Source organism: Acyrthosiphon pisum, chromosome A2 (genome assembly GCF_005508785.2).
Source record: "Acyrthosiphon pisum isolate AL4f chromosome A2, pea_aphid_22Mar2018_4r6ur, whole genome shotgun sequence".
Lineage (NCBI taxonomy): Eukaryota > Metazoa > Arthropoda > Insecta > Hemiptera > Aphididae > Acyrthosiphon > Acyrthosiphon pisum.
In genome coordinates this window covers 69,835,714-69,907,802 of record NC_042495.1, presented here as the reverse complement: position 1 = coordinate 69,907,802, position 72,089 = coordinate 69,835,714, and the positions used below count along the sequence as shown (strand labels likewise).

The window sequence follows — 72,089 nt, the reverse complement described above, 5'->3', positions numbered from 1 at the left end:
TACCTTAGCTAATAAAGAGAGGTTGATCTGACGTCTACTATACGGGCAATATAGTTTCCCGAGAAACTTAAGTCTATTTTAAAGTCTGCCCGTGTGTCCAAGCGAAAATGGTGTCGGAAATGGGGCCATAATCGTTGTGGAGAAGAGGGTAGGTACACAGAATTAGTTAGACAAATATCGCACATACTAATATATAAGTGAAGAAAGACTTTTATTTTAAACATTATTTCGACAGGAAATTAGTTTATTACCCACACAGTTTTTTATTTTTTTTATTTACACTCATATGTGATTATGTAACTTAACTATCATCAAAAATATAACAATTTTCGATTTTTTAGTTTTAAACACACTAATATTTTAACAAATTAAAAGATTGAAAATACCGAGAAATGAAAGCCTTCTGGGATATATGTCGAAGATTAATTCTGATAGCGATAAAGAATTAGTGCCCGAAGTTATATTATTGAAGTTTAATGAAAGTGAAATATTATATTTCGAAATTCCTGGTACGTGGCCTGTAAATAGTAAATTTGCAAAGAACTCAAATTTTTAAAATGAGAATAAACTGTTCCTTACTAGATCCGAAAGAGGCTCTGTTAATATTTCTTGGTTTTTTAAAAATTTTGTTGATGGAAACCAATGCCGTGGACTTGGCTCAGTTACTCCAAATCAAAAAAAAAATCACGATTACAGTATAGGTATACCATGAAAAGTTAATAAAATTGTATTATAATCTTTTTGCATATTGAAAATTCATAAGCAATTATATTTTCACTGAAAATATTTACAAGCGTATTCAACACTTGCAAGCGTATTATCTATGATGATTATAATTAATTATAATGCAGCTGATTTTCCGAAGATCCGATCAATGGCTTCTCGGATTATTCTGCTCGCGATGGAACACGCTGCATCGAGATTCGATCTGTATATACACACAAGTGTTTATTTAAAACAACTGATTACTATTATAATATAGCAATATATTATATTATTATCTATGCACGTGCGGACTTCTCGCGGGAAGTGTGACTTTTTTCAATTTTTTTTGTTGAAATCGAATCGAAACGCATATTAGATTACCTAACGCGGTACACTCATATTGTATACAAGTATACCGACCCGTATGACCGTATTAATATGACGTTTCCTCTTTCCGCCACCGAGGAATTTCGCCAGCCTATACCGTACATAGTCGGACCGCTGGAAATTAAAGGATTAACATAATATACTTTCGCGGTCTCGTTTCATATTATGCTAAGAAGGCGCATTGTTTAAAAACGCACCGTCGACAATTGATTTGCACGCAAAACCCGTGACACTTTACGGATCACCGTGATATCCAATTCAAAACGACCGATCGTTGCGACTGTTACCAATTGTAGTTGTCAAACACACGGCAGCATGTGTGCGGCGTGTGTGACTTGCGAAACGACTTCGTTACTACAGAGTCAATAATATGTTTGTGTAGATCAATATATAGATGTAATGGACAAACAATAGTATACAGACAGGTACCTGCTATATATCTATATGATGCGCTGTGCGTCTTTTAAAACTGTAAAATTGCAGAATTTCCCAGAAATTTCCCGGAAAGACAGAAAGTATATTGGCGTGATTGGAAATTCAACAACTAACATTTGTTACGGACAAACCGTCCGAAATTAACGGATGAAATAATTAAGTTGTACTACGAGTGTCAAATAATAATTTTAATAATATTGTCATACCTAATAGGTATATATTATATTTAGGTATATATCTATATATTATGTAATTATACTATGGAGTTATAATAGTTGATATTGCAACATGTATTATAGTTATGTATAATATGTATACTGGAATGAATACTACAATTATTAGCATAAAATGCTTTGTATTCGTGTGTATTTATTACTTTGGTATAATTTAAAATAACTATGTTCTGAACATTATGATGGTTGTATTGTTTATTCAATAAGCGGTGTTTCTTTTTTATATATAGTATTTATACCAATGGAATTATGTTTGAATGAAATATTTGAAATTTAATGAAAGAATTTCTTTGTTTGAAAAATTAACCATTGTTTTCGTAATACGTCGTCGTGTGCACGTGATGTATTCGCTAAATCAAAAAAATAAAATATGATTATAAATATTTCAACAAGACGTTATTTTGCGTGCGTTAATTTAAAATTGAATACTAGGCACTTGTTGTAACTTGTAGACCGACTTTTTTCCCTATTTTTTCCTCGTAAATTGTATTGGCTGAATTCATAAGAACACATCGAATCTACCCAGTACGCACATGGTTCGCATCATTAACAAGGTGTCTCCCCGAGCCCCGATATGTGTGTTGACTGCCAATATTGTCAAGAAGACGTTTGTACTGTTTGCTGTCTCACCGGAAGGCACTTAAAATTAAAATTAAATCATTTCAAAATTTATTGATCCCCTGCAGGAGTTGTATGGTTGGATAAAAAAATTAAAAGGAAAATATAATATATACCAGACACTTACTTCATATAAAATCTAATCGGTGCCTAACCAATGACAAATAAATCATTGCTACGTGATTACGGTCTTAGAGTGTGTGCATAATTTAACTCTTATACTATAATGATACAAACATTCAAATCAGTAATAAATTGTAGAATATTATATTCAACATTAAATTATGTTTATTATTAATGGTTGAAAGTAGTATTATCCGAATATATTATCATGTGTCCGCATAGTTATTTTATTGTGCATTGTATCGTATCGCCTTGAAAAATTCTAAAATGTTTATAGATAATAATAAAATATTTCAATTTGAAGGTATAGTATATATTGTTGAATAGGCAATATTACCTAAATAAATATAACATTATTTTCTTTTTTTTCTATTCTGTAACATGATCAATTTATTTATTGTTCCTTCAAAAATAATCGTCCCTAGAATGACAGCTTTATGTACATACGAACGTAACGCATTAAACGTCTAGAAAACCCTTAAATATATTAAACGCCATTGAAATTTTTGTTTAAGGTCCATCACCCAAGTAGATAATAATTAATGTGTTGTGAAATGTTCACAACAATGATTTAGACTGTTGGAATTTGAGAACTATCTTTATAACAGCTTTTTCCGAAAAGTTGGGGAAAATGAGATACGTCCTTATTCGTTAGGTTAGGTTGGTAGTAAATATACGATATCTCAAATCTATATATTGATTCCCTAAATTATAACTTTATACTTAATTAAAATATTATCTTCATATGGATATTTCTGCAGTATAAATAGTATAATTTCACATATTTCTAATTTCCGATTTCTAAATAACTATGATTAAATTTTTTTCAGTCAATTATCATGGAAATATTATATAATTAAATAGGTACAATTTAAAGAGTGAACAACGTAGTAATATAGTACCTAGGCTATATACTTATTATTATTCTTACTAATTTATTATATGCCTTTAGGGCACAATTAATTTCTAACTACGAATTACAGAATCACGAACAAATCACTAATGAAACACAAAACCGACATCTTGGAGGGAGATTTAAGTAATGTTTGTACAAAGTTGTAGTCTGTTTGAGTATGAACTGAAAACATACATTCAAAATCTCACGAACGATGTACATTTTACAAGCATTATTCGAAATGTGTTTTTAGTAGTAGTATTGTATATTTGTGTATAATATTCATAGTTGTCTTAATAATAGTTTTTATTTGTGTTTATTTTAGTACATAATATGATTAATACAATTAAAAAAAAAAAATAACTAGGTATTAGTGAAAATTACTGTAAATATAATTTGAATATAATTATTTGTAATAAGTGTAATATTTATAAAATTGTCAACCAAACCTATTAAAGTTTTAACACTTGTAATTATTATAGAACTCACCGTAAATATTTTGGAAGCTTTAGGATGAAATCAAATTTTCCTAGATACAACAATATTATTCATTATTATTCTCATTTTTTTTAATAAAAATTATTCAAATACTAGAACCATTGAAGTGAAACATTTTATTCATAATACCAAGTTTTTGAATTACTTTTCTTTGTTTATTTTAATTAAAATTAAACTGTACACATAATAATTGTCAATAACATTAAATTAAGTTTTGACGTAACTTTAAAACAACTTTTATATTACTTAAAAAAACTGATTATACCTTTGTACGGAAATATTTCAAAGATTGAAAAACTTAAAGTTATAATAAAAAATATGTCTTATAAAGTAGGTACCTAGAGTGGATTTTATTTTTTGTAAGCTCTGGTCAAGAAAATAATAAAATGACTTATTTTACATGAGGTATCAATGAAATAAATTGATGTCTGGAAAATATATATGCCTGCAATATTATGGCATGTGCAATGAATGGTTAAGGATTTATAGTTATTTCTGAAATTATAATTAGTCCGCAGGATGAAGGGATTAAAAATAAACGTAATATGGTCGAATTGGCCCTCTGGTATGTGTATATTGGCGGTTTATCAAAACGAGTGCGGGTAGGTACCTACCGTCCTTTTTTCATAAAAGACATAACTGATTTATTTTAAGACATAATGTGCAATTTCCGTACGATACTAATAAGTAATAACTCCGAACGTATTTATCATTCAAGGCTTTAATCGGATCAGAATTTAAGGACATTAATGTACAAACTTCCTGTTATGGTTTGATCCATTGATGACCTTAATTACTATTGATGATATCCTTGAATTTAAATCTTCGGCACAATCAAATCCACCAAATCAAAAATGAATAGTAAATATTATGTATTTGTGTTTTTTCATTTTACCTACTTAATACATATTTTTACCTAACTATTTATGTTTATTATACTTAGTATTATATGAAGAGAAGTAATAAGCACCAAAAACAATTTTATTGTATTTGTATTATATGTAGCTCATATTATAGAATCTGTCGATTTTGAGATATTCAAAGAATGTATTAAGTTTACACTTAATATAATTTTTTTTCTATAAGCACTGTTTTTTATAATAAAAAACCCAAAAGTTTGAAGTAATTCAATCTATAAATTGGAAATTGCATTTTGTTACCTACTGTACTCATTTTTCGAATTCCTCAGTAGGTACTTTCTTATACCGAAAAATATTGAAGCGATGTAAGTGCATTATACATACCCAATATATATATATATATATAATAATATTAATATGAGTTTTGTTCAGAATCATTTTTAACTGCGATGATTCAACATTGATTTCAAATTCAATTTGATATAAATAAAAAACACTTGGGACGGTCAATTTGGCAAAAGCCCCACCTGACTCTTTTGTTAAACTTTTTTTCTGTTGTATATTATATCAAGTTATAATCACATTTTTATATCTATATGATTATATAGTTTATATATAATATAATACAATATGCATGGATTGTACACTAGTACACTTATTTATTTAAAATCACATTATTACAAAATCTTTTAATAATGTTTGGTTATAAATAAAATCGAAATTTTACTTTAAACGATTTTTAAGTTCACTCAATAATACATTGTTGTTTAATTTATGTACCTTTATAAATTAAATTAAAATAAACGTAACACAATATAAAAATATATGAGATTTTATTAGGATAGCAAACTTTGGTAATTATTAATTTCTTGTAAAATCTATGACGATGAAGTTTGGTTATGTTAATGTCAGAAGTATTATGAACTTATATTAATTTCACGTTAATATTAAATTATTCCCTGAGACAAAAAAATCTTATTTTTGTATACTTATTATAATATAAGTTTATTTAACGTACATACATACATACAATATACATACATATATAGTACATACTAATATCACGTTCAGCAGTAGCGCAACCAGGGGGGGTCCCCTATAAAATATTTGAAAAACCTTTTTTAAAACCGAAACCAAAACCAAAAAATTTAAAAAACCGGTCTTAAAACCTAAACCAAAACCAGAAAATTTAGAAAACCGTTCTCAAGAACTAAAACCGTAACCGTTAAAATTTGAAACGGTTTCGATCCCTGCATGAAATTATTGTAATTTATAGATTATAAAACTGATAAGTAGTGATAACCATCATTGATATTTGATAAGGTCATAAATAATATCATGGAATAATTTGACTATTCAATTATTTCCCCCATGCTTGCCCCCGACAGTTTGTATCTCTCTCATCAATGTCGGTTTCATGATTTCTCTCTCTAAGCGCAGTCCATTTATTTATATGTCTATGATCCAAACTACTATAACCTTACCGAAAATACACCACTGGGGGCGCTAAAATCACACGCCACTTTTCGTGTCCCGGACTATAGGTGGGTTGAACGTTATAATTCAATAGAAACGTTTAATGAATTTTTCCCTACAATTATTTATTGTTTGGAAGAAATGATTACGTGAAAAGATATTGATACATCGAGTAAAGCTAATCAACTGCTTTTGGCATTGCAATCTTCTGAATTTAATGTAGCCCTCAGTATTCTCAATTACATTTTTCAATATACACAGTCTCTTCGTAAATATTTACAAAATAAAAATATTGATTTGGTGAAAGCTGTTGGACATATTAATCTATTAAAAAATCAATTGAGTTATATTAGGTTAAACGCCACTACTGAATTTAACAAACTATATGTTGAGATTAATAAAAGATTAAATGACTTTGAACTTTCTATTGAAATGCCTAGGATAGCTAAGCGTCAAAAAAACCGAGCTAATATTCCAACAAAAGATCCCGAAGAATATTTTAGAAATACTTTGTTCTACCATTTCTTGATTTGTTTGTACAATAATTAAATTATCGTTTTGTTAATCATCAAAATATAATATGTGGATTTCAAATGTTACTTAAAAGTTCAGCGTTTGATGAAGAAAAACGTAGAGAACTTGTTGACTTTTATGTTACCGATGTTGATGATTTTGATCGAGTTAAATCAGAAACCATTTTATGGAATCGTTATTTGACTGACAGTAATATCCAATATAATAGTGTAATTCAAATACTTAATGAATACAATCCCGATTTCTTCCCAAATATATATAAGCTATTGCAAATACTTATCACACTTCCAATTACTTCATGTGAGGCGGGGAGATCATTTTCCACACTTAAAAGAATCAAAAGTTACTTGAGAAATACCACATCAGAAAGAAGACTCAATGGGTTAGATGCTCTTAATGTCCACTACGAAGTCAGTGTAACACCTGAGGAAGTAATACATCTTTTAAGCAGTACAAAACATCGCTTAGATTTCATTTTATAAACTCTACAACATTGTACATACCTACCTTTATTTTTTACATTTAACTATCATTCAATTTTACATTATAATTATTACAATATTTACATTAAACAAACAATAAAATAATAATTAAATTTGCATGTTAATTTAAAATAATTATATTTTTGGACCCCCCCCCCCTTTAATAAAATCCTGGTTGCGCCGCTGCCACGTTGACAATTTATTTTTGAATAACCATCTAATTATATCAACTCAAACGTTATTTATTTTATGGTTACCTAATATATTTGTTTTATACATGACTACTTAAATAGTTAAATCCAACGTATACAAGTAAAGCAAATACACTTCTGACGGTCTTGTAGTTAATTAAGAATATGATAATGTTCATGTCAAAAACATTAACATTGTAATAACATTAAAGTTGAAAAATACACAGTTATTCTTTAAACTTTATAGTTTATATTATGGTGGAATATCAAAATCAACTCTTATCATTATGATAATTTCGATAACATAATATTATTAAGGATTTCCTTTTTATTTAAGTAAAAAGAATGATAACACATTATTTTTAATAGATTTTTCTCTTCGAATAATTTTATGTACCTACGTCAAATGATTTATTTAACAATGTCAAGATAGACTAGTCATGATAACAGTGTTTGTGATTAGTATTTAATATGAAAATATGATTTATAGTGCATAAATATCATGAAATTTACTCAGTATTATCTTCTAAAACGTAGTTGACCTTTTTAGGTAGTCGTTCCAATACCAAGACATAAATTTAAATAAAATATATAGAAGTAAATTAACTAGATGTATGACATTTTAATAATATTTCATTGTTGGCGTTAGTTTACATATACATATAGTCAACAATCGTCATAATCACACGTCATAATTTTGTTTTACAAAATAATTTATAATTATTAATTGCATAAAAAATATACATAATTATTATATTTTATCATAACTCAAAAATAAAAATGTTTATTCGGTTTTATCATATAACGATAATTTATACTTTATATGATGTTGATTTGGGTGTGTAAAAAGCGTATACCTTTATTTTCATTTTTATACCTATACAGTAATCATTTAATTTAAGATATTAAGACATAATTTTCTTGCATCTTTTTTATATTTTTATAAGTGAATAATAATAAATTATCATTATTGAGAGTTTTGTATGAATAAACATTAAAAATCATTAAGCACAGGCAGAACTATACATTCAAAATGTTGTGATTAAATCTGTGCTGACGACACAGTTATTCTAATTAATAGTCTTAACTATGATACTTTATATAAGATAGCTAATAATTATTTAACTTCAGTAATGATGAATGGCTCAATGGCTGATTCATGATATGATAATAATAAATTTGTAGTTAAATCGAAATATGTACCGTTATTAAAACTATATATAAAATGTATTAAATATTACGAAAGGTTCATATTATATGAGTTCTGGCTTATCTGAAACTGTACACTCTTTTAGTAGTACCTATACATTTTAATAATACTTGTTATTTATTATTATTTACCTGTTTATCTTTGGAAAGAGTTGACTATTTTAAATATCTTGGTGTTCATTTTACAAATAATTGTGTTATTAAATTATGTTTTAAGTTTTAATTACTTTAAAAATTTGTTGGATATTAAAACTCTCAGAGTAATTTACTAAGCATTAGCACGATCGGTTATCACATCAGATGTCGTCTTCGTGTAGGGATGTACATCATTCACGCATATCAATGTTTTATTTACCTGTACCGTACCCCGTCACAACCATTAATTCGTTAATTAAAATTATTCTATATAAACCAAAATTGAATTCAACTAATTTAATTTATTCCGATTCTTAAGTTCGAACTTTAATTCAAACTTATGATTGGTAGATTTTATTTTGCATGTTTAATATTAATTTAAGACACTTTGTAATTTAACTGTACCTACTATTTAATCATACTAATTTTAAAACTCAAAGAACCAAATAATTGGAAAATATTTTTTTATTAAGGAAGTTAATATTATATTATTTTAGCAATTTGTATGATATTGTTTTCTGATGTTATATAAAATGTTTGTGTGTGATTCACTTTTTACTATTCTTTCGGCTTATCTACGTTGAAGAATATACTTATGGGATGAGCTTAGAACTAACGTTTTATTTTATATGTTATTTATATATTGTATTATTATATAATATCATCTTGTTGCAATAAATATTGTTATTATTATTATAATTATCTTTAATGTGAGTTTTTCATGAATATAAGTACATTTGCGAAGACTGAAGAGATATAAAATCTTATATACTACAGGGAATATTTCCCGTTAATCTCTTTACCTTGACTAGTTACTTGATCAGTTAGGTAGTTGATTATTTTATTTTATCCCTGCATAAAGCTATTATTTAATAATCAAATTTTTGTAATGCAATTTAAAAGATTTTTATTCTGTTGATCATTCAATATTTCTAAAATTGAAATATTTTCTTTGTTTATAAATGGTTGCCGTTGGTTACAAATTATAATAGTAATAGAATAAATTATTTTTTTTTTATATAAAAATAGTTGCCAATTGTTTATAAAATAAAATTGTTATTATGATTATGATTGGATTTAATTTAAACGTTTATTTGCTATTTGGTTGCTATATTTTATACCCACGTAGATTAAAATTAAAACCATTTATAACATTTTTATAAAAGAATAAAATTAATGTTTGACATCGTTTCCTTATTAAAAATGTATATATTATACATTTATATAAATATACATATATACGTATCTATACCATGAATGGCAAACCATATTTTCTTTTTACATAAAATAAAGTAAGGGGAATTTCTACAAGAGTTATTAGTGTCAGTTAATAAAGTAGAAATCAAATTAAGCACAACTCTCTGGAACAATAATATAAGTATTAGCTAGTTTCAAATATTTTTTAGGATAACTAGAATATTTTAGTGCAATCTAGGTACACTGTTGTTAATGGTAACAAAGAGTTTTTTTCTTTATTTTAATTTATAAGGTATCTTCTGAATACATTGATTGTATACTTACCAATGAATTATGATATTAATAAAATGTTATATTAAATCGTATTGTATACACATATATATTATACAATATATACACATATGAAAATGTTATAAAGTTTAAACAATTTAATTTAATTTCGATTTGTCAAATTACAAGTGGGCCGTAGATGGAGTAAAATAAAATATATGGTTGGCATTTGCTGACCTAAACTGACTATTTATCGACTGCAGAGTACATTATTATTTGTAATTCAATTTAATATCACAAACAATATTGTCAATATTACATAGTTATTTATTAAATAATATAAAAATGTTTAGAAACTTTAAATAAATATAATATTGATTAAAAATAACGTATTCAAATATCGTTTAAACCATTTGAATAAAATAATTTAAACTATTCAATATAAAGCACAACAACATGAGACATATTAAATATTATTAATTATGTTTTAACGGTATCTATTATTATATTAAATATTAATGTAGGTACATAATATGTTAAGCATTTTTGCTACTCTTCTAGAGAACTGGTATCAAGATATATTTACTAATAAAAAACCATGGTAAAATACCTAATCAATAACGTCCTTAATCCAAGTACAGTCTAAAATGTATTATTTATTTATTTCTAATTACATTTTGCATTTTTTATAACTTACTTCATCCATTCATTAGTATAAGGTCTTCATTTAAATTTGATTAAAATCTTTTCAGTTAATATTTTAAAGGTTCGTCTATTAATCAGTAATCACTATTTTCTTATCGTGCACTAACCATAAACTATTAAAGAAGTAATTTTAGAGCATTGTATTTATCCACTGGACCAGAAAAAATCAGAACTTTCAAGTTTACGTAAACGAAAACCATCGCTTCCAGCTATACGGGAACAACATAGCTGCCCGACACATTACGGCCCATTTACAAATAAATTAGAACAGTCTAATAAATTAATTAATTTCACCAACGGGAAATAGGTAGATTCAAAAGTGGTGACTTAACTAGTCTGGCCATTAAAAAAGATTTATATTTCTTAGCATGTTTTTACAATGTTTGAGATAGAATTTTTCATATTTCACAGAAATATAAAATCCAGATGGTGCAACAAATGTTTTAAATAATTGATTTATCAGGATAATTTTGGTGATAGCCTTCTGCTTTTTGTCGTCTACAGTTGTTTATAATAATAAATAATTATGAACTATATTATTACAGACATACCTAATTGTGTTTACGGCTTTTACGTGTATTATTTTATACAACTTTAACATCATTCTCTATACATTAAAATTACAGCAAAAATATTTTTAATCAATGGCATGTATAAAGTATACCACTTCTAATAATATAATATGTCTAAATGAGTTGGATTAATCGTATGAACAAAAGAAGTAAAAATAATTTATTTTCAATGATTAATACTTATAATAATTGAATATATTATAACATAATATTAAAATTATAAATGGACCGATACAATATAATATACTTATTTATTATGTATTATCATGGCGTAAAAATTAACAACTCAATTAGTTGTACCTATTTGAATGTAACACATTCACTTTTATGTAAAAAGTAAAAACAATTGTACCTATACATGATAAAATTACTATGTATAGTGTAATACCATAATGAATTATCATTTATTTTTTTAATATTAAGTAGTTACTCGCACTGTATTGTAGATTGATAATAAAATTGATATAATACAAATTTTAATTTCTGTTAAAAATAAGAAGTAGCATTTCAGTTAAAAAAAAACAACTATAATATTTACTATGTCCAACGTTAAATATTTTAAAAATATTTTATAAGACCCAAGTTTGTAAATATAAAACTGTATTGTTCTTAAACTAGGTTATTTAATTGAACGTTACATTGTACTCTTTAAATCATTTTATTTGTTTTCTTAAGTACATTTTACCGTTGTTATTTTATTTGCTTATATTACTTCATTAGAAAATGTATTCAATTATTAGAAATGCATGAGATAATTTATGTATATTTTTAATTATAAAAAGTAGTGTAATTTGTGTAAATACTTTTAATGTTTTTATTAAATAGTTTTCTCTTGAAATTTGAAAACTTTCATTGAATATTTCCCCAAAAAAATATTTTATTCATTTGAAGAATTTAATCATTTAATCAATGATTCATATTGCATCCAATATTATCAAACAATATAAACCGCATTAATTTTTTTTTTTTTTTAATGAATCAAGATAAATATAGAACTCGTTAATATTTTAAATTTACATTAGGTAAAAATGATTTATGTATCTCATATTACTAGCAATAATTCTTGTGCTGGAGTTAGAGAGTATTATAAAATTAACAAATTTTTCAAATACATTTTTACGTACCTACTATAAATAAAGTACCAATAAAAACATAATAGTTGGTTATAATAACATTTATTAATTAATAGTTATAGTGATTCTATAATAATTATTATAATTCCATACACAATGAGGAAGAGAAAATATATATATAAATTGTTATATATTTGATAAACAGAAAAATACAAAGATAGGAGAAAAAAAAAAGTATATTATTTACAGTTAATTACGTATAGTAATAATAGTAGTATCTGCAATAATTTTATATTTAAAATTTTTTTAATTTTTCACACATTTATATGCTGCCAATTATTAACGATTTTGTTTGCATAATTAGTTATTGTAATAATTTTTTTTGTTTCATTATCCAAGTTATTAAAAATAGGGACCTAAGTATTCCAGGAATGTTGACCAAATGATTTGCTTTTATCAGCTACGGTGGTATTATATTATTATGTACTTATTTTCTTTTAGATTTCAATTATTAATAGAATAATTTCAAGTTAATTAGCTGTTATAATTACAAAATTATAGTTATCTGATATTTATTGGAGAAATAAAACTAGTCTAGATATTTATATAAATGATCAGTTCAATAGGTATTGACATTGTATGATTAATTTTCATCTCTTTGATGTATTATATTATATTTTTAAGGTAATGACAATTATACGACTTTAATAGTTATGTTAAGAAAATGTAATTTTTTTTTTATTCCTTAAAATTAAAATAGTTAAATGTGTACTACAGTGTATTTTTATTTTATGCTGTCTTATTTCGCAGATTAAAAACGTTATTATACTTTTTATATTGTTGTACAACTAAAAATTACAAAAAAGTTGGTTAATATTTGCAGTTGACGTTTCATTGATTGATGATAATACCTAACGTATAATGGTAAACTTAATTAATGAAGTTGCCAGTTGGTATCCAAAAATAATGGTTTAAAGTTTAGCGAAGAAAATAAAGTACCTACACACAATAATTTAGATTTTGGTAGAAGAATTGAGAATTTTTAAAATGAATATGATTTTGTGTTACTTATTAGTTTTTACAGTGTAAATAATTGCTTTAAAATGGAACTAAAAATTGTCGAATAATTATTATTTTTATTTTTTATTGATTTGTTTGAAATAAATAAAATAATGAATGACCAGGAAATATAAAACTAATTGGTATTTTCTATATAAAAGAATATACAATTATCTAAAATTTTGGAATATTTAACATAATAATATTATAATGCAAGTAAAATATTTAGATTTTGTTAAAACGAATATCAACAACAATATATAGTTCAAATAACTAATTTAACATTTTAATGTACCGAAAGAGTAATTTTTAAAATTGTCAAATAAACGAAAACTGAAAATTAATCTAAGAATAATTACAAAAAAATAATATTTAAAAAAAACCAGAGTAATAATATTAGTGACATTGATGGATGTGCATTAGGTAAACAAACATTAATTTCATTTATTATTTTTAAAAATATTATTAAAATAAATGTATGACACTTTGTCGGGAAAACTCAACGAATTCAATGTTATTTATTAAGAAGTTGTATTATACAATTTATTATGCTCCTTAGGACGTCACTCATACCATAAATAATATAGACAGAAACTATTTTCAGTTTTAATTTTACTAAAAGCTGTTTGCGATTTTCTCGTTAAAGTTATTGACATAAATAAAAGCATATAATAAACGAGTGCTAAATAGTGTACAACTCTAATCCAATTATACGTTATAACTATTCAAATTAACAATAAAGAACTTAAAAAAAGTCATAAAATAGCTTTATTATTAATACGATGTAAACAATATTTTATATCACAATACTTCAATCAATACCCCTATATTACAACTATTTACATTTCATATTTTTCATTTTTATGAAAACTATTTTATAGTTATTGGGTTGGACAGTAAAATTTATCGCATGTATTTGTCAGATTATTTTTATTGAAGAAATATGATTAGATTTAAATTATGTTAGCGAACAAATAAATCATTTGATTAATGAAATAAATTCTTATCAATCACACTATGACCTTGATTTATATCAATTTAATGTAATCATTTTTGCAATGTATATTGTGCTCATTCATTTAACTGAGTTCATTATGCTGGCATAATATTGTTAAAGTCAACCTGTTATTAATGTTAACTACAAATTAAAATATAAAAAATATTACTTAACCGTAAAATTACTAAAAACAATATTTTATTTTACATAATTATTTTTACAATTTTTACTGCTAGTTGGAGTATGATAAGACTAATGAATTATTAGCATAATATACACGATTAGAAAAATACAAAAGAACTCAATAGTACCTCTGTATTATTTGATATGATTATTAAAATAAATACTTATTTCCAAGCTTTTAGTTTTTTGTATGTAGGAATAGTAGGATAGGTGGTATAGTAAAATAAAATGGAAACAACAATTATTTAAAATTATGAGCTATATTTCAAGGAATTATATACATTGAAAAAAAATTCTTAAAATGTACAGTCATGATGATCATAAGCCCTGCAGAAAAATAAACTGTTTCCACAAGAAGGTTGCAATTTACAAATTATGAAAGTTAATTTGCAATATTAATCTACAAATATTAATTACACATGTGGGGACTTGTCGGAGCTATAACTCCACTGCCGTGATAGAGTCACAATAATATATTGTTATTTGAGTTGTAAATTATGGTTAATTATAAATTTGAATAAAAAAAAAATCTTAACAATTATGTACAACGACTCATAAACGAAACAATTTCTGTTTGCGCATACTGAATTCATCTACATACTGCATTGATGTATTTTCATTTTACAAACGGGTTTTATTATAACAGCTTATAGTATAATAAATGAATGCATAATATTATAACAATATATATACAAAAATATATGAAATGAAAACTATTTTGTTTCATACAATTTCATTATAGTACACAAACAGTAAATATATAGCTACGCTGCACTGTAAAGTTTTATTTTCATTATAATAAAAAAAAAGTAATACCATAAAATGCGTAAATAACGCAAGAACATAATAGATCAATAAAAATAAAACGAAACATCAACTTAGGTTTTTAGTTTTTGGATTCACTCATTTTATACTGTTGAATTGGATCAGTTATACTAATACGTTTTCAGTTAATTTTTCCAAACATGTATTAAATAAAAAAAAATTTAAGAATTAATTACTTGCACAATAAATAATCATAGGTACCATTATATAATATCACCACATTTACGTTTACCTCTGTCCTACTATTCTTGCAATCCGTATCAAATCAATATTATTACCAATAGAATAAAAATAACTCCAAGAAATAAAATGTAATTTAAAAACCTAATTAAAACTCGTAAAACGGATATTACAATTCTTTTTAAATTTTAATGATATTATATTCATCATGATAATTAATTTAATGTGCTACAATACTTTATTTTGACGTTTCTGTTATTTAAGAATAAATTGGTTTGTTTACTGAAGTAGGTATACTGTATACCTACTGTCTTCATAGGTACCATTGTACCAAACACTCTACAAAACATAAAAATAAAACAAGTGTTAAAAATTGTATTTTTTTGTGACAATTGAACCTAGCAAGTTTTTAATATTATGCATGAAAACCATTTTTACTAAATCATACATATTTATTGGGAAGATAAATTTAGCCAATAATGAATACCATTTAAAATTATCGGAGATAAAATGTTTCAAATACATTTTTATAGATATGAATAGAACTTATATAGAATCCACTAGTGTCGTAGTATTTTAAGCTGGTGGTGGGTATAAATGTTTTAATTAATGTGTTATGAATGATCATAAACAATGATGTTCCACATATTAACAGAATATTGTTGTAAAATATTAAACTAACATTTTAATTAAAAATTTAATACTATGATTCTGTTACAATGATATATTTATTGAAGTTTTCTCTATACTTTTTGTTATTTATGTACAGGTGTTTTGTTTTAATAAACACGGCTTGCTGATGTCATAACCAAGTAAAGAAGTAAGTATAGTATTTATGATTTTGGAAAATGTTTAAATTAAATTTTAATGTTATTAAATCTATACATAATATAAAATATTAAAAAACAAATTTATACAGGTCCAATTTACAAAACCGCCAACATTTAGAACCATTTTTGTTTTTACTTAAAAGAGTCAATACTATTTAGGTTATAATAATTTTTAGAATTTCAGAGTATAATGGTTATGTTCAACTGTTAAAAATAATTAATAATTATAGAAATGCGTTATTTAAAATTAATTGACAAATTGTTCAAAAAATAAACTTTTAAAGATTTATTGAATTTAAAACTGTCAGATTAAAAGGGGTTTTAAAGTGGAAACTTCGTCCAGTAACTTTAATTTCTTCGATAAATCACAGAATAATTAATCGCAACTCTGTAAATTCTAAATTAGTAGTAGTAAGAATCTCCGATTTAATATATGAAAGTAAAAATATATGTTACAAAGCTGGAGTACATAATACATCATTAACTAATTTTGACAGTTGTTACTGACAAGTAAATAAATGATTATCCGTTACACATAATGTACTCTATAAACATCACACTGATAAATGAAACAACAAGAATACTAGGGAGGTAAAAAAGAAAAAAAAAGAATTAAAAAGAATAATACAAAACTTTGTGATGTAATTTTTTGTTATGTGAAACTTTAACGAATTATGAACTTGAAAAAAACAACTACTAATACCAGTCTATGACTATGACATGGTTACTTCTTATTTGGAATACTGATAGACACATAAATCGTACATATTAAAATATAATGAAAATGTGAAAACCTATAGAAATATTCATCATTCATCAAACATAATAGTTATACAATATTTTTATACTATAATAAATAATAATATCTGAAGTCATGACTTGAGATCAATTTATTTAAATTTAAGACACTATTTACTTTAGAATCGCAATGGTTCTTTAATATATTTTAAACTTGGAATAATATATAGGTACTTAAATATGTATAACTGGGATACATTAACCTTTGTGCGATACGCTGTAGGTACTGATGGTTTTTTATATACCTACATTTTCAAGGTAGGTACCTAAAATGTACATATTATTACGATTATTACGTACGTCGTACAGTTTAGTCATATTATTAACATTATTTTACAAGTTGACATTAATACACATTTTGAAGTAGGTACGACACAGTGGCGGTCAACCTCTTAAGGGGGGATGATGGGGATTGATCCCCATGACCTTTTTTTTTCAATATTTATAATAACTTATATTACGGTAACCATAAATTATACTTTTAATTATCAAATAATAGTGTATGTTAAAAAATAAGCCGCATCCCTCTCCGTAAGAAATTCATTTGACCGCCACTGGTACCGCAAATTGGCCAAGAATTCCGGATTATGTATAACTCAGTTTTTAATTTACGTAAAATATAGAGTAACAAATTATTGTTAAAGATCTTTACATCTTCTGAACAGCCTAAACGTTTTAGTGTGCTGTAAAATAAATTATTGTTATTGTAAGTGTTAACTAAACATTTCGTCACTCGGATAACGGGAATAAATAAAAAAAACACGATTTATTGGCAAATAGAGCAAAAAAGTTAATTATGTATGTATATTTTTTATTCAAGAACTGTACAAATCAGAAGTCTAATCAGCTGGTTAATAGCAGACACACCGCTTTTTCGGGCACTTTGCTCCATAGACAATACATTGGTCCTGGCAGTATTCATCAGCACCGGGTAATCCTTTTATTTCTCCGATTCCAGTGCATTGTTCTCTGAAAATATAACAAACCGATATTTAATTGGCTCAATTATTTTTAAAATAAATGACACGTTGTGCCATAGTTTGAAACTCACGGACAAGTGCAGAATTCTTCGGGGCAGTTTGACGGAAAGTTTACACAATTGTTTTCACACCATTTGTCCATGCCGGGAACAATACGATACTTTTGTGTTGCAACACATACTTGGGCCCTAAATTAAAAGTAAACATTTATATAATATACAGTGAATAAACATAATATCTACCCTGTTTATTTGCGAAGATGAAATTTGTTTGAATAAAATCAAAATAATTCTTTGTTATCTTACAAGTCGGTTATAATAAAAAATAAATAAATAAATGTGTAGTGTCCTTAATGTACAATGGATTTGGTTGAAAATAGGTTAGTCTGTGCAAAATGAAAAATATAAAATATAATGTAGAAAGGTTTTCATTGTTGAGTAAAATATTGAAATTTAAAAATGATATTGAATGAATACCAAAAAAAATTACTACGAACATTATGATAGATAGAATACTACTAAAAATAAACATTTAAATAAATATTATAAATAATTTTGTTTTGTTCGGTGTTTCCGATTTGTTTTACTATAGTGTACATTATAAACAACACCTACAGTAGGTACCTATACTATGATATAGAGCAGTTGATAATTTATACTCGTATATTCAAGTATAATATGTAATTAATATTGTATCTCTAGGTTTTTATTTTCGCATAAAATGGGTCAAGGGATAATATCGTAAATATTTTCATTTTGTTTGTAGAGACAGTTCTCAATAGCATTATTATGTTTTGTGATCAAAAAAGATAATAATAATATATTGTCTTTACTCTGTAACCACTTAAAATGCTTTTGTGTGTAATAACTAATAAGTCGGGTCGACTTAACTTAATATTTTCAAATTTCATAGGGTCTAACTGCTTAAGTTCATATACACTTACTTACTGAGAATTGTAACAAATCCAATTTTTAACAAACAAATGTTGAAACGTTTAAGTTCCTTTTGGAGATAAGAAAATTATATTATAAATATTGTTATTATTATAATGATGTTCTTTATAGCTAAAATATAAAAATATATACATTGATTGGTTTTCTTGCTGTTTGGTTCAAATCAAATTTATATAACGCGGAGTATTATATGAAAAACTATTTAAATCGTTCAGTTCTGACAAAATGTATAAAAGTATGCAAAACATTTTTTATCAATAATATTCAAACAATTGTACATGAATATCAAATCAAAAAAATTATTATTATTATTATTGTTGCATAGTTATACAAAAACTGAAGGATTTAAATTGGAATATAAATTAAAACTTTTTAATGTTTAACCAAATTCTGAAATACATTAAATAATCTTGTTTTTATCAGAGATATTTTTAAAAAAACAATAATGTAATATCATTGATTATAAATACTAGTATTAATCATAAATCATAATCAATGGCAATATTATACGAGAACTACTAAATTGACATTTTAGCAGGTGTGTTAATATTGTTAATGCTTCACCACGAAAATAAAATTGAGTAAACACGAATAATGTGATTACGTGTATATGAATTGTGTAATGTAATTGTTCTCGGTTATATATTTTATTTCATTTTTATAAAAGAAATCATAAAAAAAATTCAAGAGCATTTTACGCTTTATTATAGGTACTCGATTAAGGCCAATTGATATCCATTAATAATTAAAAATGTAATTGTTTTTATTATGACATGGAAATATGGAATTGTATTTTTCAGAAACTTGTTCTGAAAATAAAACCAATAAATCACCAGAAGGCCATATTAGTTAATACTGACTTTATTATAAGTTTAAAAAACTTTTGAATAGCATTCATTTCCATAGTATTAAAAAAGTTTCCGGCATTAACAATTTACCTGAGTCTCGAGTCACTAACAAAAATGAATTATTATTCGTTAAAATATGATTTTATTTATTTATGCATATTTTTATGTATTGTAAACTTTATTAAGACCAACAAAAGTGGAGAAACTCTGAATATATTAAAATACAGTCATGTATTCTTAGCATTTGTAAGTTGACATTTTGAATTATCTTTGCGTACTTTTAAAACATTTTACTCTGAATTATTACTTTAACTTTTTACCTACTAAATAAATATTTCTAAGTTGATTATTTAGAAATGGTGTATGTAACATTGTTAGTTTTTCATTTTAACTGATTCATAATTAATTCGTACATTTAGAAGAAAAATAATTTTTGTACCGAGCTTATAACAATTTGTTTTACTAGTACCTTGTACCTATATTACTTTAATAATAATGAAACATACGATATAATTCAGTAAATTGGCGAAGAATTACAAAGAATATGATCGTAAAAAGAATGATGCAAAAAAATTAATGTTACGAATAGGTAAATAAATTTAAAAAAATAATTATTAATTAGTAAAACTTTTATTAATAATTCTAAAATTAAATTATTATTCATCATAAACGATTTTAAACATTTATTTCGTTCTTATTTTCACAGAATTAAATATTGATTATCTATGAAACGACAAATCAATTATTCTTTTATTTTAATAAAATGTACTGTGCCTTTGTCATATTATACGTAGGTACTATATGCATATAATATTTTCTACGGCTGAGTAAGTGCCTATGTAAAACATTTTAAAATTTAAATAAAAACAAACATAATACATATTTTCTTTTAGTATACAATACTTTGAAAATATGTTTGAATAATAAATCATACAGTTAATTTAAAATTAATATTTAATGAAGAATGGTTTACATTTTTAATAATTGTATAAAAAGAAAATCCAACTCCATTTTGTAAAATGGTTTATTATTAATGATTCTATTAAAATAAATATTTTCGAATTGCAACTTAGTGAAAATATATAGCTGCTACTGAAAGCTGGAAAGTGACAAATATATTAATATATATAACCACAAAAAGCTTTTACAGAGTGGAAACTTATAATTTGAGCCACTGTTTTCACTCGTACATGAAATTAATTAAATATAAAGTAATTTCCTACTTAAATTTTGAAACTTTCCTTTGAAAATGTTTGTAAATGAAAAATTTAAATGAGTTTTATTAAATTTTAATAATTTATAAGACATGTTTAAGTATTTTATAATTAATATTGATGCAATTAAAGGCGTACATAGGTATTTTTAAATTAAAAAAGGGAAAAAATGTTTATACAATTATTTCTATCTGTTTCAGTTGAATAAAATGGGGTTATTCCTATCGACTATGGATCCCATATTTCATTGGAATATAAATATTATTATATTATTAAAATAAATAGAAATACTTTGGATGTATGTACAACTATTATACGAATGTATAGTTTGTGCCGTATCGATTTTCAAAAGAAAAATTCTTTAAACAGCATTTGTTTATATTTTACACTTGACAGTACAAAACGAAAAGCTATAAAATTACATTTTTGTTATATTTAACAACATTAATAATACCATCGAAATGTCAACGCTCGCGTATGATAATAAAATTATGAACGTCGTCATCGTCCGTAGATAATCACGACCGTAGATACTATTACATAGAACTGGGACGCGTGAACAAAATTAACGATTTCGAAAAATAACAACTGACTTATTATTATTTCGTGCCTTATACAGATTGCATCAGCGTGATGAAGAAAAACAGATATTATTATAACATATATGGTATAAACTATAAGACATTAGGTAGGGATTAAGATCCACAAATCGATACACGACCGTTCCTAGACATACCCTACTCCTGCAGTGTATCTTCCAGTTGTGTTTTGACGCGTCAGACACTTGGACGAGTGAAATGTTAAACACTAGCAACCAGTAATACAAATTGGAAACGACAACCCCCACTGGCACTGCCAACGAAAATGTCACAGAAGTCGATAATGTCTTGGCCAACATTGTTTTAGCTACACACAATAACGCCATGAAAAAATAAAACTAATGGCAAATACGTCGTATTCTATAACTATCATAACACCCCTCCGACTTGCCGTAAACCGTATTCTCAATAAACCTAAACACATGACGTGTTCTCAAAAGTTAATTAAGTCAATATTCTTGGAATTTTTACTGTCAATCAAAACCTTCCCCTTGCAATAAATTGTATATAGCACCGATACCCTGAATGCGGTGGGTCACAATAATATTATTGTCCGTGTTTTTGCGTGTGTGTGTGTGTGTGTGTGTGTGTGTGTGTGTGTGTGTGTGTGTGTGTGTGTGCATGTGTGTGCGTGGAGCGTAAAAGAGGAAAAGGCGCATTCGACAAATCGACGGCGGCACGCGCGCGGGACGTACTTGACCACAAGTGGGTAATAAATCTGCGGCGCTATCATCAAGTCGTCGCCCCGGAGAGCCGAACTGTAGTAGTGCTGCTGTGGCCTGTTGTGTATGAACTGCGGTGGTAGACCCGACGTGCTGGTCACGATTTTGACGTCCGCACAGTTCCGGAACGTTTCCGGTAGCCCACAGCCCAGTCCTTCCGTCCCGTTGTCGCATTTTCCCCACATGTTACCTGTGAACAAAAGCTTTACGATTACGACGACCGCCGAGACACCACTGTCTAGCTTACACAATATTATACATTTAAAAACGTACATCAAACGGTTTAAAAACAATGACATCCGATGAGGTTTGAATGCTGCAGCTATAATCAGAGAGTATACTCTTAACGTTATAACGTTAAATAATTATTATACTATTACTCCACAGTGGCACACTTCCCAGAGGTGAGGGGTGGTTCGAACATTAATTTTTAGATGATAATAATTGTCATAATGTAGAGAGTTTGAAATTTTCATTTTTGAGGGGTGAGGGATCACAATATTTTCATAATGACCCTTCTGACAAAAATATTGCATGTATACCACTGCCCGCTGGTCATAACATTGTTTTATATTTTATCGTCTATACGCAGTGTATACATAGCTACAATAACAAATATATAATAGTATAATAATATAATAATAATAGCTAGTCAAGTCCGATGAGAGTAGGTACTAAAGGAAATATTATATTTTCAATCGAAATCAATTAAGTAGGTATATCATAGTTAGAAATTAAAATATGCATCGTGTGGAACTCAAATATAAATAAACCTTCAATTTTATATAAGTATTGATAAACAATTTATATTCCTACTAGCTGATCCCGTGCACTTCGTTACCCGTTAAATTTACAAACTGTATATGACTCAAACATTGTTCAACGCGTTATTTAATATTCGGTGTGTGATGTTCTAGATTTATCTTAACTTTTCTGTTGCCCGGGATAAAAATTCTGATTCACAGCAGTAGGTACATTATCAGGTAGGCAATCTATCTGCGGTAGATCGCGGACCCCGTGCTGTTTGTACGTAAGTGTATGATTTAACTCTAAAATATCAAAGTTATACCAAGTTTATCGTTTTTACTTAATTCCACCTACGATGGATTAATATAATCAATTAATACAAAAACCTAACCTATCCGTACTAAAATCCGATGAGTAAAAAAACCAAATTTAACCCTTTTTAAATTAGCCTATCTTCTCCCCAGTGGTCTAATCTACCCACAAACATTCATTTATATATACCACATAGAGTGTATGTTGCTACGTGTCAACGATACACTACTGTGTGATTAATATTGTGCACTTAAGAGGCCATAACTCCGGAATTACTTATAGCACAGCATACAAACTTAGATAATAGCCGATTCTCAAACATATATATTGATAAAAATAATAATACTAATCAACAAACATGCCCGATTAACCAATAGCAACCAATATATAATACACTATTATTTTTTATATATATAACCAATAGCAACCATTTATAAACAAATATTTCTATCGTAAATAATAATATTTTTTTTTTTTTTCTGGACAACCCTTATCACTTAGAGGTATGAAAAATAGATGTTGGCTGATTCTCATACTTACTGAATATGCATAAAAAATTTCATAAAAATCGGTCAAGCCGTTTCGGAGGAGTATCGAGACGAACATTGTGACACGAGCATTTTTTAAATAAGATTTATTTAACGTGTTATCACCACGTACTTAGGTAGGTATATATTACTATACTTTTTATAATAATATTATTTCTTTGAATCTAAAATGTTGATTACATCAAAATGTGTACACTTTAGTGTACACAGTCGTAATAATTACGAATACAAAGTTTTTGGTGCATTGAATATTATTTTACTGTTGTGTAGCAACGATTTAAATTCGTTAAGATTAAGATTAAGATTAATATAAATATAATGTGATATAATATGTATACTTTAACGGACTAAAACGTTGACTACGTTGTAATACAGAATATGTTACAAAAATTTAATTTAAATACATACATATCAATTTGGTATTAATAGGTACTTATCAAGTTATGGGTCCTAACAATTTGGACACTTCAATTATTTTACGATCATATTATTATCTGATACATAGATAAAGGCTCGAGTATTGAGGATTTCAATATGTTACACAAACCAGAAAAAGTAACAAGATAGGTAAGCACTACGTGATGTGCATTATTATTTATTGCACAGTTATTTTTAAAGAAAACATTGAATTTTGTCTTATGAATAATTATAATGATCACTAAGGGCCGTTCTTACAATGTCCGGTAAAGTGTCGGTTAACTTTAACCGGACATTATAAGAACGGCCCTAAAAGGGATAAATAATTAATTATTATTATTATTATTATTTTTTTAATTAAATAAAATTAAAAATAAAAACTATTGGTAATATTATTCCATTAAAAAACACCCTCGGCATTGGTGTGGCCAAATTGTCTACCCAATACCCCGTGTTACCATAATATTCTTTTGTGTATTAATTTAGTTTTGTTCCTAGTATATATATTGTTTATACTACAATATTGTCTTTATTTTTATAACGTTTTGACAAAATGTTTTTAAAGTTAATTTACAGTGTTTTAATAACACATTACCATAATTGTAAAATACACGGAATATATGAGTACATACACATTCACACGACGATGGTGTACCTAGATTTACCATCCTCAATGATGTAATCATATTTATTTCATTGAAGTACATCAAAGTCCGAGTTTGAATAAATTATTATATTGATATACGTACTTATTACTTTAACGGTGTATAAATCTTTTTTTTACTAGATCAATTATTTTTATGCATGCGTTATTCACTTATTCATGAAACATAATAATTCCTATCAGATAAAATATTCTTATTAACTAAATTGTTTCGAATCGTATTTGAATTTTAAAAATCAATTACACTTCAATTCATAAATAATTAATTTACAATCCAATAAAAAATCATTATGATAATATAGTCGAGTAGGTATTTTAAATTTTTCGAGAATATATTTAATTTTCCAAGAATAAATTACCATGAAATAATTTTATGTCAGCTATATATTTAGTATATTTAGTATTTTAATATATTTCAATTTTATTTCCGGAAATTGATTTATTACAACAATTGCAAGTTTTATTTGTACAAAAAAAAAAGATAATTTGAAAATAACAATACATCTGCATAAACTTGATTTTAAAACTTAAGTATGAGACGAGACATTTTATATTTTATGCTCATTAGCAAACTTGGATTTTCTTTAAAGTGATATAAATATTTTTATACAACAAATGTATTGAATAATTCTGTGTACTCAGTTATAGATAATAGATAAAATAATTTATGTGGATACAAGTTGCATTAATTCAAAAAATAAGTTCATAAACGTGCTATAAATATTTTTAGAGAAAATATTATTGAAGTATACGTCAAAGTTGTGACCTGGAATTATGTACACAGTTGTAATAATCAAGAAAAAATAAATTTGTTTGTAAACTTAAAATAGTAACTCAAAAACTGTTTACTTTTATTTTTAAATAAGTAAAAAAAAGTTTTTGAATAATTTAAGTTTGTCTGGTTATCAAGATTATTTACTTAAACCGCATGTGCAGTACATACTAATATTATATTATTCTTATAGCTTCTTTTGTAAAAGTTGTCAAACGTGAATATATTTTTAGTACCTTTGCAATAGAACACCAAATTAGAATTTTTTTATCATCGTCATTGAATTAACTATACATCCATATATGGTATGTCCAATAAAAGCAATTAATTTAACAAATATTAACCTAGATAATCGTAGTCCGTAGAAACTAAAATCGTGAAGATTATTTCAATTACAGCTTTTATATACAATTTATACACACTTGTAAATTTAGTATTTACTTAATCTTAAGAACATAATATATAAAATAAATTAGTTTAATAAAAACAAAAGCATAACTAATAAAGCATAATATAATTGAGCGTCATTAAATTTTAAAATTCTTATTTCTTAAGCTGGTACAGACTTAATTAAACTTTTTATCACGAAAAGATAATTCATATTGATTTTCCACAAAATCATCAGAAACTTACAAATTTACGGTTGGTTATAATTTAATTTTGAAATACTTACAAGTCATTGTAACAATGATAACTTATTCTAGTAAATGTTTAAAAGTATAATCAATTTTTAAAATAATTATTTTTTATATTCTACGATAAATAATTAAATATAAAAAATAATGTTTAAAATATATCAAATGTTGTCAACATTTTAACTTTAAATATTTATAAAAAAACTTGTACTTTGTCTTGTAGTTTTAATATTTTTAAATACCTAACCATAAAAAAGAAAATTCAAACATTTCGAATGTCTATAGTTTAAAACAAATCTACATAATATTTTGAAAATTTCGTGGAATATAGAAAATGATAATTCAAATAATGGCGACATGTTTTATGTTCCTACCAATAATATTTTTTGAATTACAACTAAAAAAGAAAAATAATTTTAGGATAAATCGTTAAATTTGATAATGCAATTCGTCAAAATATAATGTTAAAATTCTCATAAAAAATGAACTTGTCTTAACCCTTGATTTGTTATTTAATTTCAGTAAGAACTACCTATTAGAAATCTTGTATTATAATTTCGGGATTTTGACAAGGAAAAATAAATTCTTTTTATCATAAATTATCAAAAACTAAAAACATCTATAATTGGTCGAAAACAGCTACAATATTTTAAAATTATATTTAGAAAATACTTAGTGATTGGTAAAAATGTCTGAGATTATTCAATTTTGAATAATTACAACTATAAAAACAAATTCATATTATCTAAAGTATCTAGTAATTTATATAAATAAGAGAAATAGATAGTTAAATTCTACACATTATATTATTATGATAAAACTTTAATATTTCCTACAGAATATACCTAAGTAGGAAATGTTATTGGTTTTAGTCTAAAATAACGAGCCATAATAAATCACAGAAACACGCTACAAGTGATTACAATGAAAAAATAAATTATTGACTAACATAATACAACTTATTATATTATATTATTATATTATTATATTATTATATTCATATTTCGCACTCACCCGTATAATAAGTCCATTGAAGAACACATTGGGAGCACGTGAGATAAGGTGGTAACCTCACCCTGTACTTGAAAATATCTTTCTTCTTTGAATTTTCTGGGATGATATATCGGACCTGCCGTGTGCCAGATATGTACAACGGAAACCTCAAGAAAACAAGAAAATATAAAATTACAATAATACATTTTTTTTACTAATTTTTTATAATTTGTAAATATTTTACTTTGAATGTTACGAGTGAGTATACATAGAACATAAAATATAATATAAATCGTCTTTTACTGGTAATAAATAAAAAATATTAAATCATATTAAATCAAATTGATAATATCGTGCCCAACTGATGAACGCCTTATATAATTATGGTTAGATGATTCATGAAACTCTAACGCACATTTATTTGCTTACCTCTCTATACAAGACTGTGTAGCTTCGTATTTAGGATTATTATTTGGGCAGAGGTGCATTTCGAATCTTCCTTTGTGGTTGGCAGTTAATTCAATTTCAACATCAATCGTCTGAAATCCAATAAACCATTTATTATTTTTACTATAATATGAAAATGAAAAGTAATTTAATTTTATATTAGTTTTTTTGTGACGTAACATCAAACATTAATTTATTATATTTTGAAACTAAGTTTCACATAACTTTTCTACATTGCCACTACTAAAAATAATTTTTTATAGTGTTTTCTACAGAAGTTTATATTATAAAATAATATAAATTATAGAGATATTATTTTAAGTTGAGTCATCTGACAAACATAAACATGATTCATAATAATTTCCTATGAATACAATACTTAAATATATTGAATTTAGGAAAAAGATAACGAAAAGACTATAAGAGCTATAATTAATTAATGTCTTAAAGATTTATTTTAGATTATATAGTCAAATCTTCAATAATCAAGTTTATATATGTTAGTTTTTGTCTTAAATAAAATTTCAAATTTATTAAATATTTATCCCGAATTACACGTAATTTTTTTCATGATTCTTCATTATATATTATGATGATTAATTATTATATTAATAATAAAATATAATATATTGATATGATATATCATCTGTATCATAATTAAAATAATAAGAAAAAAGATAAATATATAATAATACTAAAATAAAATATAAATTACAAGTGTTGTACTTATTGTGTATCTACTACTACTCAAGTATTTATAAATGACTGAGAAAATTTATTTTTATAGCGTTGAAGTACCTATATGACGCATTACGGAAGGTGATTAAATAAATCCATCATGTTTTAATTTAGAATGCCAATATTGGCAAATTTCAATTGTTTTCATATTATTTACATACAAATTTAATTTATAATAAATTAGAAATATTATTAGTTTTTGTAATAATTAAAACCAAACATTAAATACTTAATATAAAAGCGATTTTTCATTAAAAAAAAAATAATAATTATGTAAAAATCATTGTTTTCCAAAGGCTACAAGTAACTTTTGACGACTATTATTTTTTTAGGAAGTACCTTATAAAAATTATAATCGATATTAAAATTTAAAAAAAGTGATTTTACATAGTTAAAATATTAATCTAATATTATTTTCTCAAAAAATTAATAACTATGTAACTTATAAACATTTTTTTAGTTTATTAGTTTTTACATTTCTATAAAGAGAAAATACCGAATCATATAATAATTAATATTCGTTGATATTTTTTATTGGAAACAACACATAACTGTCTAAATGGATTTATTGTCATAAATGTTTGTTTCTAGATATAAGTTAAAATATTACAATTTTTATTTTGTAGTGTACAATTTGAGTAATAATATGATCAGGTCATAACCAATAAATAATGTTTTAACAATCCTACGGAATTAAACAAGAAAAGTTTATTTTACTTATAGAAATGTTAAAACTTTGTGACCTACTTTATATAATATGGTACGTTTATTATCAGTTTAAAAATTGTAATATTTTAAGTTTATTAGTAAACCAATGTAATTAAAAATAAACGTATTATTTATTTAAGCTACATAAAGAGCTAAATTTATGAACAGCTAAAACAAACTTAAATTACTTTTTAGAAGCAAATCCAATTTTCGTTTTAATTAAAGTATACTGTGTGTATAAACATTAGTACATTTTAGCATTTTATGATCATCGAATTTATTTAAAAATCAAATTTATTCTGTATTCTGTGATGTCATTGTCATGAATTTTAAAAATTGTGCCTTTGTTGAACCATAATTATTATTGTATTAACCATGCAATTTCGATGGTCCTAATTCGTATTAGGTAACTGGAATTTTGACGATTTACAAAAAGCTTTAGCTCCTTAGAGGATTTCAATTCTAAATGACATACTAAGCAAAACTTTCGTTAAAACTTTTTTCCCACATTGTGTTTTATTAATATTTCACGAGGCCATAAAAGTTCTTAAGAAAGTTAAAGTGTAAATGGTAATTACATCCATAGATTTGGTATTAGAAGTTTTTAAACCAAACTTTATGCGACAATTAAATAAGAAGGTAATCCATCGAACGCAATAATAGCAACAACATTTAGGTGGAATTGGCGAGTAATTTTATAATAATTAATTTATGATTGAAGAATAATAATCACGACAAACGTGATCGTAACCATCACAATAATGACACAGTGTTATATTATGCGCATCATTTATTCGAGTATAATGACAAAACGCTCATAATTGTTTCAATTGACCTTACCTGACCTGCAAAATAATGCCTGCTGATTATGCCTCTGCCGTATTCACCCCCCGCTTCGTGTCGTCTAGGTTGAGCTTGATCGTACGCGTCCCCGCACACTCCGCATTTCCCGTCGTTAACGCTCCATTGAACTAAAAACATATATTATTACCGTCTTACTTGTTTTTTCTTTGCTCTGCGTTTCAATATTAGCAATTCGAGCTCGTAAAGTAAAAAATAATAATAATAATAGAAAATATAATCGACGGATTTTCTCGATCTGCAGGATTCACATCGTACCAGAATGGCCGCCGCAGAACAATTCGTTATCGTTGTAATCGACCGGATTAGGATATCCGAACCGCCACATACTGTTTCTTGACGGTGGCTCCATAAGTCTTCCATGTCCGACCACAGATTCGAACAGATGTACCTATTAAAAAAAACAAGTGCAAATTGAAAACGAAAAATCCTTAAATTTAATGAGGGTGAAAAGTAAAAAAATATTTCAATCAATTTCTATCAAATGCCGACATATTAATATTAATAATATAAACCATACTCGTATGGCAATATCGATAGGGTAGACTCAGATGTTCATCGATGGATCGAAATCGTGGAATTTGTTTTGATATATTCAATATCGATAATCATGCGGGACAACTATCGGAATTAGCATGGTATTACTAAAGAAAAATACTGAACATTTCACTTATGTATTTAAATCGACAAAAAGTACTAAAGTACCGAAGTTAATAGTTACTTGTGTTCTTTTTAACGCTTATTTAGTGAAGTTGTAAAAGTCATATTACAGAACAAAGAAACAGGCTATTATATACCCGAAAGAGTACACCATCTTTTATTTCTAAACTAATATTTAAAATCAAATACTAATCCTGAAATGTTGATGGTGAATACTTTTATTTTTATAGAAATATTATACATACAATTACAATTATTAATATTAATGTTTTTATATTTGCATATTTTAATTTATGTTACAAAAAAAGTATTTAAAATGTAACTTAATAAAAAGTGTTATGACAATTATGAATTAATAATTAAGCAGCATTTCATTAAAAACATTTAAGCCCCAGTCCAGTATTCAATATATTTTAATGTATTTTTTAATTCAAATTCATAATTTCTTAAATACACTTCAATGATTCTCGGCAAACCATATTTTATAGTTTATTAGTGTTACCATACCTTTTACATTTATCATAATTCGATAATATTCGATACAAATTATATTGTTGACCAACACTAAATAATAAATTTACAAAAATAGGGAAAGTAGGGTAACCACTCTGCTGTAAGTACAGTTGGTGTCGAGTGTACCTCATCATTGATGAGCAAGCCACTATAATACAGCTGTTAAATATTAATTCAACTTAAATCATTCAATACCGAAAACGATTTTGTATAATAACTAAAAGTATATTGTAAAATAATATATATTAATATTTCTATCATAGGAATTAGTAATTTATTTTACAATTAGTAATACGATAGGAGGTAGGTAAGTTAAATTATTTTTTTCCCCAATAATATTGCATTAAATTTAAACTCAAAATTCTCATTTTTTTTTTCATTTTAAATAATATCTTTCACAATCTGTAAGTTAACATATTTACAATATGCGATGTGGCGTGTTATAAATAGGTGCTTATTCGTGTGAAAAATCTATCCATTAAATTTTGAACCTCATGGCATGTGTGTGTTTTCATGAAAATTAATAATCTTCCTATGTCACGGCACAATTTTTGATTTGGTCGTCTTCCAGGGTTACATGGGTTGATAAGAGCAGATAATTCGAAGTTGAGGAAGGTGAAAATTGTGGATGTTAGGGAGAAGTCGCTTATAGAAGGGCTTAGCTAAATTTTGTGCGTTGTATTATTATAAAAAAATTGCATTTGAAGGTATCTTTAATAATTTGAAATGGATATAATAAAAACGTGAAAAATGAGGAACATTGTATTATACTTTCAAGGTTTTTGACGAAGTAACTCTTATATAATATATATTATATAACATTAAACATTTTACCGACATTTATAGATAAAAAAAATTAAAAATGTTAAATATCTACAAATTTTATCTTACTATATAAACTACTTTTAACGGCTAATCTCATAAACTACGCGACTGATTTGGCTGATTCTTTTTTTGTTGTGTTTGTAATTTTTTTTGATAGAAAATTTTAGGAAAAACCCCTAGAAAATTATGAAATCTTGAAGGCAAAGATACAACAGTGGTGCCATCTGTCATAATATATTTGTGTTTATTGTAAGGTTGCTATTGGTAATTTCAGAAAACTGCTATTTTTAAACTACTTTTTTTATTTACTTAACGACTATTTAACCTTCTCACGCATTTATAATGTTGTTAAGAAAAAATAAACATCGATAAAATTATGTAGACATTGAATTAAAATCAAAACATTACATTTCATTACAAGTCCTGCACTTTTCAGTATTCACTAATCAGTTCTAAGTTCCAAAATTTTGTCATTTTGGTTTGGTACATTTAAAAATATGATTTAAGATAATATATATCCAAATGTATACAAATTGTTACAAATACCTAATTTATTGAACTTTTTTTACAATATTACCTATTACTAACATAACATTAATAATGAAATAGAAATAGTTATGAAGACTGTATCAGGTGGCAGTATGACACTCATACTCCCGATTAGTTTGGTCGAGTGTTCAATGTTAATTTGTTATAACTTATATAACAGTTTTGCTCAAAAAATAAATTACCACCTCAAAATTATAAATGTCCAGAAAATGCAGATGTTATAAACGCCCTCGTTTTTTTTTATTGAAATTGCGCCTATACCTACTCACCATAAAAAGTTTTAAAAGTTTTAAAAATTTCAAAAACTTTGTAATTCCTCTGGCGTAATATATTTTTGTTTATTGTAAGGTTGCGATTGGTTGTTATTGAATATCATTTTAAACCTGTATATTATAATATTTGGTCAAAACCATATTATATTATAACTTAGTAAACATGGAATTCCTATGATGCTAACTTTTCGACAGTTATACCGGGAAGGTGGGAACTAACACATGCATATCTTAAACAACGAGTTAATAAAATATTCGTAATTAAGTACGTAAGTACTACGTACCTCGCTAGGTCTGAAAATATATACTTATCGCATAATCACAAGCGTATCTCACGGGCAACGCCAGGCGGAATGGCTAAAATATAATAATATAATCGAACGTGTCCTGACTAACTCATTGACTGATCAACGTAGAGCCTAACTAATGATAGCTTGAGGCTTGCAATTTTCACGGTACCTATTATATTATATTAATCTCATAAGTCTAAGGTATTTTTTCGGCAAGATATTCTAGACGGGAATGGGGATCGAGGTGTACCTATACACAAATATTTTACACTCGGGCGAAGCCAAGTAATTCAGCTAGTATAATGTACAGCTCAAAAAGAGTCAACATATATTTTTTTTAAATGTTTTATGTTTCGAGTACATAATGTGGGGGGGGGGGTAGACCGTGCACTACTAGCTAACATAACAAAATTATCATTTTATAATTGTTAAGCGATCATTAGTGAACCTTGTAATATTTGTAAGTAAATTTGATTTCAGTATTTTCAGTTATTTTACGGAAATCCCATTTAAACTTTATATTAATACCATTTTTGAATTGCTTACGATTTTTCATGATAATGATTTTATAAATTTTTAATTTATTGTAAGCTAAAAACATATTATGATATATTTTGTTTTATATCCTGAAGTAGAGCATTTTGTATATTTAATTATTGTCAAGCAATCAAAGTTTAATTTACAAGTGGTAAGGTGCAGGTGTGCAGCAGGGGTATCCCCTATACTCCGTAGACTGTTTCACTCATCTTAAAATTAAATGATAATAAGTAGGCTGAGATTTAGCTCATATTTTTAGTGAAACATGATAAATTAATTTAGATGTTTGGTATATAATAAATTCGTATCTCAAGACTTCCAATACAATTTATAGGTATAATAAAAGTCATATTTTATTTTACATATTTTGTCATATATTCTTTAATAATTCCATATTTTGTTCTCATGTTTTGAACATATTTTCGTTCACAATACTCGAAACTAAAATAATTTATTAATTTTTATCATCAAAATTGGAACAAACACGATTCATGGTCAGCGGTGGGCAATGATAGTAGAGTCGTATTAATAAGTGCGTACCTACTGCATTTATTTTTATGATAATTTAAAATAGTATCTAGTAGGCAATTGTTCTACTTTGGAACGATAAGAATATAAAAACAATTTTATTTAATTAAATTTTTATAAAAAAAAAAGTTGATTTAATTAAATATCTAAATTAAAAATTCAATATCTTAAACAATATCTTAATTTTTTATCACATTTTATTTTAAATTCATACACAGTATTCTTATACTGTGCCTATTATGATTATTTTAATTTTATATAATTTTATTACATACAAGGCTTTAATATTAATTTATAAACGTAAATCACAGCACTACAGACTACAGTAATAAAAATATTGGTTCAATTGGCAGGTTGGTATTGGTATTGTTTTGTTTTAGAATATTATACAGTAAATATAGATCTACATGAAAAAGTGTGAAACCTAATAAGTCATTATGATACCAAATAAATGTTCTAATATTTCTACACTCAGTATTTTCCAAGCAAAACGTTCATAAACACTAAACGCTGATACGCAATGTACACGCAAATGTATTTAGATACCTACAATAACACAATAAATACTGCTGCACATCAATACAATTATCAATCTAAATTACATTTAAACTAGTTCTTTGAACTTGTATAATTTACTGATTTTAAATATTTAGGTACTGTAGTAAACAGTTGTATGCTAAAAAAAAAACGATATGAGTGTAATAGGAACGCATGAAGTTTGTTAAAAATTACATTTTGAAAGCAATAATATAACTGTCAGATTCTATTCTATTCTGCATTTTTTTATATTTTTACATTTATGAATATTAATAGGTACATTCTAAGTATTAATATAAATTAATGTTAGTTAAATACCTATTACAAGTATTCATTGAACTAATTCATGTTAATTTCGTAAAAATAATGAATTGAAATGTTTTGGATAATAGATAGAGTTGTAATTCAAAGCTTTTGTGTTTTATATTTCACATCAAAATAAAATGTACAATGTTATAAAATCAATATTTTTTCCCTATTCTTAGAATATAAATAAAGTATAACTTAATTCACAAAATCTTCTACAACATGACATGAGTTATTAACTGTTAAATAATGTACTTTTAAGACTACAATAATTTTATTTAATTATCTTATAAACTGCGATGAATGTTAACATTAATAATATTATATATATTATATATATATTTATAATATTATCATTTACATAATTATTATAATTAAGAGGTACTCCATTATTATTACTTTTATTAATCTACAATCTTAATAAATATGAATTCGGAAAATGAAAATAAATACGAAAAACTAAACATTTTGTTAAATTGATTATGTTCGATATTTCTTGACTTGTTTACTATTTTAAATTAAATAAAAATGGATTTTCACATTTTTAATCTTTTATAAGATCATCAAATTGTAGTAAAATATACTGTCGAAAAAAATTGCTTAAATGTATATGTACCTATATAACGAATATTCGTTATTCGTATACACAAATACACAATACATATTATATATAGTAATAATAGTTATAAGTTATAACAGACATAATATTATTATATACAAATAATATATACGTATATTCTTTCAATGAACATAAATATGATTTATTTTTAAACGAGAATATAGTTTATCATACAATTTAATAAATTCTTTAAATCTTAAATCATAATTTTTATTTAAACACACGACCGAATACTTTTGTTGTCGTTGTAAGTTATTCAATTTGTATATTTATTAGTACAAAAAGGGCGTTGCGATGGAAACGAATTTTAAATGTATGAGTTCACTGAAGGCGAAGTTCCCCGATCTGATAATATTATTTATGTCATTTTAACAATGGTCTGCGTAGGTGCCAAAAACGATATTATTAAAGTTCGTTAGTGTTGCATAAATTCCATTATATATTGTAGATGTGATGAAATTAAATGTTCCAAAAAGGTGACAATATTCGGCCAACCTAATTTTTATCTGAACCGGTTTTGTACAACACATTAAAATCACATTTTTTAAACAATTTTTTTTGTATGGAAGTTACAAACAACTAGATAAATATTAGTTAAGCTAGTACGTTTTGTATAATCTGCTGATTGCTAGTTGCTAGTAGGTGTACATACTTTTAAACAACTTATTTTTATATAAATCGAAACGAAATTGATTTTAAAGTGATGCTTCATATTGTGCTCATGTAACTTTGGTAGGTAGCAGTATTTTTTGATGTCTACATTTATTTAATTGAGAAATAAAAACACTTATAACAAAATGTATACCTATGTAAAAATATAATACATCATTTTTTACGAAAGTATTTTTTTATTATTATATATAATAAACTATAGTTAATAATACAAATTGTCTTCAAGAACTATAATCAAAAATCAATAACTAAATTAATAACATGTTTTAAATAAATTGATTTATTATATTTTGGCCACATGTAATTCGCTACATTATAATTACTAGTCATCTATTCGTATGTTATAGTTCCAGATCATTTAATTATGAGTGTAAAATTTGTAAATTATGTTCACTAAAAACCTGTTTTATAATACCTTAGTTTATACTTTAAAATACTTAATAAAATATATGCTTCAGCCATTTTATATATTTTTTAAATTTGTACATATGTACCCAACGTTCGAAAATCGAACTATGTACATTTACAATCTTTTGTTAATTGTTATTATTTTTAAAAGCTATATTATGTATAGACAATAGATGTATACTGTCGTATGGCCTCTACTCTCTATATATAATAAAATATAAAACTTCTTGTATAATAGACAATTTACGAACACCCTACAATTAATAAGAAATAAATTGTAATTAAATATTTTTTTAAACTTTTAACATTCTTTTATTATAAAATAATTTACGTCCTGGTGTTCTGTTGTTATATTTTTTTTAATAAAATGAAAAGCTCGGTTGAAGGAACATACTATATCGTGTATATTTTAAATTATGTGAAATGTTAAAATAAATACTTTAAGCATAGTATTCAAACACTACACTTGACTTCTTTGAATGAGCTTTCGTTTCTAATAATTATTCTAAAAGAATTCATGGAAAATAATAATACTATATCATTATAAATGGAAACAAACTTGAGTACAAAGTAGAAACTGTATATTTTATTTCACAATTATTTGTTGTTTTAATTACATATTTTATTTTAGCATAATTAAAACGTGCTCTGTGCTCTTCCTAAGTGAACAAAGCATAATTTAATAATTTATTACGCCTTAATGCTTATATTTTATAATTAATATGATATAGTGTAAGCATATGCATACAATCCGTTTATATACCTAGTGATTTAACATTCTTATCTATTCTATGCTATAAGAGTGGCCAAAACTATTTTACGTCATATACCTATTGTTACTATAGTTTATACCTAACAATGAAATCATAATACGTTTTTATTTATTATTTTGTGTACTCACCCAAAGTAAACAAACAGGAACGAAGATTTGCAGAGTCCATTGAGTAGGTATCAAACATTTTTTCATTTTTGTGCTATTACACTTCAAAACGACTGCATTCAAACTGAAAAAAAAAACTATAAGATAATACCGAATACTGTATTATAGCGAGTGATGTTTAAAAATAATTTGAATCGTTTCACGGGTCCCCCAAACACATAATGAGTATTATTGTTCAATTGGACAGTTTAAAATAATGATTCGCACCTCTTAACCTTCGATCGCGACAGATCTATTCGGGAATTAAATTATATTTTTTGTTTATTACGTTTTGATCAAAGCGATACGAAATCTTTAACACATTTAGATCAGGAACAGTAGTATTAAATGTTCGTATTACTTCGCTAAGTGTAGTAAACCAGTCGTTAATTGACCCTCGAGGGGCTGCGTGCTACGTTTTTATGACTATGAAAAACATGGAAATTTGTCGTTCAACAAGGCCAAACCCTCAGGAAAAACGAAGAGAGGGAAACGACTAAAGTACAATAGTCCACAATAAAAACAAAACAAAAATATTACGATGGTAAAAAATATAAAATAAAAGATGGTAAAAAAAAACGCATACAGATCTAACACAATGTGAGTATGATCGGAATTTGCGCGCTTCAATTGTACGATATCGACGACGACCACCACAAGAACGTCGACCACGTCGAAAAGGTCATGTACCACGTTTGTTTATGGTATAGGTATTAGGTACTTGTTCTCAAAACTTTGTCGACCACGGCAATGGAAAAATATAACGTATGGAGTCGTTCGGTTATTTTATGTGTTATATTATTTGCAGTGTTTTATGTCTTCTTCCTCGTCGTCCACTCTCCATCCCAATCGCCAGCCCCTCCACCAGCCCCAATCCCAACCACACATCCAGACAGTCTGCAGTATAGGCAGGACATTATACATACATTGTATAGGTACTTGCAGGTCGTAATACTTGGGAAACGACGACCTTCAATTGTGGCTTGTGGCGGCGGTCCACGGAGCGATCGCGACACGCAAAATGTGTGTAATATTATAATGTTTATACAGTTTGAATATATTATTATTATTATTAAATTGTGCATATTAGGTATAGCCTTTAGAAGTAAAAAATGAATATTTATCATGTATGCGATGTGCAGACGGTCAATTTCGTATACACTATAAAGATAGGTACCGCGGATCCCGACCGTAAAATAAGTATATTATAATTTCGAAATCCGTAGGCACTTCGATGACGTCTCAATAATGAGTTAGGTATAGTGTGGCGATTAGTATAAAATATCTCCCGCGATTTCGTGTTCAGTCAAACCTCGTATACTTAAGAGTAAATGGGAGTGCAATAAATAGTTAGAGACGCTATTGTTATTAATTGTTATGCTATATTATGTTATCTTATATTTTGTTTTTAAGTACTAGTTCTAAAATCATATGAGCCATTATATTTTTTGTTGGTATTACATAGCTTGCATGAATAAAATTAATTTTTTTTGATCACACTTTGTATACGCGATATCATGCAAACAAATTATTTGTATAACGAATATGATAGCGGTTCTGCCCAAGTATAGTTTACACGATAAATACAAATTATCAATTTATATAGGTACCTAGGTAATTTAAATAAGAGTTAAATACGGATTCCTAGAAAAATCATAGATTCTAACATAATGTGTTATCCATTATTTTTATGTGTTTATCCTGAATCTCAATGAATATTCTCTGTTGCTGTATTTCTTGAGTTTCGAGTTATATAGTGTCTTCGGAATTTATTTTCAAATTGTTACATAATAATATAACGCATCAGTAACTTAATAAACGCGTCAAAGAATACCAACGCTTGTGAGTCTTAGACAATATTCTGGTGCTAAATTTTTTTAATAGTATAATTTCCGAGTCAAATAAATGCAACAACACGTTATACTTTCTAAAGTGGGATTGCGAACACCGAGTGCTCGGGAGTCATTCCAAATAGAGGCCGTAAATACGAATTACCTAGATCCTCTACAATAAGTAAAGCAATGTCTCTAGCAGAATCACGACAATAATTTATTGTACAGTCAGATTTCTTATACTATGTTAAATAATATCTATGAGTGTATTATACATTTAAATACACCATGATAGATAATATAAGTCACATACTCACATAATATTATAATTATGGCATTATGGTTTTACTACTATTCGACATAAATTATTTTGTATTACACATCGATATTGTTGGCCAATATGAAGACGATAACAGTTCAATTATTTACTTAACAATATTAAGTACATATCACCTCTAGGCCATGGTCGTATCTACAATAGAGACATAGACTATTGTAGCCTATAGGTACTTAAAAAACCTTAATAATATTGTTGGCGTTTCTAACGTTGTCGACATCGGATCAATTACCGGAATGTTAGTGAACATAACAGAATAGTAATATTTAGTTAAAAAGGTAAAGTCTAAATGATTTATAAAAGTTATAAATAAATTGATTGAGTTACTTACCTAATACACACACACGCCTCTAAGTTCTAGTCACATATTATATCATTTGACATTTCAGATATACAATAATTAATATTTACTTTCGTTGTAGATAATATGTATTTTTCTTACACAAATATTATTCAATTGGATTCAATTTTAGATACGTCGTCGGGTTCTATTACAGGAATTACTACATGTCTATAATTGAATAATTATTTTGCCCACTGATATAAGAATTATAATCCTGTTCATTTTTTCTTTGGATACATACGATAGCCAATTTAGATACTTACACATCAATTTCACTCGTGATTTGGAAAACTCGTATAAACATAGAACCTCCTTGAATATTCGTTAAAATGTGAAATCAATATGTTATCTAGGAAGTAAAACTATAGTGTATATAGATAGTAGGTACCCACTATACCCACATAATAATAATAATAATAATAACGATGTAATTTTAATATTTGATTTCCATTATTATTTTATCATACGTTGTGATAATTTAAATTATAAAATAACATAGTTTTACATTATTTTATTTTCAAATTTATTAAACTACAATTGAACTTTTTAAAACTATTAACTTGCGAGCCATTTTTGTTAAAAGATTTCTCATCCCATAATGTATTTAGTTTATAAAATAAGGATTGTAAATAAAAATCGTATTTAGGTTCTAAGAACTATCATGAATCATGATCGTATTAAAATACCAAAGACCAATATTACCTACTGATTGGCAATCACTTGTCGCTATATTTTAACTGCTGACTCACGATACATACTAGTTTGTCGTCATTCGTCTTGTTCAACTAAGTGTATGGAAGTACGGAACTTTGTGAAGTGTTGTGTATGTAGTGCAACAGATACTGATATTATTATTTAATTACCTACCTACAGAAAATAAGTATTCTGAATGTTGTAACAATTTATAATATACATACAAGTATATAACTATATTATGTTTTAACACTTAAAATTTGTTTAGATACACCATTTGGTTTGTCCCAGTCAATAATTATTATGGATATTTATGAAATATGAGTTTAAAATTATAACTATAATATTAAAGAGCTTCTTTACCTATAGCTATAGCCTACCTAACCTAACTTACGTTTATTATGATTTTAAATACTTTTACAATTATTTAAGCTCAAATTAAAAATAAATCTATGTTTCGATATGGCTCAAAAATCTCAGATAGTCAATTATTTAATCATTTGTATTTATGTAAGTTCTAAAGCTTAGGTGGGATAGAAATATAGAATAGATGAGTGCAATATAATCAGTAAGTGGTGATGAAGGAAATGTACAAGGACAACCACACTGAGACTCTATATTTATAGATAGTATAACATAACTTTTATGTTATAAACATGTGATTCAACATTAAAATTCAAACTGAAATAATATAATAATATGTATTTGAAATGTATTAATTTTTTTTTTTTTTACCGTCGAAATAGATAATTATCTTGAAATTATCTAAGTACTAATAAAACATGACATTAATAATAACATAATATTAACATATTATAATATAATTCTATTATTTATCAGTCATCGTTCAAAAATACAATAAAAACCATTGATACTTGACGATTTGAATTTATTAACAGTCTATGAACATTAAATGCACTTGCATAAAATATATTATGTAAACCGTCCATCCCGCAATTTAAACGGGAAATTGAAATTAATAAGTAGTAGTACTGAGATATGTTTATTTATAATTCAGTATATCAATTACCTATATTTGTAGGTACACAAAATAAAGAAGAAAACTAGTTTTGAATCGTCATTTTATATAATATTCAAAGGATGTTAATACAAACAACAACAATACACAAAGAAAAATAAGAGCAATAAATTCCGAGAAATAAAACTAGATAAACATGAAAAATGTTGCTCCTATAACAGCTATAATATTGAGACTTTAGGAGTATCTTTCAGTTAATAAATATTTTCTGTAACTTTACAATATAGCGATCTCAAACACAAAAGTGAATGAAATAAAATGTTAAAATGTGTAATATGAATATATTTTGTTTACGACTATATTATTACGTCATATTCAAACGTATAGTATATTTTATTTGCGTACATATTATTATATTTTAATTATTAGAGAAAAAGAGTAACAGAGTTACTGTATATTTCATAATAAATAAAACATCTGAAAAGCTGTTGAAAACGACTGTTGAAGTATTAAAAAAATCATAATTAATATTTATAAATTAAAAAAGTACATGTATTTATGTGATCGATATAGGTATATAAGATAAGAGGTAAAAACTTACAGTCGTATTAGAAATAAGACATTGGAACGAAATAAAATGTTAACGTGATAAATTGAACTTCAAATGTAAAAAATCATGTACCTATTACAAACGTCTACCTACTGTACTATATTATATTTGACGTATTCGTATACAATGAGCATTCGCATTTACCGAACTTGTTTTACCATCGCTCCAAGAGCATTAATATTTTAACGAAATTAATGACACGCTAATATTTTATGTGGCGGATAAACCTATTCCATAATGATATTATATTATTATATTGTTATTAATAGGTAATGATAATAATATGTTGTATGATATTGTTATTGCAAGGTGTTCCCTAATAATAATAAATATTTTATAATACAAAAAACATAATGATGTATTATGTACCTTTTTATTTTTCTGCCCAGACGTGGTTAACCAGTGGATAGAAGTGTGTATGTGTGTGTTGGTTTTTTTTCGCCACACAATAGCCAGACTAGTATTTTCAATTAGGGTAACCCAAGACGGTTTTTCAAAAGTCGGTAAACAGCACGGTTGCCCGTTATACGTTGTGTTTGCACATCTCTCAGGATATTCGTTTTTATCTCTCTGTCCGCACAACATGTATGCACAAACACACACTTACACACACATTATATCCTTCCCAGCTAGCGTACGTGTGAGTGAGTGTGCGTAAGTGCGCATGTATTTGCGCCTACTTCGAAATCACGCCAGAGGTCAGTAACCATTTTCAATAAGTGGATTAGTCACCGGCCGATTCGGCTGACGGGGCATATTATTATATAGTGGTTACACATAAATACAAGACAAACTTGACCTATCCGGATAACATGGTTAACGTATACCACTGTTCGCGCGTATAAGTATCGTCGTGGACGGTAACGCGTGCGAGCAACATTATGAATCATTGGGTCGGAATACAATTTAGTTAGAGGATCACTCTGTGAGAGACGAGGAATAAGAATGACCATTAATCCAAATTGCCGCGGATCCGTAGGTACCTACATCGCGTGACTCTTAATCCTCTAGTCCTGCGTGTGGTCGTTCTACAAGCCAAACGGGTCCTGATACTGCGTTGACATTTGGCAATGATTTTCCACACGGTTAATGTTTTATTTATCATTTTTTTTTTTCATGTTTTATGTCTCATAAATGTCAACATAAGCCGTTCAAACTCTACGTACGTGCGTCTACACTTCAAACGACACTCACGCTTTGTCTTCAAAGGTTTTAACTCGTATACCTATGCATATTATGTATATACACACGACCAGATAACCGACTGTAAAGAGATTGTAATATGTGGTCGAAACTTCTTGTAGAGTGTTCGTATACATTATAAATGTATGTAAATATAGATTCATTATAAGTATATACCTACCGCAGGACTACAGGAAAGATTAAGTGATAAAAATTGTGTAAATACCTAATCTGTTAATACTTAATTCATGACAACTATATAGCTAGGACGTACTTAATATGTGTATAGATATACCTATGTATTATACATAGCTACTCGTATTTTCTACAGAATATTACTTGACAATAGTTTGTTTTAAATAATATTATAAACAACAACTTTAATTAAGAAGTGTTGTTGTTATTAATTGTTATACCTATTTTATTTTTACAAAAAGTTAAAATCGCTGTTTATTTTTTCAACTTTCCCAGTATATAAAAAAATAACATAATTAACTTACTGATTAAAACAAACAATAACATGTTACTGCAGTAGATTGCCTGACGCTTGTCCATAAAAATAAACTAGAATTCTAGAGAGAAGGGCATACTCTGTTATAAAATAATAAATTAAATTCTTTGTACATTATTTTTATGAATAGTGTCTTAAACTGTCTTTGTGCTTTTGAAGACGCTATTAAATAGGTACTTAAAATACTCGTAATAAAAATGAAATAAATTTTAAGAAAATTATGTTTTATAAACATATACAATATACACATAATATTTGTATAATATTTTATATTATAATTAAAAAGTAAAAACAAATAATGATAATTAAATCCTGATTTGAAATTAATACTGAATAAAATATTTAAATTTAACTGTTTTTAAAGTCAAAGATAATATTATGCATTACTTCATTATTATAAATATATTTTTCCCTTATTAATGGATATAAAAAAATGTATTAACATATACCTATGAAAAATACATACGAAACCAATGTTATTTTTATTCGATATTCTTGTAATAGGTACCAATTTTAATATTAAGAATTTAAGTATGTCTTAAATGCACCTAATGTAAAATAATGGTATATTATGTATACATTTTTTTTTAGATTTTCGGTTAAGCCAATAAAGTATAGATGATTTTTTGTGGGAAAAAAATATACTGTAAGCACTTTCTAGTGATAAAAACTCAAAAGCTTCTAATGTTTCCTGTAGCCCTATCTATTGAATGAATATTGCGACTAGTTGGTTCTTTGAAAAGGCCGTTTTCAATGTTCTCAGTAATTTCCTTGCACACAGTACACAAAAAAATTACGAACAACCGGCAAAATGTATTGAAGAAGTTAATACAACATTTAAAATTTAAGTGCCTATAATATTATAATAATGGACCACCAAGACTATCTTAAATCAAGGTGAGCGAACCGATACAAGTGGTGAGTGCCACGCATTCGGTTATTATGTCTTGTCTGGCTATTAAAATTTAATCATCAAGAATCGTGATGTATTTGGTTCCAATGAAAATAATATTATTTATTTGTGCGTGTATAAGTCACGTATTGGATGAAATAAAATAAAGTAAATAAGTACCTATATACTTACGTTTACTTTATAAATTATTTTTAATTTTTATATGACAATGAAAATAATATATTTTCAGTAGGTAAAATAGGTAGGTAATGCATAAATTAATCAAATGTGAATTATATACAACTATTCTTATATGTTTATGGTATAGGTAAAAAGTTATAAATATTACTTGTTTAGAGGATGGACATTTGTTTTTACTAGTTGTAATAGTGTGCTGTTAGTTTTGATATTATAGTGTATTATAAATCTTTTAAGTAAGAACATTATTTGTGCTTAAATGTCAGTGATTTTTCAATATTTTAATTTTTAAGAAAGATATGAATATGGGAAATACTACAAATTAAAAATGTTCATATATCGCTTGAAAATTTAAATATTTATAAATCACTGACGCTTAAGCACATATACTGTTCATACTTAAAAGTTTGATTATTCACTCAATTCATTCAAAACTTACAGCACACTATTGAAACTAGTGAATGCGAATTTACTTTGTCATACATGTGTAAAACGGAAACAACAAATGCATGGGTTATAGCGTCCTCTTAAGTTTTAAAAATAAAATATCTATAAGATTAGTATTGTAATTTGTAAGTACTTATAAAGAAACAATACATTTAAGTATACCTTAAGCTTTTAATACATTTTTTTACCGGTATATTTTATATTAAACTTAGATTAATATACGGAAAATAAATATTTAAGACTTCAATAATTAAGTACCTTGAACATCATACTAACATTATATTATCAAAATGTTATAAAAGTATAACATAATAGAGCAGCAAGAAGGGTGATATGCGATATACCCATCACTCGTGGTGCCGTGATTTATGCACAAAAAAAAGGTAAAATTTAATATAGTCGCTTATACTACTTAGTCACTTAGATTATGTTGTTATTTTTTGTATAATGTTGTGTAAATTGTGTAAAAATTGTTAATTATTTTATTTCAAAACAAATATGTTTCATACTTCCACAAAATGAATTGTTTTTCTTATTAGAGTATTATATGACTATAAAACATGTAACGTATATGAATGCATTAAATAACCACATTCAAATGTTTTTTTAAAAATTGTATTATATTTATTACTTTATGTATCTATAACTTTCTTATTGAAAATAATTTTGAATTTAATTAATTAATTCATGTTAGTTTCATTAACTGTGCCGACAAAATATTTTTTTAATAATATATTACTTAAATACATTATGAGTCATAAAGTTACGAGGCACAAAAAATGTATTTATATAAAATAAAAATATATAATATTAGAACGGTATCTCTTACTAAGGAATTTTTTCAATATTATCTATATAGATAAATAAAAATAGATAACGTGAATATCTCATATACTATTATAATCACGTTTACATAATCAGGTGTAAATATTATTAGTTTCTCAAATAGTTCAGTCCTTGTGTTTTTGAACAATAATATTATGTATATCGAAAAAAAAACACGGAGTTTTTTAGGCTAGATAGTGGCAATCGTGTAGTTTTCGCACCTATGTAAGAATATCCAGTTCAAGCCATTGTTGATGTTAGATATATTTATATAATTATTATTGTTATTTTATAGAAAATCTTCTTGTCCCGCCGAAGAATGCTTTAAATTGTAAATGCGACGAGGTTAAGTCAACACGGGAAACGAAAACCCGTGGTTCGGAACTCGGAGGAACCAAGCCGAATTATGTATGGCCACATGGAAAATGGTTCATTGATTTCGTCTCCGATGATCTCCCCGAGACAAATCGGTTTGATTAATACGTGTACACTTCGACCTCACTTGTACAATTCGTTGTGATGAAAAAATTTTATCACGTGCCTTGTCTATTATAAAAAAAAATCACCCTACTATTTACTAATATACAAAACTACGGTAACCGTTAAGACGCTATGGTCTATCAACACGATCATGTTCTCAAGGTCAAGATCAAGTCTGTAGTTTATATCATATTATACAATACGCATAATAAATAGATAATAATATGTTATGTATTACATATAATTCTAATTGACTCGATGGGATATTACACATAATTATTTTTGTAATGACATTTGAACTTTTAAGTACCCGGCGGTTGTTGAGTATATGCACTAAGATGAATGAAACTGAACTTAATTTATTATTTTTAAATTCTTTTTTTTTTTTTGTACTAACAAATATAAACGCATAATCACTCTACCGTTTAATCAAATTCAATCATATCTATTTATGGTTATACGTATCAAAAACAGTTTTCAGATATATTTTATAATTTTAAAAGCCACAATACACAAGTGTTATTTTGGTGTTCAGACTTCAGGAAATTTAACTCTGGTATTATGGGAATAAATGGGTCCATAATAGGTACGTCTGTACGACGTAGGTAATGTTCCTTGGACGTTTTAATGACGTTTCTATATTATTATATTAGTTAGTTTAGCTATAAAATATTTTATAGAGCTATCTAAAATAAATGTTATAATAATATATTTTCGGGCCGAAAACCACCTTCGCTCGTTTTGAAATACCTACACCCTGTGTTGTATTTTGCGCGGATTCTACATTTTATACAATATTATAGAATACCCAATCGTCGTTTAGCCAACTTGTTCTAATCCACAAAGCTCAGAAATAACTTATAAGGATTATTTAGCTAGCAAAGCGTTTTGAGTCGAATAAACTGATACACTAGCTGAACACGTACGCACGAGTATACAATGAATGTTTCGAGATTATCAAAAGGATTGCGTTTTATATGTAACAGCCAATCCATTATTGTTTGGAAGTTAATTTTTTTTTTTGGCAAACAATATTATTATTATTGGCGATGTAGGTACACTATAATATTATACTATATCGGTATTTATTATGATTTATAAATGTTGTGTAATTCACCGTTGGCATATTGGCAAATGCAGTTAATGGATTTATTGAATATTGACTATTGTATACAGAAATACAGCATACTACGCACTGTACACACCCACACAGATACACAGTAGAATTAAGTTGTGAAAATAACGTTGAATATTATATATTTAAATTTCGGGGGAGGTATATTTATTGTCTAAAATAAATAAAACACGTGTCGTTTTGTTAATGGTAATGAATGTTAATGGAAAATAATAACAGCAAAAAATTAACATTTGACATTAAAACGCAAATTCAGCAACTCGTAAAACTAACTTTGACAGTACCTTCACTGTAATTACGTGAATAATTTTAAAAGGTTGGAAATGATGAATATTTGTTGAATAATTTATTATGTATTATAATATATTAAATTGAGACAAATGATATGATAAGCTGTAGTACGTTTTATAATTTAATCAATTTAAATATTATGGGTTCATTTTTATTTTACTGTAGAGCTGATCGAATGTGAACGTGATATCAATTACAATTTACTTAGTTCAGAATTTGAAATGCCAACTAAACTGACCTTCAATATGTATTTTGAAGCATAGTCAAATCCAAAGCAGCCTTCGTACACAAGATAGGTACCTACGTGCAAAACAACCTTTATGATCTAATAAAAATAATACGTTTTTTTTTTAATTAGGTAGGTACCTTCAACAACCAGTCCCGTCAAACAAAAAAATGATTTAAATACCTAAACCACAAGATTAAATTATTCATGTTATATAAAAATCAAATTAATAATATAATATGGTAAATCATACTACACGTATTAATAATTTACACTAATTTGACAAAACAAAGCATGTTAGTGGTAGACATTTAATATTTTAAATAACATATTACGATTCCTATATAATATTAAAGTGTATGTATATTATGTATTGTGCATTTACTTATGATACTACAATTAATTAAATTTAATGAGTAATGTCTGTTCTTTGTGTTTAGTTAAAACATAAAGTTTGGCTTCATTAATTTAATCACATCGTACACAAAATTAAAAATTTAATAAAACACTATTACTTATTTAAATAAACTAAAACCAATTTTTGTTATAAATTACATTATTTATGGAAATAATTAATATATACAAATATCCATGCATACCAGTATTTTTTTAATAACTATATTGATAGTAATTGACAATTTGATAATTAATTGATATTGAAAATTCTATTAAACTTTAATTGTTTTTCAGATTCACCATACATTCACTAAATTTGATAAATTAATTAAAATGTTGTTTTGAAATAAAAAATGTTTTTGCGTTAATACCAGGGAAATGTAATTCATTAAAATATTAATATTAATCATTCTATGATTATTATATCCGCATTATAAGCTATGAAATAAAACCAAAGATCAAATTATATCATAATAAGACTTCAGATGTCGGTCAAAATAAACGCATCAACTTATGGGTGACGCGTTATAACGAAATATATCTGATGACATAGAAAGTTATAAGACATTGAGAATAGGTATCAATTGTCATTTATTCCATCTCATTCAAACAGTGAAATTAAAACAAAATCACAAAAACTATTTAATATTCTAGTTCACACTCCGACCTTGACCAAAAAATACTCGCAACTTGGAATTCATAAAATCCTTAAATATATTATTCGTAAATAAATGTACTATACAATCTTGCGAGTGTATAATAATATAGTATTATGTATACACAATACCCCATCGTCCCTTCGATATTTATACGAAATTTCGAATAACGATCGTATACAATACAACATTGTTCCAATACAATCCAATTGGTTTTACCGAACTTGATGGCTATATATTTAAATATTTCGATAAAATAACGTTACGAGTATATAACAAGGGATTGAGAAGACGCGATGTGACATATACATATACTTAAGAGTGATAAACACCTACCTATTGAACTTCAATTATTATTGTGGAGTCGTCCAACGACTTTCAATATTTCAACGAGCTCGGTGTTTACTCTCAAATTTATCATTACTCGATACTTAAGATTTTCATTATATTTATATAAATGCCCTTAATAATGTCATTGCTTGTGATTTGAATTTCGTCTCACGCATTCAATAGACGTGTCAGTAGCACTCACGATTTTCAAACCGGCAGTTAATGAACCGGCAACTGCTACAATAAAACGAAAAATACCGCTCGAGGTCGTGCGCCTCGCGCAAGTTTATGTGACAGGAATATCGGAGCTTCTAAAATCTGCTGGCATATTATTATTATTATTATCTATTATTTTTTGCTTTAGGTCATAATCCGTACCGTTCGGTTAGGTTAGTTTAGAAAAACGATTTATTACAGGGTCATTTTTTTTGTGTTATAATGACATATATATTATACGAATAACATTCGACACCGCGGAAATGCACAACACTGCATCATTATTATACGTATTGTTTTCTATAATCACATTTGACTTTTCTATATTTACATTTAGTGAATATTTTAGGCACGTAATTCGAATATCGGTTTTACTCCAAAATATGTCGTGTTTACCAACGCTATCTATGTAGATTAAAACTGATGAAAAAAATTTTAATATATTATATCTACAGATTTATCCTGTAGAAATAAAAATACCAAAGTATTAAGATGGGTTGCTTTGTAAACGCACTATAAATCAACATAATTAATAATGGTTATTATAATATAAAGGAATTGATTGTTTTATACTTAAAGTGAATATTTCAATAATTTTCACTGGCTTATCGCAAAAAAAAAACAGTTTCGAATGGCGTATTTTTTATAAAGATAATACTATGGAAAATCATAATTTTTTATTTTATTTTTAATCTTATAAATAGAAGTTAACAGTTTATTCAACAATCATTGAAGTCACATAAATAAAATTTACTCGGTCCTATTGAAAAATTAAAAATAAATGTATAACTGTATCTTAACTCATAAAAAACTTTTAAAATTCTTGTGGTGAAATACGTCCAATTATTTATACTTAAGATAAAATCATAATAAACAAACAAATCAAATATGACAATATTAATGCACTCATAATTTAAACTAATGAAGAGCGTAGTGAAAAAAATGATAAAAAATAATCTCCTATTTTATTAAGGATGTCACTTGAATAAATCGATATTAAAAATAATTTTCTAAAACCATTCTACGTTAAATACATTTATATTATTGCAACATTCCTCTTACCTTTTCAACAAGTGATGAAAACCAAAAACAGCTATGTTGTGATACAACAATATTCAACGGACAAACGATAAACAAAATAGAATTATAATATAAATGGTGTCGGTGTTGAACTATAGGATACAACAATGCGTAATGGATACCGAAGGTGACAATAACATCATAAAGTTAACGTGCCCACTATACTGATCCAGCTCGTTGAGGTCTCCAATGTATTTATATTGTGGTTCACTAGTAACATTCATCTCTTCTACTATAGGTAGAAATAGCCGGTACCCCCCGCACGTCTCTGAAATTGTCCAGTCGTTATGTGTATGAATATTTAGCGAATACATTTTTTTATGTATATATTATAATTTATGTTGTTTATTATACACATGAGTAAATATAAGTTAGTTGATTTTTAATTTGTTTAAACGGTAACAAATATAACGATTTAAATTCATAATAACTACACATATTATTATAATCTTTATGGTATTAATATTATTATAGAAGTTGTTCACTATATTATATAAACTGTTTGAAAATAAAATTTCACATGCAAATAGATACCGATTAAATGACGACTCAAGTAAATATCACATTCTTATTATCAAATTAAAAATATTAATTTAGATAAATTATATTAAACAATAATATACTAAGGTATATAATATTAGTTTCCAAAATATGAAAAACCAATTGATCTGATCTAATTCGTATATTTCTACACAGTATCGACAGTATAATTATAAATATATTACTAAAATTAGTAAAATTATACGATTTTTTAAATTACTATACATATTGGTGATTCATTTATTCAGTTATTTTACAAAATATTCGTACCTATTTAAAATAAAATATTTATAATTAATTTTAGATTAATTAACTAATAGTAAAAAACATAAAACATAAAAATGTAGCAATTGCTATACGTGCTAGAAAATTATTAAAGACAATTTCTACTGACTCATTAAAATATTTAAAAATCAAAGAAATCAAATAGGTACTTATTATGAAAATTAGAACCATTTTTGCAGACGTTTTATATTTTGTAATTTTTTTATTTTTAGTTCTTGATTACATTAGGTACATCTTGCATATTATAACTTGATATAGGTATACCTAATTGTTTTGTACATAGATTTATTAAAAAAACCAAAAACAAATAGCTAATTTATAAAATAAATAATTATATAATTTACATTATATTATAATTTTAAAACTTTAAATATAATATTTTTGTAGAATTTGAATTTATATATTTTTTATATATTGCAGAAAATATTTGTAAAAAAATAAATAAATAGGTAATTATAGTTATAAGGATATTTCAACAACTAATGATAATTAAATCAGCCACTTATTCTATGACGTATAATATTTTAAATTTTAAAATTAAAATGTATATTAAATGTGATTTTATTTAAAACTAAATAACAAAAAGTTTTAAAAGTCTTCCTTGCTGAATAATATATAATATATATTTTCATTTTTAATTAAAATTTATTAAACGTAAGTACTGTAGTTATAACTTTGAAATCTCTTGAGATTAAATTTGAGATCTGGATTAATATATATATTAGAAGCAATAAATTAAAAGTTAATCGCTGTAATTTCAACATGGATTTTTATTAAATTAATTATTATAGTCAAACAAATATTAATGATAAAAACTTCTTCATAGGCTCGTGTTTGGATCATTCACCGTTCTCGTTGATCAACATCAAAATTGATATAATATACCTACACAACTAAAAGACGAATTTTAAGATAGACCATAAAGAAAGACCATTGACCTCATACCTATTTACGAATAAGGATAATTTGTATACCTAAAGGCTAAAATCATCCATACGAAATTATGCAAACAATAGTAGTCTTTCGAGTCATCGGCACACAACAAACAACGTCACGTTAAAAAGATTAATAAAAATATCGATAACAAAAATTAATAAAGGACAAAAGAGATTTATGGGAAAATTTAAACAACTATTATACAGTGTATTTAAGATTATAATATAATATCAAAATATATAATACATAATATCAAGTAAAATATAATTTGCCACTTAATTATTTAAACAAATTGTATTATAAATTAATTAGTAGATGTAAAAAATATTATATAATAATTAATAATACATACCTATTTATTTAATAATATTATAAACGTCGTATTATAGAATAACTAATAAGGATCATTTAGTTGAAAAGTATTTTTACAACGTATATAATACACCGTCGTTTAAAAAAACATTTTTAGATTATGAATGTATTAGTTTTTCAATTTGTGTGTGTTGTTTTGTTTTTTATCTATCATTACCTATAATTGGACCAGAAAAACTACTTCGATTTTCAACTTTAGTGGATTTTAGTTTAAAATTAATCTGGTTGGTATATTAAAGAGTTAAAAGTAAATAATTCTCAGTATATATTAATATATTTTTAAAATTAGCAAAACATAGTCTGGTTAACGCAAAATCAAAATAGAGACATAAGTTATTATTATTATAATCATTCGCCAAATTTATATACTTAAGTAATTTATTGACATATAATTTTCAAAATATTTTGGCTCTCTAAGTGTTATTTTTACGTTTCAAATATTTAGTTTTTTTTTATTTATGTATGGTGAAATTGCTGTTTATGAGTTTAAAAAGCTTGATAATTTAAAATAAGGTTATTCATAATTTTATATTGCTACAATTAAAACACCCAGAATTTATAAAAAAAATGGACATACATTTGTATAAGTAATACCTGTCCATGTATAGGCATATTATATTATTTATAAGCTCAAATTTTGACAACGTTGAATTTCTCCTAAAATGATTTTTATTATTTTGTTGTAATTCTAAAAATATTATTCTAGGTGTTTGACATTATTTTGTATATTATTTATTATATTCAATAGTATTTTTTCGCGGTATTAATTAGTGTAAGTTTTACATCTTTGTACGTATTTTAATTTAAATAAAAAGTTTAATTGATTATTAAACTTGGAATTGATATTTAAATATTTAATATCATAATATATATTATTGATATTACGGTTAAGGTATTATATTTAACACCAAGTTCTAATAATTCGTGTTATAACTTTATTACATATTTTTTCTTATAATTCCAAACTATTATGTGCACATAAATTTAGGTGGTGATGCTAATGGATTTGTTAATGGAAAATTACGGCAAGTATATATTGCAAATTTATAATTCATGTACATCTAAAACAAATATACAAGTTTTTAGCATGAAAAGCTTTTTAAATATATTTTTTATGATATACACTAATAATTAACTATATTGATTATTGCCGTGTTAACACAAGTGATATAACAACCTCATCTATACCTATGGTATATTGATATCTAAGACTGGTCCCATTAGTTGAGCTATGGTACTTTCAAAAAAAAAATGTCAATAAATCATATGGGGAAATACTAAATAGTTTCATCATTACAATATAGTATCAATATTCAACGAATAGGTTTTTTATAATATAATATAATTTTAAGCTATCTAAAAAGAAAAAACTATCATTTAACTATACAAATAATATAATATTTTAAGTAAAATATACTTATATAATATATACTGACATAAATATTAAATGTTACATAATAATTTCAATTTTCAAATAAGATATTATGTACAAAAAAAAAACAAGGAAAACATAAGTTAACATAAGTATTATCTTGTTTTTGTATCAGCCTAAAATTATTGTATTCTTTAAAATTACTGTTTGATGAATATAAATAAATAATGTTAAGAAGAATATTTAAATATATAAGATAGTTAAATGAAAAAAATTGCAATTTCTTATTATAATATTTAAAGGGCATTTAGAGTGTTAGGTAATTAAAAATAAATAATTAGGCATGGATTAGTTTCTTACAAATCCACTTTATTACAAATGTTGAAGTATACTAATCTGTTGATCAACTTTAGTCTTACTAATTAATTTTGACATCTTTGGCTCGGAGAAACAAACGGATTTTAAATCATAACGTGGTATAATTTTTAAATCCAAGTTATGTTAATAAATTATATTATAAAATATATAGTTACTAGATGCAGTGTAATATGGCCATATGGGTATACCTGTATAGGTAATTAGTAAGTTATAACATATTTAATATTTTCCTGTTTTTTTATATACCTACATATAATATTAACTTGAAATTAAAATACCGGAATATGATAACACTGTACCAGCTAAATATTTTAAATTGTGAACCTTATAATAATGTTAGGGTGACGTAAGAATGATTTCTAACACGATCTTAATGCTTACAAATATTACTTTAGTGGCATCTTAATGGAGTTTATTCGAAAGCATCAATTTTACCTGATAGCTGCCATTAAAATTGACATAAAGCAAATCTTCTTTATGATTTAGTTATGTAAGTAATTAGTTATTTTCAGTACCAATTTATTTTATTGGGGACAAAATATCTGTAAATCGTCGTGTTATTTCTACCGTATGATACCACAAGATTGATTATTATTTATTATAAAATATAAAATACACTTAAAATTGTATATATGTAATAATTCAGGTAATACACTAAACAGATATAACAGTCAAAATATAATATAATCTTTTAAACCTAAAAAATGCATAAATTCCATTACATATCTTATCTACGTCAAAACATTAAACATTTACCATTAATATTCACTTATATATTTTGATTTAAGAAATTGTTAACTAGTTCTTTGTTATAGTTATAAACTTATATTAACTGTTCAGACTATAATAGTTAAACCAATTACCTACTTAATATCAGCATCTAAACGAAGTTTAATTGGAGTCTCTTATATTTAATCTTTTGAATAGTAAAATTAATGACTGAAATATGTCTATATGTCTAAATATATTAGATACTTTAATATTCATTCTATTATTTTAAAAGATGAATTGTAGTGCCTATATTTAAAACAGGAAATAATAGCTGCGTTGCAGTAATTACAGACCTAGATATTTTTTTATCACTAAGCCTGTCTAAATTTTTCGATAAATGTATATTATATAAGTGAGAGAAATAAATATTTCTCAATGATTACCATTTTCTCGAAAATTCAATTTGGTTTCCTCAAAAGAAAATCTACAACCAATGTACACTTTTATGTCAATCATTTTAATTACGAAAACTTGGATTTAAGTCGTAAAGTAATGGGTAACTTCCTGGAAGTTAAAAAAGCTTTTGATAGTGCGAATCATGATATTTTATTAAGAAAAATAAATTATGCTGGAATTCACGGAACAGCAAAATAACCTATTTAGATTTTAGAACTTATTTAACGAATAGATCACAAAAATTTAAAATAAATGATATATTTAGTCAGTCCTAAAATATAAGCCATGACGTACCTCAGGGAACAATCCTTGGTCCTATATTATTTATTATCTATATGATCGTCTTATTGAATCTAAATGTTGATGCCAAATTATTTTATTTTGCTGATAATATACCGTCTTATTATTAAACTAAAAAAAATATTGAATATTTACAGTACAACAATGTTAACCAGGTTTTAAAAATGGTAAAATTATGATTTGATTTTCGATATCAACCTTGAGAAAACTAAACATAAGTATTGTTTTCAGCATACAAAAATAATAAATTAAAAATTAATCAAATAAATAATTAATCATTTATGGATGTGTGTATCTAAAGCATTTATTAATTGTTCCTGCAAAGTGTAAATATATAAACAAAGTTGATAATGTAAAATACTTAGGTTTACACATGGACAGTCACTTAAAACTGAAAATACATATTGATTATGTAATACCATTATAATAAAACACTTTTATATATGTTTAAAAACATCAGGGATGTATTTGACATACAAAACTTACAAGTAATGTAGCTCTTCTTTGAATCATAACTTATAGTAAGTATCGAAATATGGCGTGGAACTTTTAATTCCCATCTCACTAAGTTAAGAACAACTAGGAACAAAATTGTTAAATATATACTAAACTGTCTAATCTTTATAGTACAGACCTAACTTTAAAAAACTTTAACGTATTTAATTTTGGATAGGATTTTTAAAAAAAAATTAACGATTTTTAGGATACAAAAATAAAAATGATATTCACACTTGTGAATTGTGATCATGAACACTTATACTAGTTATACTAGGTATAAAAAATAAATACTAATGTAATTAAAACAAATTGTAGAAAGTCTTTTGTGCTTAGAAGTTGTATTAATATATCAGTTGAGATAATATTATGTAAATCACTAAATATTAATATTAATCAATATAACAATTATTATTTATTACAGCTTTTAGAAAGCATAAGTAAAATTAATTTAGTATACCTACTAGTAAAATTTATTTATTTTTAAGAGTTGATAAACTTGTAAAATGTAAATTTATCTCACTAAATATCTCAGCCCGATGGACTTAGATTTAAAAACGGTTTGCTGTGATAGATGGGTGGTACTGAAATGCATATTGTGGAAAAATTTCAAATTTTCCACTCCTTTGGTTCGCGCATGCGCAATACAACTTAAGTTTTTTATCAGCGATCCTTATTTTTACACCAGATATGGGTAGGTATTTTTTTTTACAGTACATTTTGATCCATTAACCATAATCCTAAACCCTAAATTGACCAAGTTACAGGCTAACCAAGTTTTTGAAAATTGAAAGTAATTTTGGCAGCTACGCACAGAGAAGTAACTCGACGACTGGAAATATGTTTGGAAAATAACTTAATAATGGGGGAAATTTTGAACATTTTGTTAGATAAACAAATGTATACTTAAATAAAAAATAGATAATACAAAGTAATTTACTTTTTGTTTCATTATTATGTATGTATGTATGTATGTATAATGTATTCATGTATTTTTTCATGTAAATTTATTCATTAAAAAATCCACTCAATACAAGTGTACCATCCTTTTCGAAAAATTGAATTATTTTCAATTTTCAAAATTTTGTTAGCCTGTAACTTGGTCAATTTTGGGTTAAGGATAATGGTCAATGGATCAAAATGTGCTAGAAAAAAATATCTACCCATATCTGGTGTCAGAAATAAGATTCGCTATTCAAAAAAACTTAAGTTGTATTGCGCAAGCGTAAACTAAAGGAGTTAAGAATTTGAAATTTTCCTAAAATGTACACTTTGGTACCACCTATCTATCACAGCAAACCGTTTTTAAATCGTGTGCCATCGGGCTGAGATATTTAGTCATTAGTGGTACATATAAGACGGGACACACTGTATCTGCACGTTTTCTATTTATTTCTTCTTTACATAAGACTTTAATTTTTCTCTAACTTTGTATAATAGTATATTACTTCTTAAGTACTCCTCGCATAAGCATTGAGGAGGTGAGCAAACAAATATTAAAAATGTAACCACATAATGTAACTTTGTTTTGTTTGCAAAAAAAAATTTCAATAATTTGGGTCTAAATCATCAAGGCTATTAAAAAATTGTCTTGTTCTTAACTAAAATTATTAATGAGAAAATAATCCTTCATTATACCATTCATTATCTTCTCAATTATTATTTGTTAATTTTTAATTTGTAATTATTATACGTTTATAATAATAAATAATTAAATTTCACTTTGGATTTTTAGTTCAGAGAATATAATGTAATAATTTACAAACATGATTAGACTCATAACTACAAATTAATAGATAGATAATTATAAAAGTGTATTACTTACAGTTAATATCGTTTCAATTCTCAATATTTGGTTATTAATTTTATAAGTAGGTACTCAGATAATTATTATTAACTAAGCACCCATTTATAATATAATAAATTACACATAACATCTGAATTAATTCTTTTTAAGTGATAAATTTGTATGATTATTAACTTATGTTTTAATTTTAAGTTAATAATTATATGTTAGTTAATTAAACCATAGTAATGTATAGGTATTAGGTACCATGATAATTAAACAATATCGCAAGTTAAAGTTATACCACAATAAGTTAGTTGAATTATAATAAAATTAATCAAAAATTATCAGTGTTTGCCGTTGGGTATTACCATATTGTGTGTTATATACCTACCTAGTACCTACATAGAACACAACAAAAGTAACACGTTACGTAATTTCGTTAGAATCTTTTCGAATTATAGAAAATGTAATAGAAATTATTTATGATAATTATTCCTAAAATGTAACTCGTTACCATTTCGAGTTTAAAAAATAAATTTAATTAATTAATTAAAAAAATAATAGTAATATAAAATATCTATAATGGCCAATGGGTGAATATTATTTTAAATATTATATTGTACAATTTAGTTTTCAATGTCTTAGACTAAATATTTAAATGAACTGTAGAGTGTAGGTACTTTATTTAATTAATTTCTCTCAAAATACATGATCAGTAAATACCAAGGAAAGAAATCAAAATGGATCCAGAAGGAAATATATTATACTATACTTAAAGTTATTACTTACACAAATTAAACGGTACCGAAATGATGGGTACAACGGATACAAGCTTAAATTTCAACTTATCACTATATATAATCATTAAACAAAATTAAATCGTTGCAATGTTATAAATATTCTACAAGATAAAATGAAGCTTACTGTCGGATATAATATTTATTATATAATGAAGCTTGTTCAAAGTTCTAAGATCATGTAGTCATTGATTTAAATAATTACACCTTCAGTCAAATAATTTATAGAAATTAGAAACTCTATACTATGCACGTAGGTACCTGTTATAGCCATTGTCCCATTGAGAAATCTATACACAAGTTTACATGAAACATTAACCATAATATGAATAAATAATATATATAGTATCATCAATTTAAATCAATATATTAAGCAGTGAAGAAAAATAGATAATTTATAAGACGAACATTTTCCAATAATTACGAGGATGAACGGTTTTTAACAACTTATATAAAAATACCTTATAATTATATTCAAAGCGCGTAACCATGAAGCCATGAACTATAGTATGCATAATAAGATCAGATATGTATTATAATGACACACATGACAATAATGGATATTCTGTAAGTTATATTTGAACAATTTTGCTAATAATAAACCACGGATCTACAATCCACTTTATCAAATGATTTTCGAAGGTCATATTGTGGCTAAATATATTATATAGCTTAACATATTCAAATAATTTACATACTATGTAAGTATAGGTACGTGGCTTGTTTCGATTGTGTTAAACGTACACTTGACAAGAAAAAAATATTATAATAAAAAAAAAAAAAACAGGTAAGTCGATCTGCTATACATTAAGTTATCAGTGTAGGTACCCTATAGTCGTTGAGTAAGTCACTATAGTGAATGTATAATATATTTTAAATCAATAGTAAATTGTTGGTTGAATTTTCAATCTTTAAATATTAAAATCGAACATTTTATTTGCAAATGTTCATGATATATTGACAAATTTTATCAAAATATAACTTTTAGCCATAAAAAAAAATGTGCCTTGGTTTCTTATTGTATTATATTACAAACAAAAATTTACCAACTATATAAAATTTTCTACCAGGGACCAAAATCAATATTGAAGATTTGAGAATTTTTCTGTTCGAAAAATTCACGTCGGACGAAAAAAAACACGTGATTGTAAAACTAATACTATATAGTTGAATATACTATATATAGTATATTCATCGCATTATTCAGAATCTAAAATGTAGGTACCTACTTAACACAAAACATTTAGAGTAGGAAAATGTATATATATTATTATTATATATTTTATAGAACAGAATTGGATTATTTACGAATGATTTCAATAGTTAACTCGATAATCGAATAACCCTATTAATTCGCCAGCTTCAAGTCCGCGGACCTGAAGAACAGAACATATAATACACTAATTAAGACATCTAGCCATCTAGGTTTTACACACATCATAATTCAACACCTTACAGTCCATAATTGGACTTTTTGTATTTCAATTCTCAATGTTTTTCTATACAGATATATCCCGCTGCTTGATTACTATGTCTTTGACCAATGACCATTGCTTCAAGCAGTGAACTTCCAGCTGGAGGCATTCGATTTATAGATTTAATCGAAAATACAATTCAAACTACCATTGTGTTTTCAACATAAATTTGATGTATAAGTATTAGGTATATATATAACATTATAACAAGCAATAAATAATAGGTAATGATTTTAACTAACGAACTGGAATGAAGTCCAAAAAACATTATTTTTTTTTTGATTTTGTATGATTATAAATCAATAAAATTTAATTTAATCTATAAAATTTACTATATTATCTAATTTATAGTGATAATAATACTATGCGTATAATTTTTAAAAACTATAGCTGATTATTATAGCTTATATTATCAAAACTTTAACTTTATATTTATTTTGTGTATACCTACGCAGTTTTTACTTTCATCAAATTTCTGAATACTCTATCTGATATAATGATGTCATATTTACTATGGTGATTACTGATTCATCTAATAGCTATACGTCATAATAATATTATTACGACGTAGTTCATACTGTAACAAAAAATTTTAAAAAAAATTTAATAATAGTTTTTTTTTTTTTTTTATCGGAAAAAATTAATTCAATTTACTATATTACTAACAGTAAAATAAATTACTTCAATTGCAATATAATATCATATAATTTACTTATAGTAATTGGCTGATAAACCATCTTCACTCAGAATCGGTTTTCATAATATACCTACAATGATTTTACATCATTGAATTTAAATTGATCACATCAATTACAGTGACCCATACGACACCTAATGTCTTAATTTACAGCAGAGTGGTTCCCACAAACCCACATTTTTTTAAAGATATGAATCCGATATATTCTAATTACCAATCGGTAAATAATTAATCAATGATATAGTGTGTGACGTATGAATTATTATATAATAGTATATTATTATCCAACTTAATATCTTATATTCTTATATTTACATCACTTAGGTAATTGAAATATTGTTTACATTCAAAATTTAAGGGACAGAAATATTGTAACTTGGTAGATAATTGTTAAAACTGTTTACATTTTCACAGCCTATACAGGTATTTAAGTACTTTTCTTATATGATTAGAACCATATATGTATTAGTGGCGTAGACAAGGGGTAGACGTGGTGGTCAGATTCTCCCTCCCCATTGGATTCTTATTACCTTAGTAAAAAGTTTTCAGAAGGTGGGGGATTTTCCAATTTCCCCCTCCCATTTAGCTATGTCATTTTTTTACCCCCTCCCCTTTAGAAATCATATCTACGCCATTGACCTAGATAGTTATATTTATAATTGTAAAACTCATTAATAACGTAAAAATACTTATTGATTATAGATTTCATTTAAATCAATAATATTTCATAGATACTGTAGCAAATAAGTAATAACTATTAACTATTGGTAATAATTGTCAAGTATTTTACACTAGATTAAGGTAGAAAACCTAAATTAATATTTAAAAAAATAAACACATTTAGTCTTCACATTACAAGGGGACGTAATGCCAACTCAGATGACGTTATGTTAATGCAGCCCCCCCCCCTCCGGTTCTCGATACCATGGGGAAAATAAAGGTCTTCACATTACACAAGTGTTTGGAATCACGGGCGGGTCCATTTTCCTCCAAAAACGAGATACCGTTTTCCTCCACTGTCTATTTTCCTCCACAAAAAAAAAGGTTGGTTTCCATTTTCCTCCAAATTAATTTAGACTGTAATTTTGTCTATTTTCCTCCAATATTTAAGCCAGTGTCGTAGTATTACGTTCCGTCTTATAAATATATAGAGTAAAGCTAGGATCACATTTTGCGTTTATCGGTTGATGATTACACTCTGGTATCGGCTATCTATATCAGCTATCGATTAAGCATAATAAAGATACGCTCATATAACATTCGGGCATATACGTATATACTTATTTATCTTGTATTGTGTATCACTTATTATTATGATTACACACAAAACGTTTGTTAATTCGTGATGGTTACAAATATTTTTTAGCACATATAAGTTAAAATCTGGATGATCACGTAGGCGATGTTGTTTGACTACTTGTCAAGCAGTTATATTATACACTAATAAAACTGATGAAATAGTAGCCGATGAATTACACAAAAATGTACATCCAAATCATTTGCCATCACCAAAAAAAATAAATCGATTTTTTTTGCTATGCATAAATTATTTGTATTAACTATTCCATTATTTATTGGAGGAAAATGGACAGTGGAGAAAAACGGTATCTCGTTTTTGGAGGAAAATGGCTATATCACTATTTAAAAATGTAGAGAACCAATTAACAGCAAATAGATAAAAACCTTTCTAATACAACTTCTTAGCATAGTTTTAGAAGGTACTTATATAAATAGAATAAACATTTTTTTTCTTGACTAATACGAGTTTACAGTTTTACAATTTACCTTTCGACACTGAGTTAAGTGGATAAAGAATTCACATATAATGTTTTGTTCACACAATGTTTTCAATTTATTTTTTCTTTAAACTCTTTTCTGGCAGTAAAAAAGCTTTTTGTGAATTGTAGCTGTATCTATACTAGCATAACTATCGGTTAAGGATCAAGTCTAGTAACTAGTACTAACTAGACAGTAGCAACTGTTGTACTTTGAGAAATTCATTTTTTTTTATTTATTTGTAGTGTCTCTTGACTCTTAAAAATATCTAATTATCTATACTATCAGTCTTCGAAAATATTGAAGATATATGAACACGGATAAGTGTATTTCACTGAGAATTGTTTTTTTGAATATTACGATACAATATCACTTATTTAAAAATGTTATTGGTACTTAATAAATAATTATTGTTAATAGGTAATACATCACATCTTGCATTGATAACTTAAGTCATACCTTAAGCTTCAGATATATAAGTTATAACTTCCAAACAAATTAGTAAGTCCTATCTGGTTTTATAGTCGGTTCTACAATTATTTTTTAAAAAAACTTTAGGTTCTACTTTATATTTTTATATATTTTATTATCGCTAATTCATATTTTATAAAAAGTTAAATACATTTTTTTAATAATAAGAAAATAATTACATAATAATATGTACTAACCATATTTATAAATAACGTTGAACTATAATCTTTGTAATCTCGCGTAACCATCTAATTTATTAATTTTAGATAAGTAAGTACATATAAGATTAAGTAAAAACCATGTAAAAATAATTATATAAAAAGATGGACAAGTGGGTATTAGTCTGCTATACAGTCACTGTAATAGTATAATGGATGTGTTGAATTTGGGCAATTGTACACTCGGACCCGATTTTGACAGGTAAAAATGATTGATTTGTAAACTCGGGTCTAATAAAAAAAAGGCTGAGACACGATTGAGCATAAAAAACTCTGCAACGTTGCCATTTTCAATTTTGAACTGTATTATACAAAAATATTTATTTAAATAATTATAATGATTCAAAATATAACATGGCAAAAAAATATGATGTTTTCATAGTCAATATGTAATATACCTAGTCACATTATTCAAAATATTTATAAATCAATAATAGTCTCAAAATTAGTCACATTATAATACAGTATATAGATCTTTTTGCTAATAATGAAATACTAATAATAATAATGATAATAGTTATGACTTATGAAAATAATAAAATCAAAATATTTATAAGTCAATAATAGTCTCAATAGTGTCTGGAACTAATTTATTAATTGATAACATTGTCGATAAAGCTGAGAGGCTCGGCTCACGGCTCGCGTCAGATATCATATAATAATAATTGGTGTAATAATACGTGAAAATAATAAATTACAAAATTTTGGCACATGAATTGGCACATCGCCATAAAATATTCTATGCTCAATCGTGTTGCTAAAAAGGTCTATGCTCAATCGTTTTATGCTCAACCGTGCTTTACCGAAAAATAACATGCTCTGATCTTCTCATATACCTTTCTAATTAGTAATAACTAACGACTAACCTTATAATCTTTTTAAGAACACTATAAGCATTATCCAGAGGACACTATGAGGAGAAGGTTCTCCCTAAATTATTAAGTTTTATTATAATTTCCATATTATTAAAAAGTATGAAAATTCGTTATAATACATCATAGGTACATTTACGAATTATTATTCGTATATAAATTTAAATGTGTATAATATTTTTTTTTTGTAAAAAGCTATCTATTTGACGTTTAATTTACAGATTTACTTTTACTTATATTTATTTTCTTTATTTTTATAATTTTGAACCGTGATTTCTAACATTATTTTTGTTTAGTTTTGGAATTTTGAAATTTAAATGGTTCACTTAGGCTGCCTATTTTAATAAAAGTTTTTGGTTTGTATTGCTTTTAATTTGGTTTTGACAGAAATTCTGTACCTAATAGCTTTCAAAATTCTTGTAGTCTCTCATTTTTAATGTGCACCCCCGGAACCGAGAGTCTACTCATGTCTATCGACGGAATATATACTTGGGTAAGTTGAATTTGAAAACTTGAAATAAAATGCGTTATTCATTATTTTCAGTTTAATTGTGTCGTCTTTATTATATTTTATCAGTATAAATTATCGGGCTAAGTTTACATCTGCCCGTTGACTTTTAATTCAATGATATAATAATATATTATTGTATACAAAAAACGATTCTCAGCGGATACAGTCAACAGCCTATATCACTAAGTATATTTCATAATATTATGTTTTTTTATGTTGTTACTGAAGTAATTTATTTTAATATTATTATTACGGTAGGTTGATTTTATTTCTGTCAAAAAAATTAATTTATTATATTATTAAATTATTTATTACCGATATATTTTAATATTTATACCATCTATATATATAAGAATCTAACTTGATTTTGGAGACGAAGGAAACCGGTTTGTTTGTTTATTTATTATTATTATTATTAATTTATTTATTTGTTTGCACTTATTTGAACCTATTATATTTGAAATATATAATATTTATTCAATAAATAATTTATTGTTACATTTTTTTTCTACCTTATCTCTATACTATAATAAAAATAATACAATTTACCACTCAAGTGGTTGAATTCAAAATGTAGGATATATAATTTTCAGAAATTAGCAATAACAATAACTACAATATGTAATTATATTATAATTATAAAAAAAAATAGTCAAAAAATAGTCATATGTTTCTAAATTAAATTATAAAAAAATAATTTCTTCCGGAGGAAGGTCGGGCAGCTAGTAATATATATTATTGCTACTAACTTTGTAGTCATACCACATTACCGTAGAACGGTGCGAATAGATTCATCATGTTATAAATAGAAAATAGCTTAAAATTAATCTAAATATTTTGAAAATAACATTGCGCTTATACTAAAATATATACGTAAAAGTTTTATGCCCCATGAGTAATGACTAATGTTGTTAAATAAATTACAACAATATAACTAAAATCGTTATTCTTCGTTTAATTTGTGTCTAATTATTGTCGATAAATAATTGTCAGAAAATTTGAAAATTTAATACGAGTTTCCTTATAAGTTTTTATTAATGTAAATAAAAAAAAATAAGCATAAAACCACAATAATTTTTTATGACCATCCGATTTTTTTACATTATATTTGTATGTATTTAATTACAATTTATAATATTATATTAACACTGTATTCTGTTATAGTATAGTTTTATACTCATATATTGAAATATAATAATAAAACAAAATCAATACGCGTCTAATATACAATAATTTTTATGTGTTTATTAATAATATATAGGTGCTCTTTTAAGGATAGTTGGTGCTTTTTTTTATAGTTGTATAGAAATAAAAAATCTTAACTCTAGTGATGGACCGACCACCAACACGTAAAAAATTCACATCATTATTAAATCAATATCCCTCCGCTTTGAATGTAAAATTGATGAAAACTATTTTACAGTAATACATATTAAGTTGCATTTAATAGCGCCTGATATTGCTTCCTGAAGATATTCTATATTATAATTTATAATTATTTATAGGAATAACCTGCATGGCGTTGCCTTTGAAAAAATAACTGCCTGTTTTCCGTTTTTCAATTATAAAATAGAATAGGTACCGATGAAATCCCCGTAAAAATTGGTCCATACGAATTTTAAATCCTTGCAGCGCGATTTTGTAAAATCTCAGTTTAATGGAACATACCATCTTACTGTATTCTTACGTGGAACATAGTTTTGTATCATATATTAATGAATGTCTCAGGAATCCAAATTAGTATTCAAAAAAGTGTTTTGATAATTTTCTAGTTGAAAAAAAAATTATTTAAAAAAAAAAAGTGTCGCACTTTCCCTGCTACCGGGGTAAGTGCAAAACCTGTACTTTTAATACAGTTTTATTCAAGCTATTCCTTGGCCGGGTTAAGTGCCATAAACTAATGAAAATCTTCGAACAAATTCCGTTGAGAGAATTCAATCATTTTATCAAGATTTAACAGACCATCAAAGTTTTTTTAATTTATAATAATTAATAGGTACATATTAGTTTTTTAAGTTTTGATTGATATAATGTTAACACGTATTCAAAGTATAATTGTTAACAATTTACATACTTAAAAATAAATATTTGTAACTAAAATACTAAAATATTTTAGCCACAAACAATGTTTACAAAATCTTTTTAACTATTTAACAAAATAAGGCATGTCGCATTTTCCCCATAAATCATGTCGCACATTCCCCGTGTGGAATTTTGTACGTGGGAAGTGCATAATCAGCTAATACTCATTTGTATGTGTATCATACAATTGTCATCATTCATAAATGAAATAGTATTATAAATATAAAATAACATTTAATTACCTAATTTGAAATTATTTTGAGCAATTTAGGAGGGTTAACTTGAATTATCGTCGATTTAAAAAAGTACGAGTAAATAACTGATAAGCTTCTCGGATAGTGATTACTGCTGTGTTTGATATCCTAAAGTGTAACCAACATTATACAACATTCGATTACTATTAAACTTCGTAATCTTCATGAAATAACTTTAAAATTAAAAGATTGTATTTGTTTATAACCGATTAGGTAATAGCCCCGTTAGGCTTTTACCCCGCCTGACCTTACTTTCATTCAATATTACATCTATAATGTACGTTTAAAAATTATAGTGTATATAAAATTTAAATACTTTTAATTTGTGAAACATGAGATATTATATACAATAAAAAATTAATAAATATAAAGATTGTTTTTTAATTGCCACAGAGTCATTCCAAAAACTGTTCGGTGTAACCCTTGAACGGTCGACATATTACGTATAATAACCCGTTAAAAAATCAAGGTATTTCCAAATAACTCCCAGCCAACTATACTTATATTGAGTCATATAAAATGTCCATGATACCATTAGAGTTATAAAATAAATAATATAATTTTGAAAATTAATCCAATCATTCTGATCATAATAACTATTTTATTGTCTTTAACCAATGGCCACCATATCCCACCATAAATCTACTTACGTCTTCTTCTTTGGGTTCAATAGGTTCCCTTAAGACCATCATCCCAAAAAAAGGCCAAAATAATAAGCACTTATATGCTAAATTTCGAAAAACATACAAATATATATAAAATACAATTTTGATTTTTGGATCTAGAGAAACAAAAAAAAAAATTCTACCTAAGAATACAAGCAATAATAGGACAACCTAAAAAAACATGCAAAATCATAAACATCCTATAACTCTAGTTATGACTTACTGCAAAATAATACAATATTTTATTCTTATATGAGTAAGCCACTGCAATATTTTTTTTTAAATTTCTTTAGTGGTATATTTAGATTAGAGGTATGTTACATTAATTATATACATAGATAATTTATTTGTATGTAGATTTCACACTGTAAAATAATAAGTAGTAGACTGAATATAGTAATGATGTCGATGTTATATCAAATCGACGCATTTAGTGTCATTTCAGTGCCAGTATTTAACCAAAAATATATTGAATAGGTATCTATTCAAAAATAAAATTAACTTCAGTCTCCAACACAATAGTTATGGAAATAACTAGTGAAATTTTATTTCGGTTTTTGATTGTTAGTATTGTTAGTATCGTACAATATAACGTCATATTATACATTTTATAATATACGTATAATATGTATCATTGTTATATATTATGTTGTATTACCTGTTTGTATAATATATTATTACTAGCTGATCCCGTGCACTTTGTTGCCCGTAAAAATTGGCAACTCTTAAACAAATTATGATTGTTCAACTCCTTTTGGATGTAACTCATTGCAATAAGTGCAAATCATCCACCTTGGTATAGGCAGTGGTATTCGAAAATTCAATTTGATACAAGCTTGTACCTTATCTTAATAATGTATGGACCTGATAACCGAATAACCAATAACAACCTACTAATTCTACTAATTATTTCTCCTATATAACAAATAGCAACCATTTATAACCAAAAATTTCCACCGTAAATCCCAAATTCCCGGATGGGTGGTAGGAGAATGAAAAATACTTTACAACCTATTCTCAGATCTACTAAATATGCACACAAAATTAATTCAAAAGAATCGATCAAGCCTTTACGGAGGAGTGCAACCACTAACACTGTGACACGAGAATTTTATATATTAGATTATTAGAATATTATAGTAGGTATACCACATGTTATTAGTTTTATATTACTACAATGTTTGCAATTAATCACACGGACATAACATTCTAGTTATTATTCCTGTCTTCAGAAAAAAAAACTAGTCAATTGAATAAATATTCATATAATATTATCTAATGAACAAAGCTATAGATAGGAACAGAGTTAATTAAATTGTTTTCCTGATATTCAATAAAACGTATTTTTTTATGTCTTACGGCATACATTAATCAACAAACTATAAAATGTCAGTTCCTTATACAGGTAGGTATGTATGTAATATAACTACTTAGTATATTATGTTAAAACTTTGATTAAATACCTATTAGTTTTAATTTGTTTCATCGTACATTCCTATAGTGTTTATACTAATATTATTAAATATTTTTTTTAACTATTGAATTACTCACCTGTTTTTTTCAAAAAAAAAATTCTGTTTATAGTTTTTATTTTATAAAATATTTTGATCAAATTTCCTTGTTATTAAAATTAAAAGTGCATATTATTCAAAACAAGTTTTTTTTGTATTGCACAAGTGCATACATACAGATACATTTAAAGATTTCTAGGTCATTGAATACACTCCACTATAATATATAGTACATTGTCCCAGACAGCAATTTTTTGTTTAATAATATTATTATAACATTATAATAACGAATAATATTAGTATAACGTTATTATAATACTATTATAATATTATCATTACAAAATTCCGTCTGGGGTACACTATTTAGAATTTTAATTTAATTAACCTTAAAAAAAATGAATGTTAATATGAAACTATGAAATATCTACCAATGTTATGTATATATATATAATATACATGTATATATTTTTTTTTATTGAGCTTGAGCCCGGCAACATAGTTGGTTTTGTTTTGTTTGCAGATTGTTTTTGGGTTATTAGTAGGGAGAGGAACGGTTGAAAACACGTTTTTTTTTGTATGTGTGGCAAGTATTCATTGCTGAAAATCCCGGATGGTCACCCATCCGGGAACTAGCAACGCCGGCCGTTACGTACACTCAGTGCGTTTTCGCAATTGAGTACATGCTCTGCGCCACAACAAGCCACTTATATATTATATTATAAGTAGGGAACGGATTTATATGTAAATGCATATTTTTATTAAAACAAGATATTTAAGAATCGATTCCTATTAAAATGATGCTACTTTTATTTTACATATTTTTACATATTTTGGTATAATTACATATTTTTACATATTTCACTAATTTGTAAATATTTTTAAACATATTTTATCATTTCATCGTTCATACGTTTTCAAGCCATTAAAAACAGCCATTATGAACTTTGACGATCCACGTGGAGCAAATATTTAGTAGTTTTTATAGTCGTTATCTTATAATTTTCATATAGATATAATAGATATCTTAATATAGTATACATTTATATACGATTGACAATCGATAGCAGACGGGTTGACAGGCGACAGCAGTAGGTTTTTATAGTTAGTGTTTGGCTGTAATCGTAATCGTACGTAGTACGTACCTACACAAATTTCAAAAATGCCAAAAATTAGTAAAACTATTTCGTCCAAAGTTTGTCAGTAC

At 25.9% G+C, this 72,089-nt stretch overlaps 1 protein-coding gene across 2 annotated transcripts; it reads right to left on the bottom strand.

Annotated features, from left to right (window-relative positions):
- Positions 1 to 18,235: 18,235 nt before the first annotated feature.
- Positions 18,236 to 52,104, bottom strand: LOC100162050. 2 transcript variants are annotated; one of them, XM_016805144.2, is made up of 9 exons: positions 51,905 to 52,104; positions 38,246 to 38,348; positions 30,887 to 31,019; positions 30,608 to 30,738; positions 28,304 to 28,413; positions 27,896 to 28,041; positions 22,760 to 22,976; positions 18,522 to 18,638; positions 18,236 to 18,439 (listed from the first exon to the last, which is right to left on the bottom strand). In XM_016805144.2, exons 2-9 carry the CDS (start codon positions 38,309 to 38,311, stop codon positions 18,322 to 18,324), a joined length of 1,038 nt encoding a protein of 345 aa, XP_016660633.1. In that variant the 5' UTR covers positions 38,312 to 38,348; positions 51,905 to 52,104; the 3' UTR covers positions 18,236 to 18,321. The 2 variants fall into 2 exon arrangements, with proteins under 2 accessions (XP_016660633.1, XP_016660634.1); XM_016805145.2 differs by lacking the exon at positions 51,905 to 52,104 and adding an exon at positions 38,492 to 38,606.
- Positions 52,105 to 72,089: the final 19,985 nt, after the last annotated feature.

Bases quoted from the DNA above. Each gene is read 5' to 3' on its own strand.
- LOC100162050 (XM_016805144.2), bottom strand. From the start codon at position 38,311: ATGAAAAAATGTTTGATACCTACTCAATGGACTCTGCAAATCTTCGTT. The intron at 30,739-30,886 runs GTACGATGTGAA...ATATGTTTTTAG, and splicing joins GTTCTGCGGCGGCCATTCTG to TTCAATGGAGCGTTAACGAC. The intron at 22,977-27,895 runs GTGAGTGCGAAA...TTTTGTTCACAG, and splicing joins TCAATGGACTTATTATACGG to GTAACATGTGGGGAAAATGC.